This window comes from Vigna umbellata, chromosome 6 (genome assembly GCF_029865625.1).
Source record: "Vigna umbellata cultivar VRB3 chromosome 6, Vumbellata_1.0, whole genome shotgun sequence".
Lineage (NCBI taxonomy): Eukaryota > Viridiplantae > Streptophyta > Magnoliopsida > Fabales > Fabaceae > Vigna > Vigna umbellata.
The window spans coordinates 34,638,452-34,710,540 of NC_142170.1; the positions used below are offsets into that span (position 1 = coordinate 34,638,452).

Here is a 72,089-nt window from a genome sequence, read left to right on the forward strand (position 1 = left end):
AAACCATGTTGAATATAATAGAAGAAATATGGGCTAAGTTCAGAATATAAATAAAGTATAATAACAAAGTAACTAAAGATAAAAGATAAACATAAGATATTTATCTAAAATATAATATATCTAACAGCTTTGATCTTATCCATTTCATCATAAATGTCAATGCCTACAATAATAGTAGTGGTAGAAGTTGTCTTTTCAAAATGTATGGGTTTGTTTGAGTATACTAGTTGATGTTTAGGATCTTTGTATGTATTTATGGTTTGATGTATTGGTCTTCAATGAACGTCTATCTATTTGGAGAAGCATCACTGAGCAACCAAGCTTTTAATTCTTTTTAACCAAAGTTTGTTCATTGTAGAATAAATGGAAGGATTCTACAATTGGAGACAGTTACTCAGTCTGAGGCCATGAGGAGGCGATATCGATTCCTAAGTCATTTTCCGTTAACCACAACATTTCAGGTACCTATTCAAAGAGTTATATAGTTCCAAGATAATTTCTTGATGATTTATAATAGGTGTTTACTAATTTTACAGCTTTGTGAAGTTGATTTGAGTGAGTTGTTACCTCCTGAAGCACTGGCTCCATTTATGGATGAAATAAAGAAACGTGCAAATCAGAGAAAACAACTTGCAAAAAAGGTATCAATGTAGCCCATCATATTTTATTTATTCCGATTTCCTGAAGTTTTAGAAGACCTCAAATAACCCGACTCACTTTAGGGTCCCTTAACATGGTAGTTATGGAAAGGAAATTCTCTCAGAAAGCTAATATTTTTTCAACCTTTTCCATTCATTATTTATTTCATTTGTAAGTCCTCTTGTCTGATGTGCAAGTAGTGGAGGTAGCGTGTTAAGCAAATCTTCTCAGGGTAGGGTGAGACTAAGCTTTACGATTGTGCAAACATATAGGTTTTTGAATCTAGATACCCTTTTTAGATTACTGTTGAATTTAGCTTCTGTAACTTTTTTTATGGACTAAAACAGTGCCACAAAGCCTTCTAGTTGCAAGTTAATGCTCCCACTGTTGGTATTTTTATTTTTTATTTTATCATCATATGCCTTTTATTCAAATTTCATGTATTTTTGTTTTTGTTTTCGAAATGTTGGAATGTGCTTTCCCATGCTATATTTTTGTTTTTAGGAACGGCAGGAAAAAATAAGGGCTGAAGCTACAGGTACTACGCTTCCCATATCATTTAGTAGTCAGCTTACATCTCATGATGATCCTCCAGCATTCTCCATGGATGACTTTGAAGGTAATCTGCATTTTGGTTGTTAGAATAAAAGTTCCGCTGCTATTGATTAACAATCCATCCATACAGTAATTTTTATTGAGGTAGTTCCATAATGGGAACGAACAATAACAGGACTTGAACGTATAAATAAAAGATAAGGAAAGAATACACCGGGGCCTTGCCCTCTTCTGTTTTTCTTTTCATTTACAGCAGTGTTCTGATATAATATATGCAATTTATGGTTTTGTGCTATGTGGTGTATGTGTATCATACTTGGACAATGTTGTGACATGGATCTATGTAATTGTATGTTTTGTTCAGCTCTAGGAAATTCAACTGTTTCCTCAAGTCCTCCCGTAGCTGGGGAGAGAAAATCGTTCTCGAATGTCACGAGACTTGGGTTTGCTGCTGCTCATGATTCTCCATCCTTGCAAATTCAAGAAACTAGTGGTCTACACAAAAATAATACGACAATTGATTCTTCTGCTCCAACAGGTATTATATGTTTATGCAATTTTATATATTCTGCATGGAAAAAAATTTCAAGTGCTATATAACCGAAGAATCAAGTAGTTGAAGTGCCCAAAAATTTGTAATTCTGTAGGTTCGAGAAACGGGGAGACACAGTCATACTCCAATGTTATATCAAGAGCAGAATCAAATATAAGCTCGAATGCACCAAAGACTAATGAGTTGGGGAAGAAAGGTAAAAAGCAAAATCGAGTTCTTCTATCAACAGCTGGAGGTAGACGTTATTGATTACTCGGTCAGATGATTCCCAACCTCCCACCTAAGCCACATACTATTTTCCAGATGATTTCATTGTAGAATTGTTAAACCTTCTGTGCATTCACTTGTACTTGAGGCTCCTCTAATTCAGCTTTTAGTTGTAGATAGGTAGACATGTGTGAAGAGAATAAATGTTTTCAACCATAAATAAGCCATGACAGTTGCAAGTTTAGTATATTGTTTCTATGGCTCTGCAAAACTGTACCGTCTTTGCAGATATGTTAATTGAATTCAGACTCTATAATGAACTACTAAAGAAAATAGCAATGTTACAAAAGCATGTATGGCTCACTATTAAAATTGGAAGATTATAATAAGAATGGATTTTATACAACTTATTTGGAACGTGCAGGAGTACACCATCTGTGGTCTCAATTGTTCTCAACCAACCATAAAAATTTTGAGAGATTGGCTGCTTCTTCCTGCATCTCTATAATTTCAACCTGTATTTCCATTAACTTTGTATTCCAGAATGTGTAATTTGGAATATAATATTTTTGTATTTAAGATTATATATTTTAAAATATAAAATAAAAAATATTTTGGATTATTTAATTTGAAATGTGATATTTGTATTTTGAATTGTATATTTCAAAATATAAAAAACTAAATTCTGAATTGTATGTTTTATAATATAAAATAAAACAAATTTTGGATGGCATAATTTATAATGTAAAATTATGGTTTAGATTGTGTAATTTAAAATTTAAAAAATTGTGGTTGTTTGTTGAGCTGCAAAAGTATAAATAATATATTTTGAATGGTATCATTTAAAATTGAAAATTTATATTTCAGATTTATATAATCTAAAACACAAATCTATGAATGCTTGTTGAGGTGCAAAAAATAAGTTGCCTAAGTTTTTGGCAATATTTTTTTGCAGTCCATCAATTTCTATTTGGATCTTGTAATTTTTTGGAAATTTATTTTTATCTGTTTTATTTGAAATTGCTTTTTTCGGGAGACACTATTGGAATTTGATGTGTTGTTGATAACACTGAGCTTAGTTAGGTTAGACTAAAGTTATAAGAGATGTCATGGACATAGTTGGAATGTTGATGGGATACGAAAATTTGGTGGGGGAAAAGAGGTAAGGTTCTTGGCCAAAGGTGATATGAAGCGGAGGGGAAAGGAGGTAAGGTTGTTGGCCAAAGATAATATAAAGTGGAAGGGAATGGTGTTTGGTAATGCTTTAGGAGATGTTAGATCAATTCTACTAGGAAGGAAGATTATTATAGGAGACTATTTGGAATGTTTTAGTCTTGGGTGATATAATATGATTAATATGATTCAAAAATAACAGTATAACATTACTTAAATTAAAAAATAATTATAAGAGTGAGAAATACCTTTATTTATAAGTTGAAAGTGTCTTTAACATGTAGAAACAAAATCTAAAATCTCAAACTTATTGGAAAACAAGGTAAAAGTACTCTTCATTAATAGGAAGTATATGGCAAAATTCTTTTCCATTAGGAGGAGGACACGTGTACTTATGGGAAATCCTTTCCAATAAGAAAGTAACATATAACCATTAACATATAGGTGGGATGCCTACCCTCCTTCTCATCAAGCTAGTTTGAAAATGTTGATCCCCTTATCAAATAAGCTTGGACGTTTACTTGGGTCAATAGGCCTTAGTCCTTTGTTGACTTAAGTGGTGAAAAACGTTAATATGCTTAGCTCAAAATACAAGGTTAAAAAATAAATGTTGCATTACTAGGCCTATTATACAAAGCTCAAAATTATTCTACTCTATTATGGCTCAAGAGAAGAAGAGTTTGATTTCACCTTTCATGTTTAACTTTTCTTGGATTTGTTTGGTCATGCTTCTTGTTATTGGACCCTTGGCTAGGGGTTTGCCATCATCCCTCCTTTTGAGAAGGATTTGACCTCAAATCTAAAGGCTCTTCATCTTCATCTTACTCAAAATCTTCTACAAAAGGGGTTAAATCACACACATTGAATGTGACACACATCATATTCACATGACAACTCTAGCCTATTTGCATTATCATTGATCCTTTGAAACACTCTAAAAGGTTCACCACTACGAGAATTGAGTTTGGACTTCCTTTGTTCTGGAATCAAATGGAGCCAAACTTAATATTCTTTTTCAAAAATCACTTTCCTTTTTCCCTTGTTATTGTGTTTAATGTATCTCTCGGTTTGATGTTGTATATGAGACTTCACTTTCTCATGCATTTTCTTCAATACTTTGGACTTAAATACCCCTTCTTTATGAATAAACGTACTAGGATTTGGGAAATGTATGAGGTCTAAAGGAGTGAGAGGATTGAAGTCATACACAACCTCAAAGGGAGACATCTTCATGATCTTGTGAGTCACCCTATTATATGCAAACTCAATATGGGGAAGGTAGTCATCCCAAGATTTGTGGTTGCCTTTAAGAATAGCTCCCAACATGGTGCTCAAGGACCTATTCAATACCTCGGTTTAACTATCCGGAGATGACTAGAGGTGGGAAATTGAAGCTTGGTTCCTAACCTTGACCAAAAAGTTTCTCAAAAATGGATAAGGTATTTAATATCTCTATTGAATACAATGGTCTTTGGCATGCCATGTAGCTTTACCACATCTCTAAAGAAGAGTTTGACTATGAAGCTTGCATTATCTACCTTGGTATGGAATCAAATGAGCCATCTTGCTCAACCTATCCACAACCACAAAGATATAATCAAATCCCCTTTGTGTTTTGGGTAGACCAAGGATAAAATTCATGCTAATGTCTTCCCACGAGGATGAAACAATAGGAAGAAAGGTGTACAAGCCACGAGGCATGGTCTTGGCCTTGGCTTGTAAGCATGCAATGCATTTATGACAATGTTTTTTAGCATCTTTTCTCATGTGTGGCCAATAAAATCTTTCTTGAAGAATGCTTAGAGTTTTTTCAACTCCAAAATGACCTGTTAGACCTTCCTTATGTGACTACTTGATAAAGAGTTTCCTATGGGAATCTTGACACACACACAAGTCACCCATTTTAAGCAAGTACCCCTTGGACACATAAAAACCCCCTTGAGCCCTCTTTTTACAACTTGAAAAGATGGAGGAGAAGAAATCATCTTATTCATACATTTCACCCATATGATCAAATCCAAGAATTTGGGATCCAAGTTTAGAGAAAATTAGGCCTCCTAGAAAGTGTGTTTAGGCACGTAGACGGTTTTGTCTTAACAACCTAGATATTCTTAACCTTTCAAAGTCAAGTTGTAAGTGTTTTGATTCTCTTTAAAATTCTAATCAAAGATTGCTTACAAGTCATTCAGACCGTAACTCTCACACAGAGGATATGTTTATAATACAATACAGTATAAACACTCGCAGATGCTTCTCTATAAAATCTTACAACAATAAGAGATTTGATGCTTAAGCTCGATAATATTTCTTTCTCTTTTCTCTTCTCTTCTCTTTTCTTCAGCTCAGATGTATTCTTTTCTTTAAGCTCTTTTCTTTTTTCTTCTCTTTAAGATGAATATGGTGTTGTAAGCTTTACGCACTTTTGCTATCCTTTTAATTTTCTTCGTGAGAGATCTTCTATTTATAGACTTTGTGAATATTTGTCTTTCTTATTTTCACAACAGTCGTTGTGTAAGTCAACTTTATCAAAATAGACATGCTTTTTCAGTCCTTTGCTTAAAGTAGGTAGTACGATCTTTTTTTACTTTGCTTCAAGAGAGGAACATTCCATGATTATCTCTTTTGTCTCTCATGTCCACATTTGATATTTGATCTGTAGCATTGTGGATGCGTGTAAAATAACTCATCTTCAAAATTAGAGTAAACTGTGTATGAAACAAATATGACTTTTCTTATCACTTTTGTTATTTTTGAACATTGGACATTTAATATCATTTAATGCTCGCTTAGAACAACAAAATGTTTTTTTATTTTCTACCGTTAAGTAGCATTTTACAATTATGCTATTTTGATTTGGAGATACCAAATGTATAGATGCTTGATCATAAGATCAACTTAACTCAAGTAAACGCTTTTCTTTGTCTCTTTGTAGACAGATAACGTTTAGCTTGCTCATGCTTTCTTATGTGTTTTAACAATTAAGACTTTTAATTGTTTTAGCCGAAAACATTATCTCAACCTGCTTCGTTTTCGAGAGAAGTAAAATATCTAATTCAGGTATTTTGAGCATTTAGCGTTTAGCTCATTTTTCTCTCAGACACTTTTAGACAAGACATCGTCTAGCCAAGCGTCTAATTGTTTTAGCCTAAATGTTTTTCTATTTTCTAGGACTAAAGTGTTTTCCTATAATTTCTATGTTTAAGGTTTAGGTTCTAGTTTTATTTGTTTGGGGTTTTCCTCTAAGTTTTTATCCTAGGTTGCTTTTTTATCTTTAATCCCATTTTAATGTTATTTGGTTAAATTTCAAAGCATGAGATCGTTTGGTCATATAGATGATTTTGTCTTTAGCATTGAGTATATGAGTAGCAAAGGATGTTGAATTATCATGTGCATCTTGTTTCGATTATCAGATAAGATGACAATGATGGTCAGTAGGTTTGGAAGAGGGCTTCATTGGTTTGGAATGTTGAAGGATTGAAGAATCAGGGAGTTGAGAGGGCATGACAGCGAGAGAGGAGTTAGGATTTTGAGAGAATGTGTTAAGAAAGTAAGAAGAGAAGCGTGTTAAATAGAGGAAAAAGTTAGTCATGGACGATTGATCAGTCTCGTCCATTTAATGTGGTTAGTATGGAAAGATTCAGAAAAGAGATTTTACATCTCTTGAATATAGAGAAGATGTTGAGAAGAGAGTGTTAGTCAGCAGCGTATGAGAGTGGGAAGAGCAGCGACGTCAAAGGTTTAAAGTTTCGAGGAACAGAGAGAGAAGATAGAGAAGATAGAAAGGGTAATGACTTGATTGATACGTAGAAGATTTTGGAAGATATGAGAGGGGGTTTGGAAGCATAACAAAATTAAACAACGAAACTTGAATAGATCTTGAATTCAAATTGCGGAATTCAAAAGAACTAACAATGATTCATGCAAGTCTAAACAAGGAACAATGAAAAATTACAAGGAAGAGAAGAAATGAAAAACCTAACACCATTGGTTAGCCACTTGAACGAAAATTCCCTGTGCAGAACCTTAGCCTAAATCTGATTTCAAAGGGTATTTAAAAGGAAAGAAAAAATGCCCTAGGACAAAAATGCCCTTCACTATGGCCAAAATTACAAATTGACCCAAATTATAATGAAATGAAATGTAAATGAAAATTACAACGAAATTCAATAGTGAAAATTACAATACAAATGATATATCTCTTTAAGTCCCAAAATGTAATTCCAAAATTGTCTTGGAAAATAATAATAGAAATAATTCAGCTCAGATAATTCAAATTAATTAAAATATGAATTATTGGTCAGATTAAGTCCAAATAACAAAATTAAGAGAATAATGGACAATTAAGCACAATTCGCTAATCAATTTCGGTATGGAAAACTAAGTGAATAATATAAAATAGCGAATCATCAAGAGGGCATTAGTGGACTTAGAAAAAAATTAAATCAATGCTTTAAACATAAACAAAATTTTCTTCCCTTTTTTTATCATTATAAAAAAAGTTGTGTAGAGAGATACTCCACCTAAAATAATATTCCCCTTAATATAAGCCTTAAACAATTAAAGTAACAACGAATTTTATTAAGAGGAAAAAGGAAGCATCATCCAAAACATATACATTTAAAATAATAAACCCAGAATGTATGATAATCAGTTATGGTTTCTCATAATAGATTATTCCAGAACCTAAAGGTACATTCTAAGGGATTGGATAATCGATTATCAACAGGGGATAATCAATTATTGCGTGAGGATTTACGAAAAACATAATTTTTAACATAAATTGAACTCTAAGAAATTTTTAATATCCTCAAATCCCTTCTAAGCTCATAAAACATATCTTTGGGCAATGCTTTAATGACAATGGCAGCTAATTGGTGCTTGGTATCCACATATTCTATCTCACAATCTTCCTTTTGAACTTGATCTCTAAGAAAATGATGCCTAATCGATGTGTGTTTGGTTCTAGAGTGCATTATATTATTCTTGGTGAGATTTATGGCACTTGTATTATCACACTTAAGTGGAATATGATCTAGATAAATATCAAAGACCTCTAATTGTTGTTTCATCCAGAAAATCTATGCACAACAATTTCCAACAACAATATACTCAACCTTAATGGTTGATATGGCTGCATATGCTTGTTTCTTAGAATGCTAGGAGACTAAGGAACTTCCTCAGAGGTGACATGTTCCACCAGTGCTCTTTCTATCTATCTTACAACCTCCATAATCAGCATTAGAAAAACCTACAAGACTAGGCTCAACTCTTGAGGGATACCACAACCCAAAAAACATTGTTCTCTTAAGATATTTCAAGATATGCTTAATTGTAGTGAGATGTGATTCTCTAGGACCAAACTGCTACCTAGCACATACGAATACACTTTGCATAATATATGGTCTACTAGCAATAAGATATAATAATGAACTTATCATGCCTTTATACAAAATTTGGTTTACGTCCTTACTTGATTCAACCTTGGCAAAATAACAAGAAGTTGACATTGGAGTGGATGTCCGCTTAGCTTTGTCCATTTCAAACTTCTTAAGGATTTCCCTACAATATTTTGTCTGAGAAATAAAGATACCTTCTTTCATTTGTTTGATTTGTAAAGCAAGGAAGAATGTCAACTCTACCATCATTAACATTTCAAATTCACGCTACATAGTCTTAGCAAAATCCTCAAAGAGATTTGGTAGTTGATCCAAATATAATATCATCAACATATACTTGAGTAAGCAAGATATGCTTCCTACTCTTTTAATAAACAAAGTGGAATCAACTTTACCTATATTAAACTTATTTTCCAAAAGAAAATTGTTAAGCCTTTCATACCAAGATCTAGGTGCTTGTTTTAATCTATAAAAGGGCTTTCTTTAATTTAAAAATGTGATAAGGAAATGTATAGTCCTTAAAAATAGGTGGTTGTTCAATATACACATCTTCTTTAAGGAAACCTTTTAGAAAAGCACTTTTAACATCCATTTGATATAATTTAAATAATAGATACATAAGCAAGAAGTAAGCGTATTGCCTCTAACCTGGCAATTGGAGCATATGTTTCATCATAATCAATACCTTCTTCTTTACTATATCCTTGTGCCAAGCGACAAGCCTAGCTTTGTTCTTGGTAATGTTTCCATCGTCATCATATTTGTTTCTGAATACCCATTTTGTTCCTATTACTTGACGAATGTCTTTTCTAGGAATCAATTCCCATACTTGATTTCTTTCAAAATGGTTTAGTTCTTCTTGTATTGCTATACATCATTAATCCTCTTGAAGAGATTCTTTTACATTATAGGTTCTAGCTGTGAGACAAAAGCCACAATCATGCAATAATTTACTATATTTTTCCTAGTACTTAACTATTTTGAGACATCTCTGATAATATTGTCTAGTGATAATCCTCGAGGTTGTTTCCAGGTTTTGGTTAAATATTCCGGTTGAGGATGTTTACTACTTTGCTCTTCATTTGTTGTCTTTTGCAAGTCTTCTCTTCACCTGCATTTGATTTATCTGACTTGAGAGGTTTTTCCTCAAGGTCCACAATTTCATCAAAGATAACATGTATAAATTCTTCTATTTCAAATGTTTTCTGATTAAAAACTCTATATGTTTTACTTGTAAGAGAATATCCTAGAAAAATAGCTTAATCGAATTGGAATCAAATTTTTCCAAATTTTGTTTTCCATTATTTAATCCAAAACAACTATATCCAAATATTTTCAAATGTGAAACAATAAGCTTTCTTCCTTTAAACAATACATAAGGAGTTTCAAAATAGGTCTAGTAAGCTTTCTATTTAAAGCACAACCAACAATATTCATAACATCAGCCCAAAAATGTTTTGGAATTTTAGATTTGTTCAACAAAGTGCTAACAAATTCTTTTAAAGATCAATTCTTTCTTTCTACGACTACATTTTGTTGAGGAGTTCTAAGTGTAGAAAAGTTATGAGAAACGTCATGTTCGTCACAAAAAAATTCAAAAGATTCATTTTGAAATTCACCTCCATGACCACTTCTAATAGCTTTTATTTTTGAATCCTTTTCATTTTGAATTTGATTTACAAACTTTTTAAATACTTTAAAATTTTCAATTTTAAGAGTACTAAAAAATGTCAATGTATATATTGAATAATCATCTACTATAACTAAAATATAATAATTTCCTCCAAAACTTTTTATTCTAGAAAGACCAAATAAATCCATATGCAAAAATTCTAAGTGTTTTAAACTTAAAACAATGTTTTTCGAATGAAAAAATAAATTTTACCTATTTTCCCTTTTGACATGCAACACATAATTTATCATATACAAATTTTAGTTTTGGTAGACCAATTACTAAATCTTTATACATAAGGTTATTCAATTGTTGCGATTGAATATGAGCAACCCTTTTATGGGCACAATCATGAATTTTCTTCTTTCATTACTAAAGATGAAATATTTTTACTAGATGCATTTTCTACATATATCATGCTTAACACCTTTCAAATCAGTTTCAGATGAATCATTTCCATGAATAGTGCAAAAATTTTGTTCAAAGGTTACCTTGAGTCCTTTGTCATAAAGTTGACTTATACTGAGTAGATTGTGCTTCAATCCTTCTACAAGCATTACGTCTTTTATCATCAAGGTATCTACACTTCCAATGTTTCCTAATCCAAGAATTTTGCCCTTATTGTTACCACCATATGTAATAAAGCATTATTCCATTTTCCAGAAGTTTGTAAATTTCTTCTTATCCCTGGTCATGTGTCTTAAACATTTGTTAAGATACCACATGGACTTCCTAGATTTTGAATGTACCTGCAAAATAAAAAGAACAAGTTATTTAGGTACCCAACAACTTTGTATGGGTCCTTTAGGTTAGACCGAAATAATTTGAATTATTTTAAAACCTAAGTAAATCTCCCATATAGGTTGATACCGATAACCAGAAATGGGTCAAACTAAACTTGACAAGTGTATTTGAAGGATATTAGGAGTGGTAAATAATACTGCGAACCAGAAGTAGGTGATACTCGATACTAGTCACAATGACGGGGATGATTAAGCTTGACTAGTGTAATCAGGAGTGGTAAAAATACTCACATGTATTTCATTGAAAATCTAGTGAAACCCTCTAAGTTACCTTAGAGAAGAACTGGACGTAGCTTAATTCCCTTAGACGAAAACAAAATCCTCACATACTCACCTATTAATAGACACCCTCTTCTCTAAAGATTCACTTCCTCCTAAATGACAGGAAGATAAGCTAAAATAAAGACCATGAACTTTTCCACCAGAACAACGTTTTTAGGGCAACGATTAAGTAGCTTATGTGGATCATTCAACCTTCAACGACTACGATCAAAACATCAACTGCGAAAAGATATATGGAAACACTATTCAACCCCCCTTATAATGTTTCTCGTCACTTTAGTGGTGGCCTATACTGCTCTACAAAAACATTGCCAATGAGTTTCACCCTACTACATACAAGGTTAGTCCGTTAACACCTTAGACCAAGATAAAGCCCTAGACTAAGACATCATGCTCCTCTCACCACATACCCCACCCTTACATCAATACACACACAACTTGAAACCATACAAGAAACTTCTCCTTGAAATTTCTTTCACAACATACTTTATATATAGAAACAGTCATAATATACTTAATGAAACATCACAAATTCACACTAAACATACCTAGCATCCATATAAACCCACTTCACATAAGTAAGGATCTTAAAATCATAGTAAAACACACTAACACTCAAATTTGGTATTCTTGACTTAATGTTTGGTCCAAAAACATGCTTTAATGTCAAAGGGAATACAACTTTACTCAATTAGCTAGTTCCTCAATTCATCAACTCAACTTCAATTTCAAGCAACACATAAATACATTTCATACCAAATTTCAACATCAATTTCACTAACTAAAACATCAATTTCATCAATAATAAACAACCAAAAACAAGAACTCATTCAACAAGCAATCACAACAAAGTTTTCCCATACTAGACTACCAATCTTAGATTAAATTCAAAAATGCATCATATACTAGAAACATATCAATAACTTTAAAATTTAGTAGTTAGCTTTCCTTACTTGATTCTTGTTCGATGATCAATCTATTTTAAGGAACCTAGAATGACTAACAACTCAAGAAACTTTATCTGCTCCTACAAGCCACAAAACAATGATTAATGTATATCGTTAGTACCACTAATCAACATAGAGTCTTATAGAAGACTCAGATGACACATACAAAGAACAACAACTCACATGCACAGGAAAACACACAAAATAAAGAAAATAGCATAACTAACTTACTCTTATACGGAAACTGATTGAACAAACTTGAAAACCTCACTTTAGTGATCACTTAGGTACTCTCTGATATTCAAACAGTTGTACTATGGTTTAAAAGACTTAAAAAGAGGGAAAAAGGCTCTTAGAGAACAATTTCTAGAAAGATGGTATTTTTCTATATAATGAAACTTGTTAGTTGAAATTCTATTTATACTTTTGAACTTTTAATATTAAAATAAACGAGTCTCGTTATTTAGAATACACTATCATATCTAATACACGATTTTCTAGATTCTTACAAATAGATAGATGATAGTTATAAGGAATTTTCTTTTTGGGGATATGTTTCTTCCGAAAATAGTGTTGTTGGAAATTCCATTTTTATGCACCATCTTATATAAAATCAATATTTTTACCCATACACAAATAAACACACACACATAAACAGACACACATATACACATACAAACACACATGCACACACGAAGGTACACATACAAACACACATGCACACACAAAGGTACAAATACACAAACACAAACACGTACACACAAACACAAACATACAAACATAGACACAAACACGAACACACATACATATAAACATACAAAAAATACAAAAATGCATTCATACATAAGCACAGACACAAACAAAAACACATATGCACACACAGACACAAACACACCTACACACATAAACATGTGTACACACACAAACACAAACATAAACACAGACACAAATACAAACACACATAAACACAAACATATATACACAAAAAAATATATACATGTGTTTTACATATATGTAAGATATTATATTAAAAATATATACAAGATATATGACTAACTTTTGATATTAAAAGGTGATACAGATAATTTAATCCTTAAAGTAATAATAAATTTGATTTAATCTATTATAAATTTTAATAAAATATTCTTAATTTAATGTCAAACTAACCTTTAAAATGATATTTTGATGATACAATATTCTTACAAAACTTCTTATAATAATAGTAATAATAATTTTACGATTTAATCTCTCACATGTAAAAAAATATTAATATTATTTAATTCCTAAATGTGATCATTTAATAGTAAATTTAATTCTTACTTAACCTTTACATTTTTCTAGTAATAAATCGTACGAAACAAATCACAAAAATAACAAAAGAAATATTGTGGGACTTTTTACCATTCCTAATGCTTACATTAAAAAATAAAGGGTTAAATATGTTTTTGATCCCTTAACTTTTAGTGAAAATTGGAATTAGTCCCTCTTCAAAACTTTGCACTAATTTAGTCCCCAAACTTTAGAAATGTGTGAATTTAGTCCTTTTAACCAAATTTTGTTAACTTTATTTGATGTTTCAAACGCATTTCTCAGTTAACATTGAAGCAAAAATATGTCAAATGGTATAAACAACTCAAATGCTATCATGAAAGGCACTTGAAACATCAAATAAACCTAACAAAATTTAGTTCAAAGGACTAAATTCACACATTTTTAAAGTTTGGGGACTAAATTAGGCCAAAGTTTTGAAGAGGGACTAATTCCAAATTTCACTAAAAGTTAAGGGATCAAAAACATATTTAACCCAAAAATAAAATGGTTTATTTGCCAATAGTATATATATTATCTGAAATATATACATGAATCAGAGTCCCTCGGTCTGATTTGGCACCATATCAAAACGCGATTCTCACCTCAGAACGCGAATCCAAACGCGCTTCCATTTGCGTTTCCAATTCCATTCATGAAGCGAAGAAAGTCGGTGACGTTCGCCAGAGCCTAAAACGTCTTCGTTTTTCGGACAGCGGAAGGTGTTTCTTCTCTGCCACATTTTCGTTCCATTGTATGTGACATTGTTCTGTCTCTTTCTCTCTGAGAGTAACTCAAACACCAATGAGGCAGTACAAGCAGGTTTCAGCCCTTAACCGGCGACCCACCGTCCTTTATCTGGTGTGCGCGGTTGCATTGTTCTCCCTCCTCCTCTTCTACATCCAATCCTCTCTCTTCGCAGGTATTATCACCGTAACCACACCACACTTGGAATATCAATCATTCTAATTCTGTTTTCTTAATTTCCGTTTAAATCCGCATGTTCAGGGTCCCTTTCTTCGGCTCGCAAATCCGAAATTATCCGCGTCTTGTCTAACTTTCAGTCCAGTGTTCAGCAATGTGTGGTAACTGTTCGATCTGAAACATTTCTATTTGATGAATAATACTGATGTGGTTATTTATTCATCGTATCATTTCTTAATATTATTGATGTGTAACTCTGGATACACTCACTTCCAATTCTGATAGAACAATCACATAAAAAACATATAAGCATCTGAATCCAAGTCTTGTGCTTTTATTTTTTTAAAAGGATAGAATATAGTTGTGTTAAGATATGTGCTGACGTTGGAAATTGAAACAGGATAAGAGGGGGCTAGGACTCACTGCTCATATAATTGACCATTGTAATTTGATCCTGAAATACCCTGAAGATACCAACAGCTCTTGGGTATGTCTTTCTGTCTTCTCAATTCTGAGTTCTGAGAACTCTTATTTTTTTAATGTTTCGTTAATGGTTAAACTGTTGAGTTTCTTTTTTTTTTCAATGTTTAAATTATTGTAGTACAACGCACAGTTTAAGCACTTTGAGCCGTTGGAGTACAAATATGATGTGTGTGAGGCAATCCTGTTGTGGGAACAGGTGCATTGTAATGACACTCCTTTTGTTCCTGTTTCATTTGAAGTTTCAGAATGAGTATTTACTTGGGCGGATGTGTTGAGATGTTGCAGTATCGGAACATAACAACTGTGTTGACCAGAGAGTATCTTGATTCTCGACCTGGTGGTTGGATGGATTACGCTCCACAAAGGATAGCACAGTTGTATGGATCTTGAAACTTGATTTCAATTTTGTTTATTGGGTTGCATGTGTTATCAGTTAGTGTATGTGTGCTAATGCCTTTTCTTCTTGTAGGGGGACAAAGAAATGCAGCAACAAGACTCTTTGTGAAGAGAACCTCAATGTGTTATTACCTGCAAAGCCCCCATTTCACCCACGACAGTTCCGAACTTGTGCTGTTGTTGGGAATTCTGGGGACCTTCTGAAGACTACATTCGGGAAAGAAATTGATAGCCATGATGCTGTTATTCGGGAGAATGAGGCCCCTGTTAATGAGGTAAACATGTCAACCCATCATAATGGGGTTTAACAATTTCTTCTTTCATTTCTGTTTTCTTGAAATCCTGTTAGTTTATCCAAAGCATAGATGAAACGACCACTTGCTTCTGCAATATCCAACCATTATATTATTACTACTGAACAAGATCCCAAAAAGTGATATAGTATTAGAGTTTGTAGTGCATTTATCTGATATGCTATTAAAAGAGTCGCGGATACTTATTTTGTCCCTTTATGGATTGTGTAGGAATATGCCAAATATGTTGGTCTTAAGAGGGATTTCCGTCTAGTTGTCAGAGGTGCTGCGCGTAACATGGTCCCTATTCTAAACGGATCTGGTAAGTTATTATTTTTTAAATATTTAAACAGAGATGCAAAACTTCTGTTGAAATTTTGGGACATGTTAATCTATCCAGTGTGAAATATAGCTTTAATTTTCTATTAAAGATTTGGCATGCAAAACATCACTATAGAACAAAGACATCCTTGTCAATTGAATCTCCATATATTTGTAATGTGTCAAAAAGTATATAAAACTAGAAAAATAAAAATTACCAACAAAAACATGAAGGGGCTAGGTCAAACCTCAAAATAACATAATCAAAAAAATCTAAACGCAAGTAACCCGTACTTGTTCCTAGGAAACTTTCCCTAATAAATTATGGCATAATATCAAACAAATAAAACTCAATTTTTTTGTTCAAAACCATAGTTGGCAAGTTTATCAAGACTATATTACCCTCTATAAGTATGATATAGAAAAAAAAATGCATAGAAGAACAAAGTTGAAGACATCTTATGATGTAGAAAAAAAATGCATACAAGAACAAAGTTGAAGACATCTTATCTATCTCCCTTGGATTTGCCATGGTACAGGATGAACATCCTTTGGAGCTTCAATCACAAGATTTGAATCTCATTCCTACCAAATTTGCTTCATTTCCTTCAATATGCTTGTTTGATAGGCTATGATAGCAGCCATGATCTCCTCTCAGAATGTAACAATTAGGCCTACTTATGCCACAAATCCTCCCATAAAAAACACCTCTAGTGCCTTAAGAAAATACATGCATTGGTAGCATGTCCAAAACTCCCATGTGCTACTCGAATTGTATTGCTCTTAACACTTCAGATATTGAGAAGAAAACTCACACTTTTTGCATTCAATTTTATATATATATATATATATATATATATATATATATATATATATATGAGCAATGAGTACACTAGCATAAAAGAAAGCATTGGAGATTGTGCCTATAGATGGCAACAGGCTTCAGAATTGGGGAGGAGATAACAAGTATTTACAATTACAAGGACATATATTTTCTGAAGTTTAAATCTAAGGATACTAGGAGGCTACCAATTGACTTGAACAATATTTGCTTCTGCTTGAGCAGGAGAGGGAAATACTCAATAGACTATCATAATGCGATTTTGACTACTATGGTGTCGGGAGCTACAATCCTACAATTATAACAATATTGTCTGTTGAGCATTTCTCTACCAAAGAATTACCATGCAACCATTCTAGACGTAGTTATCAAATTAAAAAAGTTTATGCTAACCCTTGATTAGGATGGTCGGTAGCACATTACAAGTGATCTTATTATCAATCTAAAACCCAAGACAGTAGCCCAGTACAAGATGCTCCTACCTAATGGAGTCTTGAGGAGGTGGACGTGCACAGCATAGTGGCCCTTATCCCAACAAACAGAGAGGTTATCTCCTAGGTTTGAACTACTTTAGTGCCTATAGTCGCTCTCGTTTACAGAAAAATTACTAAAGTTTAATTCTAACCAATAAATCAATGTAGCTGGAAACAATTAGTTCCCTCTACTTAAATTCATATTTTAGAATTTATATTTTCAGACATTTATATTATTTCTTGCTCTTGATGATTGTCTTAACAGATATAAAATTTTAAAATTAATTTATTAAGTAAAAAGTACATATTAGCAAATAAAATAATTTTAAAGAAGACTTAAATATGTTACTTGAGATTAAAAACTGATAAAAATATATTCTTGAGGGCTTCACAGATCCCTCTCATTATCTTCTATATATATTGAAAAAGCAAGAGTACATGGAACACCAAAAGTCTGCACTAGACCTCTAGGTACAGAACTAGGTACTACTCATTACTGTCTAGCAGACTAGCCTTAATGATGATATGTAACAGTAATTATTCTAACACTCTCCCTCAAGTTGGAGCATACAGATTGTATGTACCAAGCTTGGAACAAATAAACTCAATCCGAGGTCCCCTTAATGACTTGGTCAACACATCTGCAAGTTGGTCATTTGATCCAACAAACTCGGTACATATTTCTTTTGACAATAACTTTTCCCGAACAAAATGACAATTAATTTCTATATGTTTAGTTCTCTCGTGAAACACTGGATTTGATGCAATGTGAAGAGCAGCTTGGTTATCACAATACATCTTCATACTCTGGATGTCACAGAAGCTAAGCTCTTGAAGGAACTGCTTCACCCATATAAGTTCACATGTTAGTGACGCCATTGCCCTATATTCAACTTCAGCTGTTGATCGAGCCACTACATTTTGCTTCTTACTTTTCCATGAGATAATGTTTCCTCCAAGGAAAACACAATATCCAGTAGTAGATCGTCTATCAATAGGAGAACCTGCCCAATCGGCATCACAATATCCTGATACCTGAAGGCTTCCTTTTTCTTCATATAACAGCCTTTGCCAGGGAGCCTTTTTCACATACCTTAGAATGCGAATGATAGCATTCCAATGGCCAACACATGGAGCTTGCATGAACTGACTAACCAGTTCAACTGCAAAAGATAGATCCGGCCTTGTAATAGTGAGATAGATTAGTTTTCCAACTAGCCTCCTATATCTCTCCGGGTCGGAAAATAACTCACCTTCTTCTGCTGTTAATTTTTTATTTGGGTCCATAGAACTGTCAACCGGTCTACAATCAGTCATGCTTGTTTCTTGCAAAATATCCAGAGCATACTTCCTTTCGGAGATTACAACTCCATCTTTTGACTGAGCTACTTCAATGCCTAAGAAGTATTTGAGGCTTCCAAGATCCTCGGTTCAGAAATGTCTACACAAGTACTTCTTCAATTGAGATATTCCAGCAGTATCATTTCCTGTAATGACTATATCATCAACATATACTATTAAATAAACACATTTCCTGAGAGATGAATGATAATAAAAGCCTGCATTTCTGCAATCATGATGAAGCACGTGACACAAGCTCCCAAGTATTACTGTGGTGAAGAGCCTGCATTTCTGCAATCATGGCTTGTCGCCATCTAGGATGATCACGTGCTTCTTTCACATTTTTGGGTATAACCACAGAAGACACTGAGGATAAAAGGGAATAAAAGGAGGACGACAGTCTGTGATAGCTAAGAAAATTATAAATGGGATGAGGGTTTCGAGTAGAACGAGTACCTTTTTTGAAAGCAATGGGCCAACCAGAATCATTTTCACCAGGAGACATGGCAGGAGGCGGTGAGGGAGAAGAATCTGAAGGAGGAGATCCACCATTTTCTGGAAGAGGACTACCCATCGGGGTATTGTGGCGGAAGATATCAATATGTGGAGAGGAAGGTTCTGGAGGACCTTGAGCATGACTTGGATTGACTGAGACATTGGAGATATTGGACTCAACCACTGGAAGAGGAAGGACCTGTTGGAGGATATGAACATCTTGAATAGATGGAGAGAAGAAAGGTGTTTGTTCAAAAAATGTAACATCGGCAGACATGTAGTACTTCTTGGTTTTAGGGGAGTAACACCGGTACCCTTTTTGAAGCCGAGAATAGCCTAAAAAGACATATTTGATTGCACGAGTGGAGAGCTTGTCTAGCCCCAGAGACATGTCGTGAACAAAACAGACACAACCAAAAACTCAAGGAGAGGTGTGAAAGAGATGATCATTGGGAAAGAGAATGGAGAAAGGGACTTTATTATTGAGAGAGGAGGAGGGCACCCTATTAATAAGAAAACATGCAGTTAAGATGGCATCCCCGAGTGATGAACATGAATATGGGCACCAAGCAAAAGGGTACGAGTAGTTTCAACCAAGTGTCTATTTTTTCTTTCAGCTATACCATTTTGCTGGGGTGTATGAGGACAAGTGGACTGATGCAAAATACCATGGGAGCTAAGGATTGCAGAAAAAGTGGAGGAGAAATACTCTTTAGCATTATCACTTCTTAAGATTTTAATTACTTGACCAAATTGGTTCTTGATTTCATTTAAAAAGGATGTGAAGATGGGTAACAATTCAGAGCGATCTTTCATTAGATAAACCCAAGTACATCTAGAATACTCATCAATAAATGTAACAAAATACCTAAAACCAAAAGAAGAGATGCGACTAGGTCCCCAGACATCAGAATGAATAATAGAAAAACTAGAATTACACATTGATTGAGACCTTTTAGGAAAGATAGATCTACCATGTTTTCCTAGTTGACAAGACTCACATTCTAAAGTCTGAAGACCACTAAGTTCAGGACACATCTTTTTTAACTTTGACAAGTGAGGATGGCCAAATCGGTCATGTAACACTTTAGGGGGAAGAGCTGCAACACAGGATACACGTGGACGAGATCCAAAATGGTATAAACCTCCAGCTTCATATCCTTCTCCAATCTGTCTCCCCGAGCCACGCTCCTGTATAACAAAAGATTTTGAATCAAAAGTTATTGAACAATGTAACATTTTGGTTAACTGACTTAAGGAAAGTAAATTGAATGGACAGTTAGGGACAAAAAGAACAGATTTCAGAGTGAGAGAGGGAGACAGGGAGACTTGACCGACTCCCTTTGAACAAGTTTTAGAGCCATTTGCAAGGGTAATGAAATGGGGTTTTTCTTGGAGGGAAAGGGTTGAGAACAATGAGGTATTACCAGAGATATGATCAGAAGCACCCGAGTCAATTACCCATGAATTTTGACCTTCCATGGATTGAGAAATGCAAGCTGTGGATGTACTTGGGGATTGAGATGATTGGGCCAAGCTGTTAGACTTTAATCGCAGATATTCTTGATACTCTTCCTCAGTGAACTTGGAGTCGGAAATTGGAGTTTCAGCCTTAGAGATATTGACGGTTTTTGAAGGAAAACCATGCAAGGAGTAGCAATTTTCTTGAGTGTGACCCACCCTCTTACCGTAAGTGCACTGTGGACGTCCTCGACCTCCACCTCCTCCTCCTCTAGTGCACATCCTCCTATTCCTCGCGTGGCAACCATGACAGATGGTTCCATTGTTTCATGAGCTTCCTGAGATTGAGGCACTGGAACACAAAGAAGACGTGTGGTCAAGGCTTCCAAGGAAGGGACTTCATGACCTTTCAGAAGTTGATCTCTGATATGATTCAAATCTGGATGTAAAGCTTGGAGGATCATCACCATATAATACTTGTCAAGCTTCTTCTTGATGTCTTCCGAAGATTCCACTTCCAAGAACATTCTCAACTCTTCCACAGCAGCTTGGGCTTCAGTCATGAAGGAGACCATATCATGGTCTGTCATTTTGAGACATGCAAGTTTGTTTGTTGGATCATAAAGACGTTGAATATCATTAGTATAAATGCTTTGAGCTTTCTTCCAAAAAGAGTGACATGTTTTGAAGGCTCTAAGAGATATCAAAAGTCGGGGTTCCACAGATTGCCACAATAGGGCACACAATTGGAAATCTGCTTGTTTCCATTGTTCAGCCTTTTCAGAAGGTACTTGGCTTCCATCCTGCTCAAGGTGGTCATAATGTCCTTGACCGAGGAACCACATTTCCACGGCAGCAGACCAAGACAAATAATTCTTTTTGTTTAGCTTTTCGAAAGTAATGGAGGGACTTCCAGAGAAAGAAAGAACACTTCCAGACGCCATTGTTGATAAAAATAGGAGAAAGAAAAACGCGGCAGTGAGGAACCAAAAAACCGAGAGGGTTTCTTAGGGTTTTCTTCAAGGGAAGCTTCTGAACATAACTGAAGTAGGGTTTTGAGGGTGTGAACAGAGAGAGGAGGCTTAGGCGACAGCTATGGAGGTGTCGCGGTGACCTTTCGACGGGCAGAGGGCGGCGCGTGAACAGTACGCGCCTGTTCGCAGCGCACAAAGAAGCGGCGCGTGACGGAGCGTGGAGGAGAATCGGACTCCGGCACTGGTGGGGTTGGTCGTCATGTGAAGAGACGAACCAGATCCAGTGGTCGTCGGACGAAACAGTGACGGCGGATGGTGGCAGACGGCGGCGGACAGATGTGAGATGGCAGAGAACCAAGTTGAAGAGCTTTAAACTGCAGTTGACAGCTGCAGGTAGTGACAAGACAACCGCGGACAACAACAAAGGACACCGGACAGATGCGAACGACAATGACAATGCTGGTAGACAACCCAGGACAGAAACCAGAGCAGGTTCATCTACAAAAACCAACTTGAGATTACAAACTGATAAAAATATATTCTTGAGGGCTTCCCTGATCTCTCTCATTATCTTCTATATATATTGAAAAAGCAAGAGTATATGGAACACCAAGAGTCTGCACTAGACTTCTAGGTACAGAACTAGGTACTACTCATTACTGGTCTAGCATATTAGCCTTAATGATAATATGTAATAGTAATTATTCTAACAATGTTTTTAGTCTGATAGATCTGATAGTTGTCTTTTTAGTCCTTACAAATTTGCAGAAATTAGTCGTTAAAGACAAAATTGTTTTTTAGTCCTTTTTAGAAAATAATCTACAAAAGTTAGTCCTAAAAAAGTAGTTTTAGTCATTTTTTGTCCACTTTGTTAGTATTGTTGCTTACATGACAAACAGAGGACATGTCACCAACTGTCATTTGTAACTAATGAATTCACTCTAAAAATAAGACATGTATCATTATTAGACATGCCAGTTTATTCTTTTTTGATTTTTTATAAATTTTTATTAAAAGGGGCTACAAGTTAGTTCCTTTAAGTGATGAAATTAGTTGGGTGAGTGATGGAATATGGAAATCATGTTTTCCATTGGCTAGATTGTGTTCGTTCAAGGGCCATGGGTTTCATTTCCTCTAAAATATGTTTTTAATTATTTACTGCCGATGTTTTGGGGAACTAATTTCTGCAGATATTTTCTTTAACGACTTGGAAAAACAATTGTATTATAAATTGAAAGACTAAAACCATATTTAAGCCTTTTAAAAAAGTTGCTATTTTGATAAACATGTAATAAAATGTTAGATTCCTGTAACTATGTGTAGACAAATATATTAATATATCTCGACATCTGGTGTCTAAAGCTCAAATTTACCGGGATCAATTGGTTGGTTCCTGCACAAGTTGTGGGAAGTAGAAATCTAGAAGTTTACTACATATTATGAGATTTTAATCCTAATTTTTTCCTTGTTTTCGTTTGTATGTTAGTTCATGGTATCTATATAATGAAAGGATTAAAACTTGTTCTTTTGCAGACACTGAGGTTCTCATAATCAAAAGTCTGACACACAGAGAAATCAATGCAGTTATAAAGGTGAGAATCTGTTCTTTATAACCGTTTTATTGAATGCTTTTAGGTATATATCAGTACGGATGGGAGCAACTGGATACCTAGCTACTTACTAGAATAGTTTTATCTACATTTTTTCAAACTACTTTTTATGGCAGACCATACCCAATCCAGTCTATCTCTTCCAAGGAATTGTACTACGTCGAGGTGCCAAAGGAACTGGAATGAAATCTATTGAGTTAGCGCTCTCCATGTGTGATATCATTGATATATATGGATTCACTGTTGATCCAGGATACACTGAATGGTTAGTTTCTCTATTTTGATATTGATTATTTCTCAAATTCTTGGTGTTTCCTCCATCGATACACAAAATCTTAATTTTTAAATTATTTGTTTATTTATTTTTGTAAATGTTAGGTTGTGATACTAAAAGACTTTCGAACATTTCATGTTGAAATTTGAGATAATATCTTTAGAATCTTCCTAATTAGAGGAAATAGATATATAATCTTTTATTTTATTTTTAGTTTCCCTATTTTCCTTTTTAAAAGAATTAGATTATTACAAACAGAGGGTATCATAATGTATTTTTTATGATTGAGAATAATAAATCAGTCTTATTTTTTAACTTGGTATCAGAGCCTACCTGATCCGCTTCCGCGGTCTTTGTTGTCTACCGGCGGCCCCCTAAAAGTCTTTTCTTTAACATGTGTTTTTATTGAGCTCCAATTGCCCTAGTCAAGTTCTGCCTTAGAATTCTGGCCTTTTATCCATTATTACCAAATACAAAGCTTGTTTGAGTATGATCACAATGGGATTCAAACCCATTCCCTTTCGGACCAATAGCTGAAATTGGCACTTTAGATCTGTTGATGCCCAATCAATTTTGGCTCCTTTTGGGATTCTTATTGACTGCTAGTTGAATCAAAGAGACCGAAAGTCTCTTCGAAGAACCCAAGAAAGGCCACTGCCTTTGCTGCTTACTCCGCTGTGCAATGCCTCTCTCCACCGCTAGTCATCGTCCGCCGCCAGCCTCCATACGTTGCCAGCTACTGTCCGTCGTTGGTCACCGTCGTAGTTCTGACCGATGACTAGCGGATCTGGATCGTCTCTTTGTGTGCGACCTAACCCTGGTGGTCAACACCTTAGACTCCTCCGCACGTGTCGTCACGCACCTCTTTCTCGTCTCAGGTTTTTCACTCTGTTGGAACCCAGAGAAAAATCTCTCTCTGTCTCTCCCCATCTTGTGGAGTTGTTCAATTTGGGAACATGTCCCAGGAATCTCAGCGCGCCTCCTCTCTCCGTCAGATCTCGTGTATATGTTTGTCACGCGCCGCTGTCCCGGTGTCGGAATCACACCGCGCCGCTTCCGGTTGACTCGCCGGACCTCCTCCTCTCTGTTATGACCTTCCATAGCAAGATCTGCGTCTTCTTTGCTTCTCACTATTCGTCGCAAGCTTCATTCTTTTTTTGTTTCTCGAGCAACAGTGCTTCGTCTCCGCTACTGATGCCGCTGATGCGCCAGCTCCTAGTACTACTTCTCCTGCTTCCGTCATCTTCTCCATTGAGAAGGGTTCTCTGCCTTCACGGGCTTTCTGCCACCACCAATGGGTTTCTTCTTCCTCTTTCTTGTGCGGCATTGATTGGTGCTTCTTGCCGACGTCTCTGCCGCTTATGCTGCCGAATGCACCGACATCTATGGCCAAGCTGTCTCCACTATCTGGTTACAATTCCGTGATTCTCTCTTGCAAGTGTGATGTCCCCGTTGGCCTGTGGCATGAAGGGGAGTCTGTTTATGTTCCAGTCAACAATTCATTAGCCTTGTTGGCGGGTGCTTTAATGTCGCTGGTGCTGCAGTCAGTTGTATGTTGCTGCCTCAAGTTTGTCGATGTTGCCTCAATAAGCTACCACATTTTCTTTAGTCAAGATTAAGAGTGTCTCGTGAAGTGCATTAGCCGTCGTTTTCGCTGTTTGTCGTGAGGGAAAATATTTTTCAGCCCTTGGAGAGAACTTTCTTCTTGGGCTAGAGTTTAGCCCGTACTTTTGTGATACAGTGTAAGTATCACCATTTGGGAGTAGTCCAGTAGAGAACTTAGGACCTCCAAAGTGTCTTCGATATTTGGTGTTTTTTGGTTTCTACCATCACTAATGTGAAAGGCTCTCTTCACCTTCAATGCTTTGTTATAATAGCTCACTGAGAGTTGTTCTTTGAGACCGCCCGCTGAATTGACTCTTTCGAAGTTATGGGATTTAGATTTGTCCCTCGTACGGATCAGTTCTCACCAGTTCTTCCACCTACACGTTCTGTTGTTCAGTCGTGAGGAGGAGAAAGTTCCAGCCGCTGCAGGGTAGTGTAGTGCCTGCAGGTTTGTTGCTGTTAGCCTCTGCAGGACAGATGTTGCCTGAAGGCTTGTTGTTGTTTAGGGCAGTTAAGTCCCTGAAGGTTTGTTGTTGTTTAGGGTAGTTAAGTCCCTACAGGTTTGTGGGTTAGCCTTTTAGTTCCAGCCACTGCAGGGTAGTGTAGTCCCTGGAAGTCTGTTGTTGTTAGCCTCTGCAGGACAGTTGTTTCCTGAAGGCTTGTTGTTGTTCAGGGCAGTTAAATCCCTGAAGGTTTGTTGTTGTTTAGGGTAGTTAAATCCCTACAGGTTTGTGGCTGTTAGCCTTTGAAGGCCTCCCATATGTTACTAATAGAAATCATGTTCTTAAAGTTTTGTTATTGTTCGCCACTATTGATAGTAATCCAGTCCCCGCAGTTTGTTGTTGTTCGCCACTGGAGGCCCTTCATCTGTTATTGTAGTTTGTTAATGTTTGCTGCTGCAAGTCATCATCCATTTTTAATGGAAATCTCTCTCGTCCATTGTTTTCCAAGTTGAAGTTTCATGGTGCTCGTTCGCCCTCGTCCATTGTTGTCCAAGTTGAAGTTTCATGGTGCTAGTTCGCCTTCGTCCATTGTTGTCCAAGTTGAAGTTTCATTGTGCTAGTTCGCTTTTGTCCATTGCTGTCCAATTTGGTTTATTGATGTTCTCTACAATTGAGTTTGACTACTATTCCAAGCTTGGTTCATACAATCTTGTATGATCCAGCTTGAGGGAGAGTGCTGTAATTTGAGATAATATCTTTAGAATCTTCTTAATTAGAGGAAATAGATATATAATCTTTTATTTTATTTTATTTTCCTAGTTTTCCTATTTTCCTTTTTAGGAGAATTAAATTATTACAAATAGAGGGTATCAGAATGTATTTTTTATGATTGAGAATAATAAATCAGTCTTATTTTTTAACTTTTCATCTTCCCTTTTTATCTTTTTTTTTTCTTATAGGACAAGATACTTCTCTAAGCCTAGGAAGGGACACAATCCACTTCAAGGAAGAGCGTATTACCAACTTCTAGAATGTCTTGGGGTATACCTTAATTATAAATTTCTATACACAATATATTTAGTGTGTATATTTTATAATAATTTCGAGTTGTTTTATTGTCAGGTAATCAGGATTCACTCGCCCATGAGATCTAAGAGGAGGGAAGACTGGTCAGATATACCTGGTAGAGAAATGATAAGGCAAGCACATGCAGCAGCTTTGCGTTTGAAAAGGAATGAAGACGATCATGGAGGTGATTTAGGGCAGTTTGGCAATTGTAAGGTGTGGGGCAATGTGGATCCAGAGAACAGTGGACCTGTTTCAGGATCACCAGACATGAGTGATGTCAGGAAATATTCAAATTATAGTAAATGGGAAGTGATACCTTTTGAGAGTTTGAGGAGGGAAGCACAGGATCATTATAACCAGATGCAAGGGGTCTCTCTATATAAAATGGACGGCAATAGGTTGGATGATCTAGTTTGTGTGAGACATTCCTCAAAATCTGATGCGTAAGTGGTGCCTTTGCTTTCTATTGTTATTATTTGATCGTGCCCAACCTTCTATAGAATCTTGGATGAAGTTACTTTCTCTGAGGGCTGCTGACATTACTTCCCAACAGCGTTCTGTTTCTTCACTTATTGCAGCCAGAGCGTAGCACCAATCTCAACTCCAAGTGAAAAAATGGAGTGAATATGCATAATTCCACCAATCCTGGTGATTCATGTTAGAAATCACACTACAGGAATTCTGACCCCAGAAGTTTGTTGTACCATTTTTTTTTTCAGTTCTGGAATGGACAGTCCTTAGTCCGTGGCATGATAGGTATCTAACTTCTATAATGTACTAATTGTCTAAAGAAGTATCTGCAAAAAAAGAAACATTTTTTTTATGATGATGGATAAAGAAAATGATAGTGAGCTGTTTTGTTTTACGAGATTTTCAATGTATTTATTTTGTTGCTAATTTTGTTTCCCCTTTATTCATGTCTTTTCTCTTTTCTCCTCTTGTCACTACTTATCTTGAGTTTGTTACCACAAATTGTTGCGTGACTTATTTTGCTGAATTTACCTTTTCATTTTGTTTACTAATTGGTCAGCCTCAAGATCAATAGCTCTTCAAATATGTGACTCATGCAACATGTTATCTATTGTTGGATGGGTAACTCAAAGTTGATCCTATTCCTCTAACATTTAACTACTTCTATTAGGCAATTCTCAATTATAAAGTTATGCAAATAAAAAGTTTTGCCTTGTCAAGTTATCCATCAACAAACTCATTTTTTTACATTTTATTTCGTTTTCTTCTCCCTTATCAGCTTGTCAATTTTACTGTAAAGTTGATAACAATTTAAAACTTAAATTACTTTGTTTACTTAAAAAAACTTAAATTAACAATTAAGTTACATTTTACGGATAGAGCTTCTCTAACAATTACTTTATTTATTTACAAAACTTAAATTTAAAACCTTAGGTGAAGAAGAAAAATCAGGGTGGTTCTTACTATTACAATGATCAAAAAATTCCAAGAGCTTCATAATAAATATCTTGAGTTGATGGAACCCGCTATAGCAGGATGATTCCCAACACAAAAAGACAACCTTATCCCACACCTTAAATATCTCACTTCATTACACTCTTGCACTGTCATATCCTAAACCTTATCTCACTCCATTTTCTTGTATAAATAGGAACCACTGCTCCTCATAATCTTAATCCAAGCTCAAAGTTCAGGAAACCAACACCTTCAAGATGCAAACAGCTTTAACCTTTGCTGTCCCCAACGTTGTGCCTTTGGCACCCACAAAGACTGTCACCCATCTCACCAACTTCCCTACCAAATTGAAAACCCCACGCCCCTCCCCTCGTTACTCTCCAATAAGGGTTGCAACTGTGGATCCCGACACTTCAACAGTGGACTACAACTCGGCCTTCTCGTAAGCCATTCCTTCTATCTTCCTTGCATGAACATGTCTGTTTGTGTTTTTTGATGGCTGCTCTGTTTTCAGAGTGTTTCCAGCAGAAGCATGCGAAACTGTAGGAGGGGAAGCCTGCATGGCAGAGATGTACCCTGAAGCCAAGCTGCAGCCACAAGCTAAGAACGACACACCACGAACAGCTACAGAGAACGTTGAGAGAGAGTATCTTGAATACAATGATCCTCAAACGTAAGATCTCTCATCAACCAAAAAGACACCCTTTTACAAATACCAAATCAATTGAGATCAATTTTCACACACTTTTGTTATAAAGATTTATACACGCAGGATGATGGATCTATGCAATTCAGAATATACTCATTTTATGGACTTCATTGATTTGAATTCAGAACAGTGGAAAAGCATTATGATTTTGTGGATGTGTTTTGCAGGGTATTTCGGGGAGAGGCTTGTGATGATCTTGGAGGAACTTTCTGTGAGCCCGAGTTTCAGAAGAATGTGTATTAGACCAAACACAAAATCTTAATGTTTTCATGTCTACTTAACTTTTCATATCAACTTATGTGTTTAGTTGTACATAGTTATAGACTCTTTTGACTTTCGTATAAATTTTACAATAATTATACACTAAATTTGATAGCTTTGACTCTCCTTTTTCGTTGGTTTAAAATTAAATTAAATAAAATGAGTTTTCTATTTACTGGGCATTCTTTTAGTTCTTCACATAATTTGTTAACATTTCTTTAATATTAATTTGATTTTCTAAAAGCAAACATCAACTTTTTCTGATGCGATCTGATAAATCTTTAGATTTTGTAAAATTAAACAATTTTAATGGAAGGTTAATTTTTCATTTAGTTGATTGTATAAAAATATTATATATATCTAAGATATTTATTATAATTAGTTTTACAATATGTTAATCAGAGTAATATATATATATATATATATATATATATATATATATATATATATATATATATATTAACAATTAAATTATTGGCTAATTAAAATCACATAACTTTAAAAGATTAAATTTTTTAAATTTGTAATTAAAATTTGAGGGAAACAAAATTGTTCATCCATTAACTTATATACATTAGGCTTATTATCTATTATTTTATTAGTTAATTTTATTCAAAATAATCGCATCTCAGCCAATATTAAATGATTGTCATATAATTATAAATTACCATAAGTTTATTTATTTATTAAAAGCCACAATTAAAAGATACGCAACAGAAACTAAAATATGTGCAGAGACAATAAAAGTGTAGTTGGAAATATCTAGCATGGTGGATAGGCATAGCACTTTCACAGAAGCTAAGGCAATCCAACTTTCTAATGCTTATCCCATTCACAGTAACATGAATGGCAACCACAAATTTCAGATATTCCATTGTGACACATGTACAAGGATTTATTAGATAACAAGTATTTTTTTCTTAAATAAATTAAATAGTTTTTTCTTTAAGCTAAAAATAACTACAGAAGATAAATAAAAATTTTAAAATAGTTACATAAGAGTGTTTTATCAATTTCTTTTTAGTTTAAAGAGAAATTTTCTTTTTATAATTTTAGATTTGTATATTTTAAATAAAATATTTTGAACTTTATTATGTATGTTTCAGCAAAGAAGTAGACTTGAAAAGCGTGAGAAATGATGGAAAAAAAAGTGAAAATACTTCGTTTGGATAAAGAAAAATAAATTGAAAAGTGAAATGGTATAAAAACATATTAAATACATTTTTTATCATCTAAATAATATAAAAAATTGTGTTCACTTTCTAAACTATATTATAAAATATTTATATTTTACTTTTAAAAATAATGCAGGAAATTATATTATAATTTGATGTAAAACTCTGCATGTTATATGAGTAATCCTTCACGTCTTATTTATTGAGAAAGCTTATTTATATAACTTTCATATTATACACTAATTAAATATTTTTATAATATAATTTAAGAACAAAATATAATTTTTTATAATAAATTGAAAATGGAAAAACATATTTAACAAAAAAATATTGTGAACGATTGATTGATATAATAAATTAAATTTTTTTATTTATAAAATGATAAAATTATTCACATTATTACAAATTAATTTTAGTCAAATATTAAATTAAAATATTCATTTTAATTTTATTAATATTATCACTTTGTAATTTTATTTTTGTAACGTCCCATTTTTTTCTTGTTTTCTATATCACGAGTAATTATAACCATTAACATTATTACTAAAATGATAATAAAAGAAAAGTTATTCTAATTTTTATAACTTTCAAATAAAATTCTAAAATTAACTACTACAGATAAAACGGAAATGTTTAAAAGTAACACTAATAACTTTCAAACTCTCCTAGCACCTCATTGCTTTATTATCTGACTGGAGCATTTGTAATAGCATTTGTTTCTCTATAACAACATGAGTTATATGATTATTGCAAAACATAACAAAAAGTAAGGGTGAGCCACCAAATAAAAACATTCATGTAGAGAGTATAACAATATTCAGTATACATCAAATCAATATAATCAACAGATCACAACAACCCAATTACCTCAACCACATGTCACGCCAAAAAAGTATCAATACTAACTAGTTACAGCCCATGTGTCATCTTACCGTACCTTACCATACAAAACATGTTCACATAAACAGGAAGGTTCTTTCGAGTCATCCTCCACCGCAGCTTCAGACCTATCTTCTCTGCTCCTCCAAGACTTATGAGTAAAAATGATGGCATACCCTCTAGTCATGGTTAAACACTTTCAAGAAGAGTTGAAGTCATATTGAAAGATGGGTCTAGACTCAATCTCTTGGACCATCTTGGGCTATCATACAGCTTTTGGAGTAAGAATAATTTTGGGCCAAATGATATAGGATTTATTTGGGCTTTGTGTAATGGGCCTAGTAGTATAAGATATAATTTGGGCCTTGTATTTTGGACCAAGTAGAATAGAATTTTGACTACCCAAGTCAACAAAGGGCTAAGGTCCAATTTTGACCAAGGTGGACTTCGACGCCATGATTTGACCAAGAGGTCAACATTTTTAGCTAGCTTGGTGGACAAGAGAGAGTGGATGGCCTTGACAATTGTCACCCTCATATTGGAGAGTTTTTCTTCCTAATTAATGGCTACATGTCACTCTAGGAATGAAGAGTATTTTTCATAGGTAGTGGTCACATGTCATCCTCTCATTTGAGAGGATTTTCACCACTTGTCTTCTTCCGAGGATTTCTCCTTGCTCTCCAAGCTAGCCAAGGTCGCTCTTTTTAGGTTAAAGTTTCTGCACATTTTGAGACACCTCAACCTATAAATAAAGGTGTATCTCCTTCATGTAACTACCTTTGAAATAGAGTAAAGTTATGCTACCATTTTTGTGCCATAATACTCTTGTAAGGTCACCCTAGACTAGAGCAACCAAAGTGGCATCCTCTAGCCACCTTCCTCTAAGAGTTGGCCCAACCTCTCTTAGATAATCATCAAACATCACCTCCATCACCATAAAACATCACAAAATCGTGAGCTTAGCTCTCATTTCTACCAACTTCCGCAAACACTCATTATTCACCCACCTTCACAACTTTTCTTCTAGCTTTAACCCAACTTAGCTAGGAGATTGCCATAAAAAAAACTTCACTACTTTCATAACGGGCACTATACTCAACTCGATTGGAAACTTGGGTGAGACATCATTCCATTTCTACTCCCTCGAAAGATGAAAGGGACAATACTCGAACATTGGTCCCTTCCACTGTCCTTTATAGATGAAGAGACTTATCTCTTCTACTGCCTCTCAAAGGCGAAGAGATACCACTGATGAATCATTATTTTGTACTATTCACTTAGTTTTGCGCACCGAATTGTATTAGTGAGTTATGTTTAATTCTCCATTATAGTCTCATTTTCACTATTTGGGCTTGAAGATTAATTCTTATTTGAATTATTTGGGACTAATTATTCCAATAATTATATGTAGGACAATTTTGAAATCATATTTAGGGACAAAAAAAAGTGTGTCCACATCATTTTCCATTATTGAAATCAACATTATATTTGAATTTCGTTTTTAATGGCTTTGGGCCAATTTTTGGGCAAATTTTGTAATTTGGGGTTTACAAACCCCAAAATCAGATTTCACTTCTATTCTCTTCTCCACCTTTCGTTTTTTTTAGGTTTTCTAGCATTGGACGTTTTTTAGCTTCCCCTTTGGGGCTTAGGTTTGACTTTTATTTCTTCTTCTCCATTGTGTATTGAATCTCGTTTTTAATTGCAATTTCAATTTCGTTTACTATTCTTCTTTTGAATTTACGTTTTCTGTTTTTCAATTTTCGTTTCTGCACCTACACTTTCATTCTCGTTTTCCCATCTCGTTTTCTTATTTGAATGGTGTTTTTATTTCTGTTTTGATTCCATAATTGTGTTTTGTATGTTGCTGTTAATTTACAGAATGAATTCATCTTCGTTTTGCCTATTTTGATTTTGCTTTAATGTTAGCTTAAGTATGCTTGGTTGGTCATTAGTGAAATTGCATCGTTTCTATAAGATTTCTGGACTGTGAATTGTCATTCTGCTACTCTGACTTGGCATAATATTGAATCTGTTTTGCGCTTGCGATTGGGTACACTTAGTTGCCTAATTGGTGTTTAATCTTCGCTTAGTCGATTGGACTGTATGGTGCAGAATTGATTGAATGTGTGCATCGCGTTTGCTAAATTCGCTTTTATGAAAACATGGTTAGTCTTCACTTAGTTGGTTAACTTGTGTTAGATTAGGTGTTAGAGGAGTGGGTATTTGTTGCTAATCCGTGATTGGAACAATTCAATTGAGCTAGTGGCCAATCCTTCCCAATTAGTGTTTGATTTCGTGTTTTAGTTGTTTGATTTCACTATACAAAACTGTCCAAAAACCACCTCCCACCACATGTTCGACCTATTGTTTGAACCAAAGTTTGGTCCTTTTCAGAAACGACCTATCAATCACTTCCTAGTTATACTACATTTCTAATCGTTTATTAATTTAATTCGGATATTACCTCGATCATCACCTTTAGTTTTAAAAAGTATACAAGAAGACACAATATACACGTTATCACAAACATAAAAAAAAAATAACTACACTAAACTACAATAATAATTAGCCTTCCTAGACACACTAAACTACACTAAAAGGTTAATTACTAATACATGGAATATCCTAAAATGTTAGCTAATATTTACCATCCCAAAGATACACTACATTAATACAATTTTAGGCAAAAGGTGCAGTCATTCAATCAATCAAAAGTTCTTGCTTTTAGGAATAACCAACCAGCAGAATACCCTCTCCTGTATGGCAAATGCAGCAACCTAAACCTGCACTACAAAGATTAAAAACACTCCCAAACCTTGAAGTAAATATAATGTGCCAACAACTGCTGTTAAAATATCTGACTACACACTTATTAAAAGCTTGAACACATACAATTTCACAATATAATGTCACCACAAGACTGGCCAAAACAGCATGAAGGAAAATGGATAATTTATACGGAGTTATTTTCTAAATATTTATAAAATCTCATTATTTTTATAATAAAATAAAATTATCTTTAACTTAATTAATTTTGATAAGTTTCTAAATAATATACTCTATCTTAATATTTTTATTTTAATTTTTATTTTAATTGATTATGATAAAAATCTTTAAATAATAAAATCTATTTTAATAATAAAAGAAATAAACATATATTATATACCAACAAAAATTAAATATATAAACATCAATCTATAATAAATCTATAATAATGAGAAGTGTTTATAAAATTCTATTTATATTATAAGATTATTTTAAAGTAAAATAATTTGTTTCATTATTTTAATACATCTATATGCTCTACAATACTCTATTTTATAAACTCATAAACTTTTTATAAACATCAATCTATAATAAATCTATAATAAACCTATTTTAATAACACTTTATAATAATCTATTTTATAAGAACACTTCATCTCTCTAGAACTATATTCCCCAGAGTTCTCTGACTTCTTTCTACAATATCTCACTGTTGAGTTATTTGTTCGACGATCAGGAGGTGCCTAGATGATCCTGGCGTTGAAGGCTTCGTTTTGGACCGATCAATATCTTGTTCTTTAGCTGGTAAGTTGTTTCCATTGTTATCCATACCTTTTTGGACTGAGAACATGCATCATTAAAGCTTTGCATGTGGTTAGCAGTTTTCTCCTTCATTTTCTAGTTAAATTCAAGCTCTAAGAGCTGTTTTCTATCACCAATTGGTGAATTATAGGTTTCTGTTGAGTTTCCTTGCATTGTAAGGCATTGTCAGAGTATCTCTGTGAGTTGGGTTGTTAATCTCTGAGGTAAGGGGAGCTAGAAACTTTATCTCAATTGGTTGTATGATATGTATGTATGATAAATTATGAATTAGTATGTTGTTTTGGGACACTGTTTGTATGCTAAGTAGATTGAATAGTATGTACTGGAATGTTTAATGTATGAAACTGTATTGTGATGTTTATGAATTGAGATGGATGAATTTATCAGTGGTGATTTAACTGGTTGGAGGTATTTTATGTGAGAAACCTGTTATGGTAGGGTTTAGATAAAAAGTGAAGTGAATTGAGCTTGTTTAGTGTAATTTAGAGGAAGTGAGGTAGTGAATTTGAGCATTAGAGGTCAAGTGATGTTATGGCTTGTTGGGGCAGTTTAGATAAGTCATATGTGACTTGTTTGAGTCATCAAATTGGTCAAAATCAGGTTCAAAGTGGTAAATTGGAATTTGGATCTCTAAGTTGAGGAAATTGAGGTTTTAGAGTAGGATTTGATGCATAAACACTTTAGATTGATGTTAGGAAGGTTTAGAATCACTTAGTCAAGTTTAATTAAGTTTGTACAACAATCTATGAGTGTTAGAAGTTGAGAAAATTGAGTAGAATTGGTAAGTTGTGGTTGAGTTGCATAATTCTGCAGAATTTCGTTCTGCAAATTATGCAGACTTGCTGTGTGAATGGATTCGCATAGCGAGTCACCTTGGCAAGGTGCTCTCTGCCAAGGCATTCGCACAGTGAATGGGTGCGCTGTGCGAATGAATTGAGAGGGTTGCTCTCTGTTTGTTGATCCGCATAGCGAATCAAGTCGCTATGCTACTGGTTGGGGTCTCGAACTATTATTCTTTTTATTCGAACAACGAATGAGTTTCGCTCTACGAGTGCTTAAGGAGCATGAGCCACTATCTGAGGTTTTTGCATAGCGAGCTGGGACGTTATGCGAGGGGTCTGGGGTCTGATTCAAGTCAGGGTTTATTCGCATAGTGAATATAACCGCTATGCGAATGGTTTAGAGGGTGTGGTCTCTGTTTGAGGATTCGCACAACGAGCTAGGTCGTTGTGCGAGACGCCTCTAGTTTCGCTATGCGAATATGTGCGTTGTGCGAGGGTTTCAGTTCTAGTTCACTCTTCTTTTGATCTTAGATTGTTTTAAATGAAACATTGAGTGTTGTATGAAGAAAGTTGAAGTTGTATCATGTAATATCATTGGTTATTGATGTATGTTGTATTTCAAAGTGTAAGTTGGTGGTTTCAAAGTGTAAAGTTCAAAGTATGGTTAATGGACGTAATTACATGATCCTCAAGGAGAGGAAACATGGTGGTGCCCTATGTTGTGATTCAAAGTGAAATCTCTAGTTGAGATTCAAGTAAGTTTAGAATGAATGCAGGAGCTTAGTCTTGGGGGTTATCCTGAAACTCCAATGCTCTTTCATTCTCAAGTAGAGAGGATTGATCCATGTCGTGAGAAGTAGTAGGAGGTCCTAGTCTTGGGTGCTTCCAGTATGGCCCAAGGTGAGTGATAACGGAGTGTGGTAGGGTGAAACCCATTGGCAATGGTTTTGCAAAGCAGTAGAAGCCACCACGAGTGCACGACCCGCCATAGCTCGACAATCATTCTAAGTCCAGACAGTCAAAGTCAATGTGGTGTTATGTGTGAAGAGTTTATGTGATGTGAACGAATAATATGATTGTATGAAGTTAAATAAATTGATGTATGATTAATCTTTGTTTAAACTAGTTTACCCTGTTGTGTGCTTGTATTTTGTATGTTCTGATGTTCTTCTTCTGCAATGATCATCCTTTGGATGTGAGCAGCGGAAGAAGAGGTTTTTCTGGAGCAAGCTTTGGATGAGGTGATGATGCTGAGTAGATGGCTTAGTTTAGTAGACGTTTGTGTATACTTTTGAAGTATCCTTTAGTATGTATATATAAAGTTTAAAATTTATAGTTGTTTTTTGATGACTGTAAAGGTAACCCTTTATATCTTAGATGGATAACTGTATACTTTATCATGCTTGTAACTTCTCTTTAATATAGTTTATAGTATATATTTTGGGATGTTACATTTATAACTTATTCCTTCGTCTCCCAAGACAATTATTATTATTATTATTATTATTATTATTATTGTTATTATATATATATATATATATATATATATATATATATATATATATATATATATATATATATATTGTATCTTTAGGTTTGTTTGTATAACCTTAAAATAAATGTTTTTTAAATTAACAGTCTTTTAAAAATTACTTATTTAATAAACTTATAATTTTTCTTATTTTTAAATAAGTAAATTAAACAAACATAAAAAAGTATCTGCTTATTTTATTAAATAATTTAGGGTTAAATATGTTTTTAGTCTCTAAACTATTGGCCGTTTCTGGTTTTCGTCCCTCTTCCAAAGTAAGGTACAATTTGGTCCTCATTCTTTAGAAAAACGTTCGTTTTAGTCCTCAAAATTTTGTTTTTAGTCCTCGTTTTAGTCCTCAAAACGTTCGTTTTTTCGACTAAAACGAACGTTTTTTAAAGATTGAGGACTAAATTGTACCTTACTTTGGAAGAGGGACGAAAACCAGAAACGGTCAATAGTTTAGGGACTAAAAACATATTTAACCCAATAATTTAAAATAAGTTCTAACAAGCCATTTTGTTAGACCAGGTTCAAGCTATTTAATTATGAAAATTTCTTTTGAAAATCCTTTTGAATGATTCATATGGAAATCTTATTTTATATCGCCAAAAACAGAATATTGTAAATTCAAAGCAAACAAGTTTTTCGAGAGAATTGATTTAAATCTTTAGAATTTTTCTATTCATAAATTTTTTGATATGATAGTCTTTATTTTATTTTATTTTTTCAGTGAATGGATATCAACATCTTGAAAGATAAAAAGTCCATTCCCTTTGGAGTTTAGTAAATTTAATTTGAAACAGTTGATGCAATTAATACATTTGAGTTTGAAAGATGTTCTTTGATTAATATAATATTTTATTTTTTAAAATTTAAAGTTTAGACAGTCAATTGATTTTTCACCGGAAAGTTCATTACACATCTTTACAAACTGTGCTGAATTTGGCGCAAAGAACGAGCTTTCAATTTTCCGTTTTTCTTCCATGAATTACATCAAAGCATGTTCGAGGAAAAACGGAATTTTGACATTTCAAAAACGACACTTTCAGGTCGATGCTTCCATCATCAAGACAGGCTTCGATCCCAACACGTATCGTTTTAACTTTCAAGTTAAGAATCATCTCCTACATGGGGATTTGGATGCAGCACGCAAACTCTTCGACGAAATGCCTCAAAAGAACATCATCTCCACCAACACTATGATCACGGGTTACTTAAACTCTGGCAATCTTTCCACTGCTAGGAGCTTGTTTGATGGCATGGTTGAACGCTCGGTTGTTACCTGGACAATGCTCATTGGTGGCTACGCTCAGAACAATAAGTTCCGCGACGCTTTCAGTCTCTTCGCTGATATGTGTAGGCACGGCTTGGTTCCGGATCATGTCACCTTGACGACTCTCTTATCTGGGTTCACTGAGTTTGACAGTGTCAATGAAGTCGCACAACTGCATGCCCATGTTGTCAAATTGGGGTATGATTCCACCCTGACGGTTTGCAACTCGTTGCTTGATTCTTACTGTAAGACGCTTAGCCTTGGTTTGGCTTGTCACCTCTTCAAGCATATGCCGGAGCGAGATAATGTAACTTTCAATGTGTTGTTGACGGGGTACTCCAAAGAGGGCTTCAATCATGATGCTATCAACCTGTTTTTCAAGATGCAGAATTTGGGGTTCAAGCCCACTGACTTTACTTTTGCTGCGGTTTTAACTGCAGCCATACAGTTGGATGATATAGAATTTGGGCAACAAGTTCACAGTTTTATGGTGAAGTGTAATTTTGTGTGGAATGTGTTTGTGGCTAATGCTTTGCTTGATTTCTACTCCAAGCATGATCGTGTTGCTGAAGTGAGGAAGCTTTTTTATGAAATGCCAGAGGTGGATGGTATCTCTTACAATGTGGTCATCACTTGTTGTGCATGGAATGAAAGAGTGGAGGAATCGCTTGAACTTTTCAGGGAATTACAGTTTACAAGATTTAACCGGCGACAATTCCCATTTGCAACCTTTTTGAGCATTGCCGCAAATGCTTTGAACCTGGAAATGGGTAGGCAAATTCATTCCCAGACTATTGTAACAGATGCCATTTCAGAAATTCTGGTTGGGAATTCTTTGGTTGACATGTATGCTAAATGTGACAAATTTGGGCAAGCAAATAGGATTTTTGTTGATCTGGCTCATCAAAGTTCAGTTCCATGGACAGCCCTGATCTCAGGTTATGTTCAGAAGGGGCTTCATGAAGACGGCCTAAAGCTATTTGTTGAGATGCAAAGAGCCAAAATACGTGCTGACTCAGCCACTTACGCCAGTATCTTAAGAGCTTGCGCAAATCTAGCTTCACTAACACTGGGAAAACAGTTACACTCACATATAATCAGGTCTGGATGCATTTCAAATGTATTTTCTGGGAGTGCACTGGTGGACATGTATGCAAAATGTGGATCCATAAAAGAAGCACTTCATATGTTTCAAGAAATGCCTACGAGGAACTGTGTTTCCTGGAATGCACTGATTTCAGCTTATGCACAAAACGGAGCCGGTGGCCATGCTATCAGATCATTTGAACAAATGGTTCATTCAGGTCTGCAACCAAATTCTGTCAGCTTCCTTAGCATTTTGTGTGCCTGCAGCCACTGTGGTCTAGTTGAAGAAGGATTACAATACTTCAACTCCATGACTCAAGTGTATAAATTTGTACCCAAAAAAGAGCATTACGCATCAATGGTTGATATGTTATGTCGTAGTGGGCGATTTGATGAGGCTGAGATATTGATGGCTCGGATGCCGTTTGAACCAGATGAGGTAATGTGGACATCGATTCTCAACTCATGCAGGATCCATAAGAATCAAGAGATGGCAAAGAGAGCAGCAGATCAACTATTCAATATGAAGATCCTTAGAGATGCTGCTCCATATGTTAGCCTTTCCAATATTTATGCAGCAGCTGGTGAATGGGAGAATGTGGGAAAGGTGAAGAAGGCCATGAGAGAGCGAGGGATCAGAAAGGTCCCAGCATACAGTTGGGTTGAAATCAAACAGAAGACTCATGTTTTCTCAGCCAATGACATGTCTCACCCACAGATGAAAGAGATAACAAGGATGCTTGATGAGTTGGAAGAGCAAATGGAGAAACAAGGGTATAAACCTGACTCAAGTTGTGCCCTGCACAATGTGGATGAGGAAATCAAGGTAGAATCCCTAAAGTATCACAGTGAACGCATTGCCATTGCGTTTGCACTTATTAGCACCCCAAAAGGGTCACCCATATTGGTGATGAAGAACCTACGAGCTTGTAACGATTGTCACGCTGCCATCAAGGTAATCTCCAAGATTGTAAACCGGGAAATCACAGTCAGGGATTCAAGTAGATTCCATCATTTCAGAGATGGATCTTGCTCCTGTAAGGACTACTGGTAATTTGCCTTTGTTTCATCAATTTTACTAACAAAGAAAAGGCGTTAACCCTGACAAAGAATTCGTCTCTATTAACAACTGTACCCTTGTTTATTAATACCAGTTTTCTACACTACTGGTCAGGAGAAAACATACTATTCCTTCCTAGCAGGAAAAAGAAATCCTTGATAGAGTTTGCTTCCACTGTCATATCACACATTTTTTCTATTTTTATTTATATAGAGGCTACAATATCAATGCCCATGGTCATATAAACTATTTTCTTCATTTAATCACATCAACTCTTTCCATCACAATTTCCCCAACATCAACGTAATTTTAAACCTTTGTTTCCCTTTATCGATTTCATTCATAAAAGGATGAGTCATATAGATGATGACTGAATTTTGGGATTCCAATAAAATAAAAACAAAAACTTTGAATTCATAATTAATCACTCAATTCATCACACCTCAATTTTTGTGAGCTTCTTGGACCATTCCGAATGAACCTTAAGAGCATAAAAACAGATAAATGAAAATACTATAATACTTCAGACTACGCATTAATTCTAATTTTAATACTAACTATTTTCCACAAAAAAGCAATATATTAAAACTGAGTTGAAAACCAAAAAAACAAATACAGATATTTATTTTTTGAACAATTCATCAGGAACAACTCTAAGCTGCTTCCGGTTTTTCGATTTGGCAATCTTCTTCAAGGTGTTAGGGTTGGTAATCTTCTGGAACTTGGTTCCAGATTTGAGAATATTCTCCTGCTTCTTCTTCTCCCTTTCCTCTCTCTTCTTCCGCTTCTCCACCTTGTTCAACCGAATCTCCTCCTTCAGCTCCATCATCCTCTCTTTGTACGCCTTCTTAATCATCTTCTCTCTTTCTCTCTGCTCGAAAGTAGTCCCTTTCCGGCTCACCTGCGTCGCCGAAGCCCTCTTCTGCCGCACCTGTTTCCACTTCCGACCGGATACCTTCCCGGCAATCACGCCGTCGTAGCTCGGCTGACCATATACAGGCTTGTCCGGATTCTCCGACGACGTTAGGGCTGATCGCTTCGCCGGAGGCGGGACGGCCTCGTCTGTGTCCATGAGAGAAACGCCATATTTGCCGGTGATGACGTCGTCCGTTTGTGTTTGGGACTGCTGCTCCCTCTTGCGCTTGTAGGTTTTGCCGCCGAAACCCTCATCAAGGCAGCGAAAATCGATTGTGCACGCCATGAGCGAGGTTTACAAAACCCTGGATTTTAGGGTTTATTTTGTACTTGGCTTTCTCCTCACTATTTATACTATAATTCACTGTAGTTAAAAGGTTAAGATGAAGTTAAAAAAAAAAAAGTTAATTCAAATAATAAATGAAACAATTTGATGGAGATGTAAATTAACTGATACTGCTTAATTTATCTTTTAATATAAATTATCTGTGACTATTAATAAAAAAAATATTTTGATAACTACTGTTTTATGTTAACTTTACTTTCATTAGTGTAAATTATGCTAACAATTATTTAATTATTTTGATTTTGTAATTATTACTTTTTAATTGATTAGTTATTCTTAACTACAAATTTTAAGTATGATAACATTGTCAAAAAAAAAATATTCTACAATTACTTTTTGTGAACATATATTTTAAAAATTTAATAACGTTTTTATTTTATTAATTATTTAAAAAATATTTTTTATTCTCTTATTATCATAAACTAAAGATAGGCACACAGAAATATATTTCACTAGTTATTATCATAAAATAAAGATAGACACACATAAATATATTCCACTAGTTATTATTAATGAAAATTGATGGAAAAGCTTAAATAAAATAGTCTTAAAAAGAGAAAAAAAATTATTTTACCTTCTCAAAATAAAAATCTAAAACAAATATGTACAATATTTAAAAATTACGTGTTTTTTCCGTTTATAATAGTGATTCCAAACGTTATTAACTAGAGCTTAATTATTTGTTAAATTACTATTATTATTATTATTATTATTATATAAGTAAAATAAAAAATGTATTTAGAAAATTTTTTATAAGTATGAAAAATGATACTTTAAAAAAGAAACTAGAAGAAAAATTAGTTACAACATTACTTGATAAATCATTAAGTGTTTCATGGCCTCCAATACGTTAATCTGCATCTTTTCATTTAGGGTTGGACAAACTGAATTGCACTGAATTATATTGATGAAAATTGTACTAAACTACAAACTATTTCTTTTGAACTGAACTAAACTTAAAAGTAGTTCAGATAAACTGAACTGAACTTCTTAAACTATAGTAAAAACTAAACTGTACTGCTAAGTACACAAAATTTAACTGATAAGGTTTAAGTTTTCCTACATTTCTTACTTTGGATTCTCATTCAAAGCCCTTTGTCGTTGCTTGTCAATTGAACTCAAATAGAGATAACTCTGAAGAAAGAAGAAAGAGTGTTGGTTGTAGTACAATGGCTACCAAAGCAGAATTCAGGAAATGAGAGAAATTGGCTTCGGCCCCGTTGGCAGGCGTCGTTATTGCCTTCAACTCTGACACACCTACCCTTGCTGATCTCAACAAATTTGAGGCTGAAATGAGGAGTGAATTTTGGATAGGATCGGCTGCACAATCTGGTTCTGTAGATCTCAGGTTGGTTTATTTCATTCCATTTTATCTTTGTGGATTCATAAATAACACTTTCGAACTAAGTTTTAGGCAAAAACGAAACTGAATTATCTTCGCTAATTGTTTTGCAGGAAAGCCGTGCATGTGAATGAAAATTTCAGAGGTAATTTTTTATTGCAATTGGCCATGCATTATAAAGAAATTAGAAATGAACATGATGCAATTTCGCGGTTGCAGATGATACAATGGACAAAATCAGTGTTAATAAGACAAGCAGTTCATACAATTAACTATACTAAACTGATATAAAGTTCAGTTTTTCTAACTGAACTAAAAAGTAATTTAATTAGTTTTTAGTATACATCAGTTTAGTTTTTTTTAAGTATATTATAGTATAGATAACCGTAGTTTAGTACAGTTTATTAAACTATGCCCAGCCCTATTTTCATCACCTATCTCCATAATCAATGATCTTGCATGCACATCTATCTCGATTTATATTGTCGTCATGAAAGGTCTTCTCAAGATAATGGTTGTTGAATTAATTCATTCACCATCCTTCATATCCAAAGATGTAGAAATATATAGAAAAAATAACTTGTTTACAAGGACAAGCACCGTCTAACACACTTATAACGATTAACTAGTTAAATGATCACACTTATAAGAGATCCCAGAGATAAAGAAGTAAACATTTATAAAGACATTACATTTATAGAAGCCCCTAAATCTAGCATGGCATTATTAAACTTTGAACTTCTAATAACACAAAGAACAAAAAAAATATCCGAATCCTTGCATTTTTTGGGTATTTTAATATGCTTCTTAATCAAGCTTGCACGTTTCTTCCCAAGTTTACAACCTCATTATCCCTAATACGTCTTTTATTTGTGCAAAGTTCTTTAAAAAAACTTAAATGTATTTTGAGATTTGTTTTACATTATCTAATAAAGAGATGTTGATCTCCACCTTTTTTTAAATATTCAAGATTTTTTTCTAGCTCCTCCATTTTCTTGTTTTTTAGTTTCAACCAATTTGAATATAAAGGAGGAAGAGAATAAGATGAAGAAGAATTTTTAGAAGAAGATTTAGAGGATACTAACCTGGAGTCATGGGTGTAACTTGTGATGATTCACTTGATCCTCTATTTTTAGACGCATCTTCATTCTCATTATCTTCATCCTCTTGGGTTCTTCAGGGCCTTGTTCTTGCCTACTATCCTTAAACTAATAACACTTACATTTTGTGAGTTGATCACAATTTGTGTAGGCAGTTGATTTTATTCTTTAGCAAAATTAGCTTCCATTGTGTACATCATTTGAGTCAATTCTTCAATCGCTTTCTTCATTTTCGTATTTTGCTCAACCATTATCTTCATGAAATCTTGTAACATCATATGTTGAGATTATTGCCTTACTTGAGGTGGAAATAAGGTTGTTTGTGTTGTTGATTTTACTGTTGTGATTCTTGATTTGCCGATTTTAGATTTGGATGATTCCTTAACTTGGATCATATTTATTTAAGGATAAATCATAATTATTCTGCGATGATCTATTATCTCTAAACATGTTTGCAATAAAAGCTTTAGATGTTTCCTCCACAGTAGTTTTTATTAAGCTAGATTGAATTGGTGTAATGGTTGGTTGAAGTACAAATTCTACATACTCTAGCACCTTGCATAGTTGAAGTTTTAAACAAACTCGTCGAGCTTTTTCTCTATCTCATTTATTCTTTTATCTATCTTCTTTCCATTTGTTTCACAAGTTTCCCTCTTGTGAAGTCCTTTTAATAAGGTCGTCGAATTTGCTCTTGTTTCAAACTATTGACTGTCTAATGCCTTTCATTCTCTCAACTTTCTAACATCTTCTAGTAATTTGTCTAGGAAAGATCTTTCGCTTACAACATCTACCCACGCCTTGTCTAACGAATTCAAGCCTTAATAAAAGTGTTGAATAATGGATTATTCCTCTATTTGATGTCGAGGACAGGAAACATAAAGTTTGTTGAATCTCTCCAATACTCATTAAGAGTTTCTTTATCTTTATGTTTAATTTCAAAAAACTCTTTATGAAAGGAAAACACTCATAACGTCAATAAATATTTTTTAAGAAAAAATCTTTCCTTAATTTTCATTGGTAATCTAATTGCTTATAAAATTTTAGTCTTATTCTATTAAATTTTCAAAGTATTCATTCTATTAATATAAATAACTATATTCAATTAAATTAACTAAAATCTTTACATTAATAATTACAATATTATATTATATAATAATAAAGTATTTATTCTAGTTTTATTCTATTAAATTTTCTTATCAAACACCTTAACATTGAATTCATTATACCAAACACAACTTGTACATGAATATAAAAGAAATAACTGAATACATCTTACTAAACACTAAAAGAAAAATACATCATATTAAACACTAAAAGAAAAATAAATCATACTAAACACTAAAAGAAAAATAAATTAAAGTTGTACTACCTCCTACAATTTCAATTTCAAATAAGAGAAATTTGACTTATCAAATGTAAAGTCAAGTCGTATTAGAAGTATTGACTTCACAAATACAAAATTATATTGTCTTAGCATGACTTCACTCAATCTCGTAATATTTAAAAAACAGCTTTATTACGAAAATACCATTTAAAATGGATGCCCTCTGTAAATAAACCTAGAAATAGAATTAAAAGTATATGGGGTGCAGGAAGAAATTAATGGGGTGCACTAAGAAATTGCCTTGTACAAAGGCCTGGTTTAGTTTTGCCCATACTTTTGTTGTTTTTCTTTTCTCGTTATTTTTTAATAATATTTGGAAATACTGCAACTAATTGTTACTAGCTAGTGTACCAACTTAATTGAAATTGTAGCAGAATAAAGTATCAATTACAACTTATGTGTAATTTCCTCTAATATCCAGGATCAATAACAGTATCTTCATAAAAAAGTGTAGAGCGTTGTTTAAGCTGTTCATAAATAACAAGATAATCTCAATCACGTAACTGAAGCCCAGTTATGACCTAAACAAAGGAAAAAGGCATATTGCTCTAAAATAAAATAAAGCATCTCAAAAATTGCTCTTTTCTTTTTCTACCATAAAAGTCTAATCATTATCTTCTTATATTTAACAATCTCAAAACGTGAACTATATGAACATATATGAAATCGAGTTACTTTCCTAACATACCATTAAAATATGCAGAAGTTATATATAAAGCTGTTAACTAATTTGATCTAAAATTGGGTAATGTGAAATTTGTCCAAGCATGAATTTGTAGCCAAAATAACTGATTTGGTTTAATTCTAGAGTGTAAACTGAAATATTTGAAGAAAGTGAAAATGATTTTCATCGCTATTCTCTTGAAAAATAACAACTTTGAAGACTCATTGAGTTGCATCAAATTCAAGATAAAAAGACGAAAATCAAAGACTGGGAAAAATAGAAAAGAAATAAAACGATTTATTACATCAGTTGAAAATTAAGTAAACAACAGAAGTTGGCTTTTGTCAAAAGAACGATTAAGAAAAAAATACCAAAGATAACTCAACCTACAGATTCAACTAACCTATTTGATCATGGCCAAAACAGTAAGGCCTCTACAGAGGAGAATAAGAAGAAGAAGCACTGCATTTACAAACTGCAAGCCACAGCAACTATGGTTGGTTGCTCTACAAGGGAAACTCATCAAGCATTTTCATCACATCATACCATGAAACCCTGCTGAATCCAAGAGCACTGCTTTGATTTGCTCAGGTAGCACATCCTGCCCTTCTCTGCATTGCTGCTAACAAACAACAAACACTACATCAAACCTAAAAACTTCAGATTCATATACTCAATACCAAATGCAACTCACAAACTCAAACATAAATTTTTAATGATTTTAGTGCTGCAAGATTCTGAGCATAACTAATCAAATTTATCCAACAGAACAGATGTAGGCACCAGAAATCAATACTGAACATGCAATGTGTGGCATCACTGAGCCTTAAGAGCAATGACAAGCATCACAATGCAAAAGTAAGTTAAATAATAGTTACTGGAAAAGGAGAGAAAATTATACCTCAGCTTTAAACACATCTAAAGCAAAGCCGTTGAAACAGCTTATTACAGCCTGCTGTACATCCAATCCGAGGTTGTCCAAAGCCCTCATGGTAGACAGCAAAAGGCCTGGTCGGCGGGTGCAAAACATGTGAATGTTCACAGCTCTCCCTTCTCTTGCTCTAACTTCAACCTATATATAATATCAGAAGTACCAAAGTCACTTTAAAACAATTTCTCAATCACCATGCAATTAAGTTCTGTCAGAATAAAAATGTATATCAATCTAGTTGGCCATCACTGGTTTCTTCTTAGACTCTGAATGGTATACAACTGCAATGGAAGACACAGGAGTAGTAGGAGTAAATTTTTCTCTGCTTTCACAACTCAAATTGGAGCATTCTCACCCACACTTTTTCTTAGTTCCTAGTATACCAATTTTTATACCAGGATCTTTCGCTACACCTTAGCGTCTCCTAGTTTCAAATTTGAGTTCACTCTTGCTGTTTGAAGCATATAAATGTGTTTCAAAGTCCAGAGAAACTTCTGTTTGAAGCATACAAATATGTGACTAAGAAACTTCTGTGCATCACTCAGTTTCAAAATTTTTGAAAATTTTCAGAAGTTATCTTTCTAAAAGTTTCAATTGCAGCATAGTTCACATGGTCTACGTACAACAAGCTGCATTTTCAACCTTGTACAATCACCATTCTGCAATTAAATCAACAAAAAAAAATTACCTTTGCAGGTTGATTTTTAGGGCTTGGCAAGGTGCCAGGATACAGTTCCTCCTTGACCCTGCAGGGAAGAGTTGGCAGGGTGGGTGTTAGAGGCTGAAAGCTTGTAGAAGCAGACGGCAGCAGTGACGAGCCCGCCGAAGTTGTCTCCAGCTCGTTATGGAGATCATTGATCCGCTGCAGCAACTCCTTCAGGTAGTCAATTGCATCCCCAAGTATTGAAGCCCTATCCATCTGCAAACAAATACAAGAACATCAGCATGCACCCTTCCTAAGCTCCTAACACGAATGAACTACAAATTCTTCAAAACTGTCATCAATATGCACAACCACACACCAGATTCTCCACCAAACATAAGTCACAAAATGACATTTATCAGCATAGGAGACAACAACCGGAAATAGAGAACCTCAGAATAATATCATGTTTAGAAAATTTTCTCCAGAAACAATTCTTTCATAAACAACTTTTATATTTCTCCTCAAGCACAACCCCAAAATTAGATTCTTTTGGTAGAATTCTTCTACCAAAATCAAAACTCCACCTCAATAATGTACATTAACATCTAATATAAACTTTAATTACTCGGATTAACAAAATATAACACCAAAAATACTTAAAAATTACATATAAGTTTTGTTCCATTTCTACTTTTGTAAGATAAAACCAGTCACCCCCAAAACAAAACAAAACACAATGAACATTGAAACAAACCAATAATCAAGAACAATGAAGAACAATTTATGAAAAATTTAGTTCTTTTTTGTTTTGGTTTTTCATACCTTGCTAATCTTGGGCACAACAGACCTGAGCATGTACAACCGATCATTGAGCTTCTTCCGGCGGCGCCTCTCCGCCATGAGATTTTTGGCAGGCAACCCCTTTCTCTTCCCCTTGTGATCTTCACCATTCTCACTTCTCTTCAAACCATTATTTCCATTATCATTCTCATCAGACTCATAATTCAGCCCAGAACCATCCACGTCAGCACTGCTCCCTTCCTCAGCCTCCCCCTCCTCCCACTTCCTCCCCTTCCTCCTCACCGTCTCCAGCCCCGGAATCTCCGCCGTTCCCCTCCTCTTCCTGTAAAGGGTCGGCTGCACCCTCTCAAGAGGATTCTCCCCCTTCGGTCCCTCCATAAAGGGCACATGCCCAGGTGCAGCAGTAAGAGCTTCCAGTTCTCCAAACTCGAAGCCCGGCTGAACCTGGGAGAAAAGAGGGGGGCACGAAGAGTGAAGCCCGTTGTCGAGGCCCAAGTCAAAGCCCGGGTCAAAGGGCATGCTGGTGTTGTTGCTGTTGTTGAAAAAAGGAGACGATGAAAGTGAAGGTGAGAAGGGGTCCAGAGGGGGAAAAGATTCCATAGTAGGAACAAAGGGAATGGGAATAGCAGAGTTGATGTTGAAGTTGAAGTAAGAGTCAAGTTGTGGTGGCTGTGGTTGTGGTTGTTGAGGCTGTTGTTGAAGCATGGATTTAAAGGAAAGAGGGGCACCCAAGGCAATGGCAATGTCCTCTTCCTGTGAATTGGGCCTACCCCATGACGGTGGTGGCGCGTCCTCTTCACCGGGCGGTGGTGGAAGAGAATAGCCCTCCATCATGATGATGATGATGATGATGAGAGAACGGAGAAGAAGGTGGGAAAGTGAGTGAGAATGGTTATGTTGTGTGTGAGTGTGTGTGAGCGAATGAAATTTATATTTGTCTGTTGTGGTGAGAAAATGAATGGAGTGGGAAACGGTTGAAAGGGTGTGGTTTATCCATGTGTGTGAGAGTGTGTGTCGTGATTTTTTTATTTGGACAAAACTTAAACTCTCTGCTTTAACTCTTGTTATCGCATCAGAGTGTGATGTGTGCCTTCTGTTATGGTAAAGTTCCTAAGGAAGGAAGTGGTAACTGTGTTCTGTTAAAGTTTCATGATTATTGCTACACCAAACAATCTTCTTTCCTGTAACAACATTTGCAGCTAAAACCTTTGATTCTGTCCTTTTCTATACTCTCTTAACTTTTAATTTCGTTTATCACTACTTTACAAAATCTCATTTCTTTCAACTTTTTATAATAATATTTATATTTAAAGTAGAAAATTATAATATCAAAATCTACATATATATTGCCATTTGTATATTACAAATAAAAACAAAAGGCCTACGTTTTCTAGAAGTTACCCTTCTCAATGTACTACTACCGTTATTCACTTTTGTTGTTTTCTCACTATTTTTGTATTCATCTAATATGGTTAAAGCATTTCTCTTTGAAATAAACTTTCATATACATTAAATTTATTATAATCTGTAATAAATACTTATAATGTCCAATCACTGTGTACTTCCTTCTTCCTCAATTCTAAATTTGATATTTTAACTTTACAGAAAAATTTATGGTTGTATGTATTTTTCATATATTAATTATTTCGAGTTTTACAAGGTATTTGGATTGCAACTAAATGTTATTTTTTTTAGTAAAAACTAGTATAAAAAATGTTTATATGAATATAAATAAATTAGTTGGAATGCATAGAAAAATATAAACGACAAGAGTGGATAATTTATACAAGTTAAATATTTCTTAATTTGTATAAAAAAAAATCCTAAAATCGTATCATTGGTTTAAAATGGACAGAGTATTTATTATACATATAAAAAAGAAGGATCGTTGCCTAAAATTATATTTAAATTAATTAATTAACGGTCTTGAATTTAATTAATTTTTCTATCTAACCCGATTTAAATACCAGTGGAGTTTTGAATTTGATCTATTAAAGTTTAATCAAATAAACTAAATCAATAATGAGTTAGTTTTGATCAAGCTAATAAAGTTTAGAAAAAAATTGTTTTGAACATGTACTTTGGGAATTCAAAATCAAAAACTCATTACTCTAGTTAAACATCTTTAATATAAGCAGCCAGTCAGGTCGAATTCAGATCCACAATATCTTAAATCTAAATCAATATTTTTCTGGTAAAATTAAATATGGTCAAATTTGTAGGTTAGCTGAATACTTAAACAATCTATAATTAATCGTTAAATTTTTTGTTATCTTAATTTTAATCAATAACTTTTAATACCTATGTAAGTTTTTCTTTAAACACTTGCATTGCTTTTAAATTTTCAATAATTCTAAATAAACAGTCCAATCAATTAATTAAATATTATGTTAGTTAAATATTATGAAAAATTATGTATTAAGTTAATCATCCTTTATACTGAATATATATTATGAAAAATTATATATGAAGTTAATCATCTTTTATACTAAATATATATTATGAGAAATTATATATGAAGTTAAATACTTAGTTTTTTTATTTATAATTGAAAAAATATAAATTAAACCTAAAATATAAATAAAAAATAATAATAAATTAACTAAAAATAATATATTTAACAATATTTATCAGTCAATTAAATATTTATATATTAAGAAAATTAGTAAAAGAGGTAAATCCCACAATTAGAAATAAGAATGGGTTAAACAATTGAAATTTAGAGAAAAATAATATGTGATGAATAGAAATTTTTAATTAAAAACACCTGTTTAATTTTTTTCTAGTCAAAAGTTTATAAAGTAACTCTCATTAATTAAATTGTCATTAATGTTTAGGCATGTTCTTTACTCATATTTCAGTTACAACTTATCCTTATTCCTACTTTTTGAGAAATTAATTCGGTATGTATACATCTTAACTATTAAATAGAAACATAAAAGTTTGTTTCTCTATAATTATTATACTAAAACTCGTATTTAGATGTTACTTTATAATCATTACCATTGTTGTATTGTATTTATAATTTAGAAAAGTGATACGTTAACACAAATTTTTAATAATATTTTGATATAACATATGATTTTATTTTATTAAGTTTAAAGTATATTAGTATAATAATAAATAAATAATGAACTACTAAGAAAATAATATTATATCAAAATATTAAAAAGAATCTGTGTTCAAATATATTTTACTTATAATTTAAAGAATTACTACACACATAATAAATATAAGAAGAGTTTGTTTATTCCTAATCATTACACTATAATTCATGGTGAGTCATATCTTTTGCTAATATTTACAACATTTATATTTCTGATTTAAAGAATTATTACACAAGTATAATAAATATAATAAAAATTATATCTGGTCATAATAAAAAAGTATCTGTTTAATTTTTAACATAAATAAAACATAGTGAGGAAAAATGTGACAGATCTTGATGGTAAAAATTTAGTGATGGCTAAATTTACGTAGTATATGGTTACAGGGTTGTGGTTAGCCTAGACAAACCCACATGTCGCAACTTAGGTTGAAACGTGATTCAACATGTGCAATAGAGGGTGCTAGCTGTTAGGGTTTACTCTCATTTCACTAGTTACATTTCATGTTATTAATCACCAATTATCATCATCATGTATGAAAGACATGTAAATGTTTGAATTAGACTTTAATATATATATATATATATATATATATATATATATATATATATATATATATATATATATATATATATACATATATATAATAAGAAAACTATACAGTAAAAACAGATTTATTCATATGACAAGATGAATTTATATGATTTACAAGACACACAATAAACTAGGTCATAAGAATCTCATTTAATTCTGACTACTTGATACTGTTTTCTTGTAAAATAAAATTTAAATAATTAATGTTTTATTTATAAGCTTGATAACTAAATAATAAAATATTTATATTTTATCTTGTTTAAATCACTTTTATTTTAAACCAATTAACTACATAGTAATAATAATTTTCTAACATTCAAATATAAAAAAATTAATACAAATTTTGTATTCATCTTCATCGATTTGTATAAAATCTTCGAGATATTTGAAATCTCTCATGAATGTTTCAATCTTTTTTTAACTATTTCTCAACTATTCTTAATAACAAATAAAATTCAGATTTATGAGTTCTGTATTAGCCAGTATTCTCATGATTATTTTGAATGATGAAAGAGCAAGCATTACTCATAAACTATAGTGTTGTTATGTTGAAGAAGTGTATTTTCCATAAGGTAACGTAAGAAACATTTGAAAGTTAAGAAGTGAAACCAGCAGCCAGAATTTAATGAAATCACAAGGTTGTTACATGTCTATCTAGTTTTCTTTTGATTAGTTTGCATTTTGAATGATATCTGACATACATGCACATATTCAATTATTAATTCATCCAAGAAGCTGTGTAAGATATAAACAAGATTTACTCACTGGGACCAGAAAGCGAAACATCCTATTTTCAACACACCAAGTGGATTTTCTTTCCCACTCCCTCCCTCCATTTTTTTTTATAATTATTATTAGTTTCAAAATATATTATCAACTTTCCACCATGCAGGCGCCAAAACCATAAATTTCTTATTCTCTTCTTTACATTTTTTTACAAAACTTTGGGAATGTAAGTGTAGCTTTTAAGACTTCTTAATTTGCACCTTTTCTGTATTAATTAATTCTCTGACGAGTTCAAGACAAGTTATTTGTTTTAATATTAAGATTAAGAGAATCCGTTTTACAACTTATAACATTGTTGGATTAAAGAGATATTCTGAAATTTAAGTTTCTTTATGACTTTGTTCATACAAAAATGTGTTTGAGGATTTCAGTAGAACAAAGTCTTAGATAAACAATATTAGATGACTATATATTGAACATACTAGAATAATTCTTTTAGGTTGTGACACTTCTCTTTTATATCTCTTACCCATTTGAGTAACTCATATATTATCACTATTTCTTGTGATCATATCATATATTTATAAGTTTTAAGATCATGATAAAAATTTAATGACTAAAAGATATACTTAATTATATGAATCAAACACCTTCAAAATAGAAAAACTAAGTAATGTAACTAAAAGCCCTCTATGGTGGGTTGAATAAGAAAGTGAACCCCAACTTGCCATTTGAATGAAGCAATATTCAAAGCCAAGTCTTTGGAATAAAATTTTCAAAAGAAAGCCAAGCTTCTCGTGATCCCTTTTACCCCTGTTTTAATCACACTGCGTACTCTTCAATCTAACTTCAAACTTTCATCCTAACTTTTCAATTTCCTATTCTTACACACTTATTATATCTCCCTCCCACTTGTCACTCTCTCCTTGCATACCAAACTAACAGTTTTCTCATCAAATTTTCAGGAAAAAAAGTATTTCATTTAATTTCTACAATTATACAAACTTAATCTATAATAATTCCTTTTTTTTAAAGTGTATATAGTTTTTAAGAAGAAAACTATTTTATCTTTATTGTTAACTTGTTAACCCCCTTGATGAGTATTGGTACATGACACTTATGTAAGTTATTATGTAAGTTATTATGTAAGTTATTGTATATTAAAATGATTGGTTAACTAAAAACATAGTATTTATGACTAAGACATAAACATGCAAATAATATGAGTATTTGAATTAAAAGGTAAGCTCAACATATGTGAAGGTCATATTTTAAGTGTAAAAAGTCAAAGAATTAAATATTTTACAATTACATGAATCAAGTAATTTTTTCTATAAAAAATATACAAGAGTGTGTTTGAAACCACCAGCACACCCTAAGTATCATTTTCTATCATCAAGACAAGATTTTCTATATTTTAAAAACTTTTTAAATTGTATCAATATAGGTTAAAATAACTCTGAAAATTGTTAAATAGAGAAGATATTACTCTTTATCTTAACATTTGTATATTTTCAATATTTCTTATAAAATATTTATAGCTTGTCATATATTTGTCATATATATGACATTAATATTACCGTGACTGTTTCAAATGAAATTCATTTGTAAATATCACTGTTTTGTAAAAAAGAAAACTTTGTTCTTCTTAGTTAATGAATTTATTTTATTACTGAGATTAAAGCAAGGTAGATTTGGTGAATATTTCACCTCGTAAATGAATTCAAAAGAAAAGTTCAATTCACTTTCAAATTCACCAGACTGAGACAGTATTATTCATCAACTCTATCGCAATGGCAGAGAAAAGAACAAAACATCATTGGTTGCGTATACAGCGTAGTCTTATTTGTTTTGCATCTTTCGATAATTCATACTGCTAAGAATCATTCTAAACCTAATTACTCTTGCACGTGATACCATTATCACTGTCTTAGCAATACACGTGGCTAACATGCAATCATGGTTGGCAGCGAAAGTGAGTGAATAACATGCAAGAAAGACAATGGCTTCTGTCTTCCTTCTCTTGCTTCAATGCAAGCATAATAATGTCTATTATCTGAATGGTTAATCATCGGTATAAAAACCATTGTTTAAGTAACAAAAGTAAGAAAAAAAAAAGCAAAGAAAACATTTATTATACTAAAGCATAAAAAAGTTATATACCAATTTTTCAAATAATTGTAAAAGTTGTTTATCAAGGGAATAAAAAAAACATAAAAATGTTGCTCAAAATTTTAAAATACTAGATTGAAGTTATATACTAGAATAGTTTATAAATCTAAGACATATAATTTATATAAGTAAATAATTACTGATGAGCATCTTTAGAAGAAGAAAGGGTTTTTGGAGGCTTTTGAAATTAGAAGAAGATGAGAAGAGGCAGATTACAGAAGTCAGAAGGACATGCAGGGTTAAAACCAAAGTGCAGACAAGAAAGTGGGACCATACATAGTAATTGAATGGCAAAAAAGAATGTATAAAAGTCATTGTCTTCACAGCTCACTGGCTTCATTTCTATCATCTTTTTTTAGGTTTTGCAATTAAAAGAATAATTTATTTGTTTGATGAATTTGAAATCTTTTATGCTGCTGTTGTGTTTTGTTCTTGTTACTTACTGATTTAAAGGATTGTATAAATGGCGAGAACAGTAAAAAAACTATTGTTTATAGGGATTTATGTTTATCTGCGCCTATGGATTTAAGAGAATGAAATATTCTCATTTTTCCACATGAATGAAAAAAAACAAGGGAGGAGAAACACTTCAGCACTTACACTTTTAAGTAACCTTCATAACCGTTTTTAAATTTAACTAGTAACAATAATTGTGAAATTAAAACTATTAAACAAAAATTAATAATGATGATAAAAAGTATTCTTAAACCTTTTGGATAATTAATAATAATTATTATATTAATAATAATAATAACATTGATAATAATAATTATTATCATTATTGATATTAATACTAATTATTATTATAACAAAAATAATCATAATTACAATCCATTTTATATTAATTTTAACCATAAAAGTAAAATTGTAATATAATAATTTTATTATTCAATAAAATTGATCTATTACATTCATCATATTTTCTACAAATTTCACCCTTTAAATCCTTTCATTTTTACTCTTCATCTTTTAAAACAAACAATCTCACTTTTCATCTTTATCTCGTATAAAATTCAAATATAGTATAAAATATTATAAAATAGTCATCACAGTTTCAATGTCTTAGATCAGTCAATAAACTGAAATGTAAAGTTATTACTGTTAAAATAGAATGACTTAGTTTCTCACACCAAGAGGAAGGGAGATGAATTGGTAAAGTGTAAAAATATAAACTTTCAAAATCTATTTCACAAAATAAGATGTTTTTACACTTTTCTCGAATTGCAAGTTAAAAGATATGCAATGCAGCAGTAAACTTAATTGAATATACTGACAGCTTAATCGACTTAATAAAAGAGTGTAGGGATCAGAGAATTCAAACACTAATTTTTATACTGGTTCGGTCAACCGGCCTACATCCAGTGTCCTTCCAACCACGGGAAGCAAATGCACTATAAAGATCAAGGTTTTTACAACAAGATTTTTACAGAGACCTCACGTCAAAAGTGTAAAACACCTCTTTAACCCTCTAATCTAAATATAGGCAACAAACAAACAAGACCAACAGCAAGAACACCATCTTCTGCTATCTATCCCTTTGAGGCACCCTCAAAGTCAAGAACAATATTCTTCTTCCTGCAAACACCGTAGGGTATTCAAGCCAATCTTCAAAGATTGCAAATCCTGATCGCGCAGAATACACCCAATTGTGCAAATTGATCAGACGTTCAAATCAGCAAGCCTTGTTTCTCAAGAAACCTCAAGTGTTTGATCACCACGGTGAATCTTGGTTCTTGGAGCGTTTTCCTTTCTCTGTAAGATCACACAACTTTCTATAAGAGATATGAAAGTGTCAAATGCACAAAAGTTCTTACAGAATTCAAATCAGTGTCAATTTATAGTAATACACACATCAGACGCACTTTAATCGATTTTGCTACTAATGTAGTCGAATACATCTTGCATTTATAACAGACTAACATCGGTTAAGCTCATTAATTGAATGCACATTTAATACAGTCAACTCACAATAAATGCTTGGTCAATATATTTAAAAATATGACCGTTAAAGCAGTTATCTCAAACATTCAACCAGTTTTCAAAATTACAACCAACTTAGTCGAATACAAATTGCCTGCAGTCAATTAAGAAAAATCACTTAGCACAGTTTTTAAAACTTTTCTCTTCAAAATAACTTACAACACACTTGATAAAAGTTTGTGCAAACACACGAGTTTTAATCGATTCATCCCTTAATGTAATTGACTTAAAACTATTGTTTTGCTACACATTAAAGTTCAACCAACGTGCTATGAACACAGTGATATGCAATGAACAACACAATCATGTTCACAAATATGCTTATACAGAGTTATCATAGTAAGCAAAAGCATATAACATGTAAGCACATAACATTTGATAAATTTCTTACCAACACTATTATCATGTACTTTTTATCCTTAAAGGTCATAGAAATTAAGAGAGAGTGTGATCAAATCATGTGCATAGGGGATATTATGGCTCAACCTAAAAAGCCTTGGAGGTTACCATGTTTGATTCCTTTCTAGTACATTATATTTTGTGTACTTTGCCTCATAAATATGCTCCTTTTAAAATTTCTTATAACACTCATAACGATAAGTGGTCTATTAATGCATTGTTGACCTTGTGTGTTCAATAAGAAGAAAGATTAATAATGGAGGAACACGAAATGGTGAACTTGATTACTTCTCTTAAGAATAATAAGAATTAGGTTAATCAGAATGGAAAGATGTATGCTAAGTCAGTTATAAAGAAGGAGTCCAAGTGATAACAATGTCCTTGGCTAGGTTGGGCCAAAACTAAAAGGATGCATGAAGATGGTCCCTAGGAGTGTAATGGTGAAAAATATGTAATGCTGGTAAACAAGAAGGAAGGCTCAGAGTCTTAGGTGAAAGTTTGGTGGTGGTGTGATGTTTGGTGGCTTATAGAGAAGTTAGGTCAACTCAATGAGAAAGGTGTCAGAGTGGCTACAGCAGAATGGTTAGCATGGGATAACAAACCAAGAGGATTTTTAATACGAACGTGTGCCTTTTAATTTCTACTCAATTAAACTTATCAAGCAAATAATAAAGACAAATAAAGAGAGTAAAGTTGAGAGAAATTTGCATAGATGGTTTTATCCTGGTTCGGATCTTACCAATCTTACGTCGAGTCGCTTATTTCAAAACAAGATAAACAGTTTACTACTCACAAAATAATTAAAAATTACAATCACAAAGAAAAAATTTGTAAAAGTTTAGAAACCACCTCTCTTGATACCACAAGAGATGAACCTGCACCTCCTTTGAGTCTTCACAAAGGATGAACACCTCCTCCGAATACTTCACGAATGATGAACTTCCTCTTCCGAACACCTCCTCAGACACACCAAGGATGAATCAACTATTTCCTTTGTCACCGTAGCAACACTTCACCAGCTCCACAGACACGAGTTTCACAAGCCGAACAAGAACACACAAGTCTCAATGATTTATGAGTACTAGAGTACAAGAGAAGAGTTATTTGTTGAAGGAAAATGAGAGCCTATTTATAGACTCACACAAATACTCTTTCGTTCTTCATTTCCAGCCATTTAACACTTTTAATCGATTAATACAAGTGTTAATCGATTAAAATGAGTACAAGGGCTAGTTTTCAAAAGTCAGAAAACTCCAACGATCACCTTTAATCGATCATTTTAAGGATTAATTGATTAACTAATCGATTAAAATAGGTATTAATCGAGTATTTCCGTGTCAGTTGAGTTTTTAGCACCTGTAACGTTTTAATCGATTAATACTTGATTTAATCGATTAAAACCGTGTGCTTTTTTATTCTGAACAACAAATACAAAGTATGAAAGTACAAGAATCAAAACCTACTACAAATCTAAGTCCTAAACATTAAACTACAATTATTACAAAAGCTTTTAATAGCGAAACAAGTCTTCAAAGGATCTTCTTGAATCTCGATATATCTTGACTTGATTTGGACATCATCAAAACTGTCTTCATCATTTTGCTAACAAAAGGTAACTAGAGAGGTCTCTAGGGTTGCTTTAATCTTGATCAAGGAGAAATATTATGGCCAAATTTGGACAACATAACATTACATAACATGCAAGATGATTACAAGGGTGGAGACACCTATTTATATAGGCAAAGGTGTCTCCTAAAACCCTAAAACCAAAACTAACCCTAAAGAACAATGCTTGGCCGAGAATTTGAAAGCTCTCTTGGGTGGAGACAAGTGTCTAAATCCTCTCTAATGATGAAAAAAGATGTGACCACTCATAAAGCAAAACTTCTTCGATCTTAGAGTGTCATGTGACCACTACAAAAAGACAAATCCTCTCAATGAATAATTACCCATAATTTATACCAATCCCATATTTTTTATAATCACCCATAATTTATTTTAACTTAATTTTTACCAATTCCATTTTATTTAAAGTAATCATCCACTCACATCTCATTTAAACATAATTTATACCATTTATATTTTATTTTAAATTACTTTTATAATAAAAAGTAAAATAGTAATAATGATTAAAGCACTTTTTAATCAATTAAATCCATCACATTACTAATTAACTCCAAAATATCATTCTTTCTCATCATATTTTCTTTTAATCCAAACAACTTCCACTTCTACCTTTTTTTTTTGTTTTTACCTACCAATCCATTCTCCCAAATCCATCTAAAAAAACAATTTACTATAAATATTTATAATAAAATAATACTTTTAAATATGTTAATTATATTTTATAATTATGTTGCGGTACAATTATTTTTAATAGTTGATAATTCTTTTTGAAAATTTAATTTAGAAAATAAAGAAAAAGTCAATTTTGAGTTTGAATCACTAAGAACTCAACTCCGGATTAAACTCGTGGTGGAGCAGGTTGACTCACCAATACAACCAACTTTTTTAACTTATATTATTATATTATAAAATTTGTTATTTTTTTGGATTACAAACCCAAGTCGGGTTAATGTAAACCATCCAATTTGTTATTTTTAAGTTGTATTATTAACATCATTTTGGATTAAATTTTATTTAGATTTCAATTAAAAAAATTGTTATTTTGTTGGAATTGAAGAAAAAAAAACTTGTGATTACGTAAGTTAGTGACATTTAATCCAAAAATATCTAGTGGTCAGATTCACATTTTGTAGATTCATTAATAAATAAGTCGAATTGAGTTTATTCATTAAGTAATCATAGACCAGACCAAATAACTCATTCTTTAAAAAAAAAGAAAAAGTTTCTCTTCCAAAATCATCTCATAATATTTTCTTATTATTTTAATTTTATATTAAGATTATTTAGTTCAGTTAATTTTATTTTATTTATATTTAGAAATTCAATTTAATGTTTTTCTTAAAAGAGATTATTGAAAAAAACTAAATTATTTATTATAAATTTAATATATATATATATATATATATGTATATATATTTATAATTACGTTTTTCGATAAATAAATAATTAAAATAAACATATTACAATAATAAAATATTTAATAAAATAAAATTAATTAATTTAAATTTTAATAATTTTGAAGTAAGGTATTTTAATATATTATTATCGTTTTAAAAATACTTTTTTTATCATTAAATTTTACAATAACTTTTATCTCAACTAAAATTTATTCTAACTTTAACTTACATTTTCGAGATTGATTTTTTATATTAAGTTATTTAATTTTTTTTTCATAATTATTTTCAAATGTATTAATACGGTTTACATTGAATGTGGATCCGAGGCGCTCCAAGCGTTTCCTCTCTACCAAAGTGCGTAACTAATGGCTCAACTCTCCTTCTCCGATCGGCTCGGCAAGGGGTGACTTGTAAGAAAACACTCCGACGCTCAAGTCAGTGAGATGTCTTCCAAGGTCTTAATGTATTTCACAAAATCAGACTTTATCGGGTCATTAGTTCTGTATTTATAGGCTCTGTAATTGTCCAACCCATTAAATGTCATTGAATGTCATTTAATGTAATATATTTTGTGCCTCATCATTTGTTAATTTCCTTATATCCAGCATAATTTGCCTAATATCACTTGTTGATTATATCACTTGTTGATTAATCAGTAATAATTACTCACCTTTATTACTCATTATAATTTCACTAAATGTCTACCAATTGATTCCTTCCTATTGAACGAGCTGACTACTTTCGGTGTCTACACCATGTAACCATACAGTACAAATACATAATTAATTTTACTACAGTAACTAAACTAATTATTGTTAATAAATACATTTAGTGTATTTCCCTACCTCTCGTTTTATGTTCCGTCCAAAATCGAAACGAAAACATACGCACGTACGAATTTTCGTGACAAAATATAAAAAGCAAAAAAAGTTACCCTTATCTTCACATATTTACATTTGAAATAGCGATTTTTGAACACTGTGTACTGTCTGGTTACTGTCCTTCTGTTTTGTCTTTCGAAAACTTCCTTTTTGTCTTTATTAATACAATAAATGAACTTTTTATAACTTAAGACAAATCTCATTAGATACTTATATTTCCTTCAAAAATTATAATGAACTAAAAATATAAAAACATGGCACATGATTCTGTATCAGGTTCAATAATTTGTAATTAACTGTCATAAAACTTCATTATCTCAACATTTTACCTTGAGGTATTAGGTTTGTAATACCAAATTAATTAACATGTTTTACACTATATGGTGGTTGGGTAAGTTTATTAATATTTTGAATTGTGAGGCTGGTGATATGAATAAAATTTGAAAATTAATGTTTTATATGCAGAAAAATGGAGTGTGTTGTACCTTCAATCACATATGTCCCATCACAATAAATGTAAAGAATTATCAAATATAGGCCACAGCTTGCTCATGTCAACCATCTCTTGGGTCAGGCCAGATATGTGTAGGACTCTTATCCCTATCTCTATGCCTTAAACAACTACCACACAAAAGTTTCATCCCATCTCATCACCCTTTTGCTGTCCTTCCTAAGGACTTTAGTGACTCTCAAAATAGGTGCATTGGATCAAAACATGTATACACGAAATGCTCCAACATATTCTTAACCCAGTCATGCCATAAAACATTACACAAATTGACAAGAGAAAAGAGAAATTTTACACTCTTACAATCATAAATTAATAGTTAACATGATTTTGGATGATTGGTTGATTTACACTGAGAGTGCATAAAAACTAAAGTCAATGATGAAGATTTTGTTTGTTAAGGTTAGTTATGGAGAAGGGAATGTGAAAGTTTTAAAGCTGGTGAAGCCCCCGTCAACTATGAGATTGTGACCTGAGATAAACTTTGCTTCATCTGATGCCAAATACAATGCAGCCTTTGCCACATCAATGTCCTCACACTTAGCACCTTTTAACCCAACAAAACCATTCACAATACCCTCTATCTGTTCTTGGGGTAAACCAGGATAAAACTTTTGTATTTGAGCCAAAACCATAGGTGTAGGAATTGGAGCTGGTGATATGCAATTGATCCTCACCCCAACTTTGCATAACTCACTGGCTACAGATTTCACTACCCCAGGTATTGTAAACTTTGATATGGTATAAGGATGAGGCCCAAGCCCACCCATTACCCCACTTATGCTTGATGTGCATAGAATGGAGCCTGAGCCCATGGGTACCATCACCCGGGCTGCATGCTTTATACCAGCAAGCATTCCCCTTATGTTGATTCTCATGACTTTGTCAAACTCATCAAGGTCTAGATCTGCTATGCTTGGGGGAACCGATGGGCCTGGGATGCCAGCATTGTTGTACATGATGTCCAGCTTGCCATAGTGGGCCATGGCAACATTCACAGCTTCTTCAACTTGGGCCTCCACAGCAATATCACATTCCACATAACGGGCTGATGGGCCCAGGTCCTGTGCAACTTGTGGGCCAAGGATGGTGTCATTGTCAGCAATGATGACTTGGGCCCCATGGTGGACAAAGTGATGGGCCGTGGCCTTGCCAAGTCCACTTGCTGAGCCTGTTATGATTGCCACTTTTCCCTCTAGCCTGCTTTTGGAAGCGAGATGGGTGAATATGAATGATGATTGTGAATGATGATGGGAAAGAAAAGAAGTAGATATTGTGCAGATGATGGGAATAATGGAATAGTCATAAATGGTGATGGCCTCTATCTAAATAATGCTGTCACCTTTATCTTCATGTCTAAATCAGAAAGCATAATTTCTTTTTCGCAAAGTTGGAGGATGATGTCTTGGACCAAACCAAATCCTCTTCCCACAAGATTGATTTAGATTGCATGTTCCTTAACCCCTTCAAAAAGTAACACCAAACAAGGAAAGCAAGTACCCTTGGTAATGGGATTTGCTTTCACATATTTAGAACAACAAAGTTGACAGACCTTTTCTTTCTTTCTTTCTATCTATATACAAACTTCACTAAATCTTTTCTATGAACATTTATATAAATTCAAATAAACTTTTAAAGAAGACAGACATACACAGGAAGAAAATAATAATGATCTGAGCTAGGACATTATTATTACAGTGCCACTAACTTACAAATTCTGGTTCAGAATGTGGTGACCAAGAAGAAAATGGCTTGGTTGTGGTAAAGGGGACTGAGATTGGTTTCAAATTTGTGTGCTGGATGGATCCATTATTAGTTGGGAAATGTAAAAGAATAGCTTAATTAGAAGCTGACACGTTTAAAAATAAAATTGGGCCATGAAATCGCGTTAGCTGTTTGTGTTTGGTAGATCTACAGCATGAGAACATGCAAATTGGAGGCAGCTAGCACCATTTCTTCCATGTGCTTCACTTGTTTAAATTTATTTCCATTTTTCTGATAACTTCAAGGCTATGTACTTAACTATATATATATATATATATATATATATATATATATATATATATATATATATTCTACAGTGTGTTGTTTTTTCTTTGTCAACGCCACTGACTCAAATTCAATTAACTATTGCTCTTAGATTTTGGCAGTAACCCTTTTTCTTTCACTTTTTCTTTCACTTTTTCTTTCTTATCTGATATACATTGAATTAACCGTTCACATCTGGTGATGACACAGAAAGAGAGAAAGAGTTATAGGACAGATTTCATCTGATATTAAGAACAGGATATACATAGTTCTTATGTTTTTACTTCCTATGTGTTGGAATATGTATAAACTCAAATCTGAAACAAGTTAGTTCCGAGCAACAGCATTACCATTCCACTATCCATTTCTAGAAAGAAAATGGAAAACTTAAAGAGAATAACTTTTTCCTCCAATATATAAATAAAAGCTTGCTCCAGAATAACGCAGTGGAGATTTTGAAAGGGTCTCGGATCCCAGAAGAAAAAAAACAAAACTGATGTAGTTCATAACAATGCTACTTTTGTGATATTTATTAGTTCACAAGAAGGTGGGGTGAAACTGTTAACAAGTTCACATTTTCAAGACCAATTTGTCTAAACACAAACTTTGAACAAAAGTTTCTGCTATGAAGGATCAAATTTGTTTTTCATTTCCTTACAAAGAAAGAATTTAGATAAATAATAGCATTCATTAAATGAAGAAGGACTTAAAAGTCTAGCAATGGTAGTAAAGAGCTTTAAAGAGACTCACCTTCTTTCACCAACCATAGTTGCATAGAATCTGGTGCGTTTTTGAAGCAAATTGGCTAGGGTGGTGTGCTTGAACACCCTGCAAAAAGATTAATTAGTTAACATAATCAGAAGAAAAAGTTTACACTAAAACAAAGAATAGTTGAAACCTGGAAGTGATGATTAATTAAGAAGAGAGAAGACATGAAGCAAAATAATTAATGAAGTGATTAAGGTTTGATGTGAGTGAGTGGGAATGAAGGGATTGATGTTGAAGATGAGGAACCTGGTTAGTGTTGTGAGCATGGCTACTACTGGTGTGAAGATCTGAAGAAAAGAAGAAGAGGTGTGGAGTGTGTACTTTTATGGATCTCAGGTTAAACTCAAAGCACAGAAAGAAATGAAGGTTGATGACAGTATTTATGGAAGGAGAAGGCAACATTTTTGTCTCGGTGTTGTGTTGTGTCTATACTATTATTATATTAAGACCACATTTCCTAAAATACTTTTCTAATAATCAAATTTATAAATCAACAAAAAGAATTATTGAGTTAAAACTGATATTATATTTAGTTTTTATCATAATTAATAAATTTGAATTAGTTAAAACAAATTATAAGTTTTTTCTTACTACTAAATTCTTGAAGTATGGTGATTATTGCTGCTTTAAGAGTTTTGACATTGTCCAATACGAATATTTTCTGTTATCGATAAAAATTTATTAAAAAAATAAGATCATGAGTAAATTTCACGAAATGCATGTCTTTTAAGTCAAAGATAATTACAAGTTGCATGCTTCAATGGGATGCAAATAAGAGAGACAGTTTAGGAATGAAACCAAACGCAAAGTAAATATAACAATTTAAATTAATAAAAATATTTTTAAACACGTAGCTTGACGCAATGTATAAGATCACAATTAAGATGCATCTGTTTTTTTTAATAATAAAATCCAAATTATGAAAAGTGTTTGCATCAAAACAATTAATCTCATGAAGTTAAAAAAATAGAAAACATATTTATTCAAATATTTATTCTTTGGTTTTAAAGAAGATTTTGAAAAAAAAAACAATATTTGAAGTAAAGCAACAAATTCAAGATGTATTGACTTTTTTTTTTTCAAACATATATATATATATATATATATATATATATATATATATATATTACAATTAAGTATTAAATGTCTTAATAAAAAGTTAATACATCTTGAATTTGTCTAATAAAAATAAAGTAGTGGTAAATGTTTGGTCTATAAAAAAAACAGAATTATACTAATTTTCTTAAATAATATTAGATTATTTTATTATTAAAAAAGTTTAAATATAAATAAAAAATTAATTAGCTGAATTTTATTCTATAAAAGCTTTTATTTAAAAAAAAATTATTTCCTACTTCTTTATTTATATATATATATATATATATATATATATTGTCTAGAATTTTTACTCCATTTTTTTTTCTTTTAAAATCATATGTTATCACATGATTATGGACTTAGAGCACAACACATCTATCTGATTATCTTTGTGATCAATCATCTTGAACACTTTCATCATTTCCATCTTAAATTTATCAATTATGATTGAATGCACTAGTGCAACGAAGGGCTATTGCTTCGATTGTTTTGGGTTTATGACCGTGGTTCCTGAACCGAGGTATATACAGGCGAGGCAAAAAGGAAAACCTTTTTGCCTCGGTTCTGAACCGAGGCAGTATTTGTGAGTTTTTCACCTCGGTTGGTTTCGAACCGAGGCGCTAGATGCCTTCTTTTTATTTATTTTTTTTTTCAGAAAATGGGGACTTTTGCTTTTCAAAATATTTTCTTTTTCTTTTTTATTTGGGACAACGGAGGCGATGACGAAACAGCTAAAGGCGACAACGAACGACTGAAGGCGACGATGAACGACTGAAGGCGATGATGAACGACCGAAGACGGTGACGAACAGCCGGTGCCGACGACATACAACCAAAGGCGACAATGAACAACGTAGTTTGCGTGAGAGAAGTAGAGACAGTGGCGACGACTGGTGGTGGAGGCAGTGGCAACGACCAATGGTGGAGGCAGCGACAAGGACCAACGGTAGAGGCAACGACGACGACCGATGGTGGAGGCAGCGGCGGCGGAGCAAGTTGAGGATGGTGAGTCTGAGGTTAGGTTTGTTTGGTGGGATTGAGGATCGTGGTGGTGGAAGGGGAAAATGAAAAGAGAGAATGAAAAGTTTGAAATTTAAAAATCGAAGAAGTTATTACCTCGGTTAAGTAGACAACCGAGGTAATAAGACTCTACTGCCTTGGTTCTAAAGACAACCGATGCCTAAACCTATCATAAAAAATTCAAAAAAAATTATAAATGGCAAAAAAAAACTATAGGCATCGGTTTGCGGTTAAACCGAGGCATAAAGGCCTTATGACATCGGTTCAAATGGAACCGAGGCAGTAAAGGTTAACAAAACTGATTTGAAACGTTCAGATACAGAGGTTGTCAGCTTTTGGCAGGACATACTGCCTCGGTTCTGCACAGAACCGAGGCAGTAAGCCTATTTTGAAAAAGCTGGCAAGTGAAAAAGCTAATTTGCAGAAGGAAAGCAGAGTTTTTTGCCTCGGTTGGTCAGAGAACCGAGACAGTATACCCTTTAAGCATCAATTCTAATTGAACCGAGGCATATAGTTTCGAAAAAATTACGAAATTGCCACTGTATTTTGATATGCTTCAGTTTTTTTGAAACCGAAGCGTAATGTACGAGTTAAAAACCTCTTCTTTTACTAGTGATGATTTTCAATCACTTAAAAATCATCAATATAAAAAGGAATAATGATAGTGTCAACCTTATAGTGTTTAATGTAAATAATGGACTTAGAAAAGTTGTTTACAAAGCCTATATTTAATAGATGATTGTCTATTATATTGTACCAAGTTCTTGAAAATTGCTTCAATACATAAAGTGTCTTCTTTAAAAGATAGGCCTTTGTGTCCTTCTCCTTTTTTTTCTCAAATCCTTCAGATTGCTCAACACAAATTTCTTTCTACAAGAAATCATTCAAAAATTTTAATTGAACATCCAATTGGTACATCTTCCAGTCCATTTGAGCTCAACAACTAGGAGCAACCCAATGGTAGCAAGCCTAGCAACTAGTGCAAATGTTTGAGTAGTCCACTTCAAAAAGTTGAGCATCAACTTTAACTACAAACATTGCTTTATGCTTATTAATCAATCCATCTTCATTTATCTTGGTTTGGAACAATCTTTTAACCTCAATGACTTTTCTATCTTGAGGTTTGTCTACAAGCTACCATGTATTATATTTTATGATCATGTGAAGCTCCTCCTCCATTGCAGCCTTCTAGTTTTGATTATTCTTTGCTTATTCAAAACTCGCAAGATCAAAAAGTGCAATGCAGCAAGATCGATAAATATCATAAAGCAATCTAGTGTCTTTGACTAAAGTGGCATCCACCATCTCATTTTGCCAATCTTCTTCTCTTTGTTCTTCAAACTTGTGATAGTAGGAAATATGGTTGTTTTACGAATTGATCTCTCTGCTCTCAGTTCCATTCTTCATTCTCCACAAAGTGTACAACCCTACTTATGCCAATATTTCTTATTTATGGCTAAAAGACTTTGTAAGCCTTAAACATTGTGCTATAGCCTACGAAAATTCTTTGTATTGCCTTCTTGTCTAGTTTATCCTGCTTAACCTGTGGAATATAGGTGAAGCAAAAACAACTAAACAATTTTAAAAAGTTTAAAGATGGTTTATTTCCATACCAAGCTTCAAACGGTGTAGGATTCTTTAGTGCCTTTATAGGAAGTCTATCATGAAGAAAGATTGTAGTATTTGTTGCATCAACCCAAAATTGTTTCGATATATTTTTCTCATGTTTCATCTTGCTGTTTCCATAATGTATATGTTTCTTCTCCTACTTTATTAGGAGAGTGTAAGGAGTAGTGAATTGGTGTTCTATGCTAGTGTAAGATCCTTGAAAATATTTGTAAGTTAAAATGTACGATCCATGAAAAAAAAAAATATTTATAATAGTAAATTTTAACATTTTATTAGTAATAATAATTTTAATGGATAGAAAAATGTAAATTTTTGGATATAAAGTTATAGTAATTTTAGAGGGAGAGCTTCAAATTTTTGATAACTTATTTAGGATTTTTTTTTAGAAATGTGAATAGTAAATAGTAAATAGTAAATAGTGAATAGTGAATAGCGAATAGTGAATAGTTAAAAAAAAATATTAAAATAAATTATGGAAGAGAACACTCCACGTAGAATTAATCATTCAGAGATAAGAATGGTGAATAAAAAATAATTTTTGAATAGTAAAAATGAATAGTAAAAGTGAATAGTAAAAATGAATAGTAAAAATGAATAGTAAAATTTTTGGCTATAAATAGCCAAGGGGGGGAGGCTGAAGATTTACACCAAAATTCTAGAGAAATTGTGAGAGAAGAGAGTTAGAGGAAATTCTAGTTAAAGAGAGGAAATTCTGGAAGTTTCCGGAGAACGGTTTGAGAAGAGGAAACTAAGTCTGGAATAGAGGTAAGGGAAGCTAACTTTGAGTATTTCTTTTTGTATTATCTTGAGTCTTGAATATGCTATATTTTTCTTTTGTCTGATTTTAAATCTTAAATATGGAGTATTTTGTTTCTGTATGATTTTGAATTTTAAATGAGAATATGTTTTTTTTTTTGTGTGTTAATATCCAAGTGTGATAGTTGTAAAATGTGATATTGATTATGTTATGTCAATTGTATGTTATTAGTGGTTTATTTTTGTATTTTGGAAGGATTAGAAATTGTCTAACCGGCTCTGCTAGATTCAATTTCTTGTTTCCCCAAACATTTTATTGTTTTCCTTATTTTTTTATTGTATTTTGGAAGGATTAGAAATTGTCTAACCGGCTCTGCCAGATTCAATTTCTTGTTTCCCCAAACATTTTATTGTTTTCCTTATGTTTTTTTATTGTATTTTGGAAGGATTAGAAATTGTCTAACCGGCTCTGCCAGATTCAATTTCTTGATTCCCCAAACTTTTTATTTCCTTCCGTATTTATTTTATTACATTTTTGGAAGGATTAGAAGTTGTCTAACCGGCTCTGCCAGATTCAACTTCTTGTTTCCCCAAACTATTTATTTCTTTACTTATTTATTTTATTGCATTTTTGGAAGGATTAGAAGTTGTCTAACCGGCTTTGCCAGATTCAACTTCTTATTTCCCCAGACATGTATTGTTCTTGTTATTTAATTATAATGTATTGATGGATGGATTAGAAGTTGTCTAACCGGCTCTGCCAGATTCAACTTCTTGTTTCCCCATGAATTTTTATATTAAGATTATTTTTATGATTGTCAAATATTGTATTCTTCTATGACCATTTATAGTAATGTTTTATTATTGTTAATTGTTTATAATTATCTTGTATGAATTCTATTGTGATGATTTTATTGAATGAGTTTGTTGGCTGAAATTAATCTTGTTGGAAGGTTTGGAATAAGGGTTCTGTAATAGCTTGTATATGGGTATTAAATATATATACAGTGTTTGAGGTTGTTGTGAGAGGAAGTAAAATTAGGCATTTTAAGATTTAGAGCATAAGAAAACAAGGTAGATAAATTAAATAAACAAATTGTTAATTATTGAAGGCCTCCCTTTGTTGGTAGGATAGAGGAACCTTAAAAACCTGAGTTGGCACATCCCTGATCATAGAGCAGCCCTGGTCTGGTCCAGTCAGTTGTGACTAGTCATATGTGCTGGCGTCGAAGGTGAGTTTGATGCGTTCAGACATCTGGGTCCTCTCCGGTGACCAATTGGGGTAAAGAAAAATCTCTACTAGGATAAAAATAAAATAAAACAAGTTGATTGTAGATGCATAATATTATCATGGTAAAAATTTCATATATATTTTAATTATCATTACATTGAGCCCAGACTTTAATATGTAGTTCCTACGATATGTTGATATATTTTGGTTGATCCATGATCTTTGTTTGGTGAAAATATGTTGAGTTATACTCGTTATGGGCAAAATGAGTTTATAATATGAAGCATGATATATGGCAATATGTTTAATTTATTGATACCAAAACGGGTTATTATGAATTCATGATTAAAGAATGAACATGATTGAGTTAGGTGGATAAGAGGGTATGAATTGTTGGTTTTATGAAATGTTGGAGTGGATATGAGAAATCATTACTTATGAAATGATGTTTACTACCGGGAGTAGTATGTTCGAGTTATACCATGAGAGTTTGGTATGAGCAATGTAACACCTGAGGTTTATGAAAGCAGGCAGAAAGTGGTCTGACCATAAGGCTTTGACATAAACATATGATTCGTAAGTTATATAGAAGCAGGCAGAGAGGGGTCTGACCATAAGGCTTCAGAAAGTAAGACATAGTATATAAGTGAGGCTTAAGGAAGCAGGCAGAGAGCGGTCTGACCATAAGGCTTCATGAGTAAGCATGGTACACTTGTAAGATTTATGGAAATGGAAAAGATGATTTTGATAATGATGAATTAATGACATCGGAATAATGATATTTTATCAATTGCAGAAATACATGATTATAATATTTTTATTACAAGTTTAATGATTTTATGATATGGTTGGCTTACCCTTATTTGTTTGTACTATGATCATATAACTCATGTTATATGTGATTAGATAATGTTGCAGATGCGGTTGAAAGAGCTTAGAGATGAGAGAGATGCGGGGAAAAACTTTCAGGGATTTTTGTAAAAAGAATAAATTTGTATTGGGAAGATTATGTTGTGTAAAATTTATAAGTTGAAATTTCAATGGTGAAGACTATATTGTTTAAAGTTTGTAAGTTTGGTATTGTACTTTGGAGTAATTGAAATAAAGTTTGATTGTTTATATGAGATATCAAATTAATTTAGTCTCTACTATCAGTAATACCCTTTAAAATATTCGGGTGTTACATTATGGTATCAGAGCAATGGTTTTCGAAAGTATTTTGGGACTATGGGGAGTGAAATTATTATTCTTAGTAAAACTATTAATGGTTATGATGAAAATGACTATTTGGAGGAAATTGATATCATATGCTAAATTGTATTGTTATCTTTTTGAAGAAATCATTTAAACTCGACAAAGATGCAGCAACAACAAGTTGATCAAGTACCTCAAAATCATTCTAGCTTGAATGACTTCTTAAGGCATGATCCAACTAAATTTAATGGGGAGGCTACTCCTGATTAGGCTGACTCTTGGCTAAGGCAGAACGAGAAGATTTTTCGGGTAATAACTTGCTCAGAAGAACAAAAATTAACTTATGCATCATTTCTTTTGGTGGGTGAGGCTGAATATTGGTGGGAAAGTATGCAACAGTTGATGACGGTTCGTGGTGAGACTGTGAATTGGGAGAACTTTAAGATAAGGTTCTTGGAAAAATATTTTCCAAACAGTGCAAAATTTGCAAGGGAGGCAGAGTTTCTGACCTTACAACAAAGAAGGTTATCAGTACA

General features: G+C 33.1%; 6 protein-coding genes and 1 pseudogene across 9 annotated transcripts in view; 4 read left to right on the forward strand and 3 right to left on the reverse strand.

The window, feature by feature from the left end:
• Positions 1–2,201, forward strand: part of LOC124842944 (uncharacterized) — an 8,924-nt gene extending 6,723 nt beyond the window's left edge. For both annotated transcript variants that reach the window (XM_088092746.1, XM_047319562.2), the window contains exons 5-9: positions 359–461; positions 537–641; positions 1,144–1,258; positions 1,559–1,732; positions 1,842–2,201. In XM_088092746.1, the coding sequence (XP_087948872.1) occupies positions 359–461; positions 537–641; positions 1,144–1,258; positions 1,559–1,732; positions 1,842–1,996 (652 nt within the window). In that variant the 3' untranslated portion in view covers positions 1,997–2,201. The remainder of the gene's footprint in view (positions 1–358; positions 462–536; positions 642–1,143; positions 1,259–1,558; positions 1,733–1,841) is intronic.
• Positions 2,202–14,099: 11,898 nt separating this feature from the next.
• LOC124842945 (sialyltransferase-like protein 1) lies at positions 14,100–27,402 on the forward strand. Its single transcript, XM_088092380.1, has 11 exons — positions 14,100–14,457; positions 14,544–14,620; positions 14,860–14,946; positions 15,061–15,138; positions 15,228–15,319; positions 15,412–15,613; positions 15,863–15,953; positions 23,071–23,129; positions 23,264–23,412; positions 26,429–26,510; positions 26,592–27,402. Exons 1-11 carry the CDS (start codon positions 14,340–14,342, stop codon positions 26,982–26,984), a joined length of 1,428 nt encoding a protein of 475 aa, XP_087948506.1. The 5' UTR covers positions 14,100–14,339; the 3' UTR covers positions 26,985–27,402.
• Positions 27,403–28,165: 763 nt separating this feature from the next.
• Positions 28,166–29,046, forward strand: LOC124846050 (light-regulated protein, chloroplastic-like). The gene is made up of 3 exons (XM_047323261.2): positions 28,166–28,404; positions 28,477–28,635; positions 28,839–29,046. Exons 1-3 carry the CDS (start codon positions 28,220–28,222, stop codon positions 28,912–28,914), a joined length of 420 nt encoding a protein of 139 aa, XP_047179217.1. The 5' UTR covers positions 28,166–28,219; the 3' UTR covers positions 28,915–29,046.
• Positions 29,047–37,857: 8,811 nt separating this feature from the next.
• Positions 37,858–40,486, forward strand: LOC148197319 (putative pentatricopeptide repeat-containing protein At2g01510 pseudogene; annotated as a pseudogene).
• A 385-nt stretch (positions 40,487–40,871) lies between these two features.
• On the reverse strand, positions 40,872–41,559 carry LOC124827573 (uncharacterized). The gene has a single exon (XM_047300658.2). It carries the CDS (start codon positions 41,510–41,512, stop codon positions 40,934–40,936), a length of 579 nt encoding a protein of 192 aa, XP_047156614.1. The 5' UTR covers positions 41,513–41,559; the 3' UTR covers positions 40,872–40,933.
• Positions 41,560–46,339: 4,780 nt separating this feature from the next.
• LOC124827560 (transcription factor ICE1-like) lies at positions 46,340–49,372 on the reverse strand. Of its 2 annotated transcripts, none has more exons than XM_047300639.2 (4): positions 48,462–49,372; positions 47,682–47,912; positions 46,964–47,134; positions 46,340–46,684 (listed from the first exon to the last, which is right to left on the reverse strand). In XM_047300639.2, the coding sequence occupies exons 1-4, from the start codon at positions 49,272–49,274 to the stop codon at positions 46,598–46,600; spliced, it is 1,302 nt and encodes a 433-aa protein (XP_047156595.2). In that variant the 5' UTR covers positions 49,275–49,372; the 3' UTR covers positions 46,340–46,597. The 2 variants fall into 2 exon arrangements, with proteins under 2 accessions (XP_047156595.2, XP_047156601.2); XM_047300645.2 differs by having other exon boundaries at positions 46,340–46,681; positions 48,462–49,361.
• Positions 49,373–62,040: 12,668 nt separating this feature from the next.
• Positions 62,041–65,025, reverse strand: LOC124827535 (short-chain dehydrogenase reductase 2a-like). 2 transcript variants are annotated; one of them, XM_088092527.1, is made up of 3 exons: positions 64,873–65,025; positions 64,609–64,686; positions 62,041–63,030 (listed from the first exon to the last, which is right to left on the reverse strand). In XM_088092527.1, the coding sequence occupies exons 1-3, from the start codon at positions 64,890–64,892 to the stop codon at positions 62,238–62,240; spliced, it is 891 nt and encodes a 296-aa protein (XP_087948653.1). In that variant the 5' UTR covers positions 64,893–65,025; the 3' UTR covers positions 62,041–62,237. The 2 variants fall into 2 exon arrangements, with proteins under 2 accessions (XP_087948653.1, XP_087948652.1); XM_088092526.1 differs by having other exon boundaries at positions 62,041–63,033.
• Positions 65,026–72,089: the final 7,064 nt, after the last annotated feature.

What these genes read in the sequence shown, in the direction of transcription:
- LOC124842945 (XM_088092380.1), top strand. Translation starts at nt 14,340, where the DNA reads ATGAGGCAGTACAAGCAGGTTTCAGCCCTTAACCGGCGACCCACCGTC. An exon ending in CCAATCCTCTCTCTTCGCAG is followed by an intron (nt 14,458 to 14,543) that starts GTATTATCACCG and finishes CCGCATGTTCAG; the next exon opens with GGTCCCTTTCTTCGGCTCGC. An exon ending in AACTTCTAGAATGTCTTGGG is followed by an intron (nt 26,511 to 26,591) that starts GTATACCTTAAT and finishes TTTTATTGTCAG; the next exon opens with GTAATCAGGATTCACTCGCC.
- LOC124846050 (XM_047323261.2), top strand. Translation starts at nt 28,220, where the DNA reads ATGCAAACAGCTTTAACCTTTGCTGTCCCCAACGTTGTGCCTTTGGCA. An exon ending in GACTACAACTCGGCCTTCTC is followed by an intron (nt 28,405 to 28,476) that starts GTAAGCCATTCC and finishes CTCTGTTTTCAG; the next exon opens with AGTGTTTCCAGCAGAAGCAT. An exon ending in GAATACAATGATCCTCAAAC is followed by an intron (nt 28,636 to 28,838) that starts GTAAGATCTCTC and finishes TGTGTTTTGCAG; the next exon opens with GGTATTTCGGGGAGAGGCTT.
- LOC124827573 (XM_047300658.2), bottom strand. Translation starts at nt 41,512, where the DNA reads ATGGCGTGCACAATCGATTTTCGCTGCCTTGATGAGGGTTTCGGCGGC.
- LOC124827560 (XM_047300639.2), bottom strand. Translation starts at nt 49,274, where the DNA reads ATGATGGAGGGCTATTCTCTTCCACCACCGCCCGGTGAAGAGGACGCG. An exon ending in TTGTGCCCAAGATTAGCAAG is followed by an intron (nt 47,913 to 48,461) that starts GTATGAAAAACC and finishes ATTTGTTTGCAG; the next exon opens with ATGGATAGGGCTTCAATACT. An exon ending in CTAAAAATCAACCTGCAAAG is followed by an intron (nt 47,135 to 47,681) that starts GTAATTTTTTTT and finishes TATTATATATAG; the next exon opens with GTTGAAGTTAGAGCAAGAGA.
- LOC124827535 (XM_088092526.1), bottom strand. Translation starts at nt 64,892, where the DNA reads ATGCTCACAACACTAACCAG. An exon ending in ATGCTCACAACACTAACCAG is followed by an intron (nt 64,687 to 64,872) that starts GTTCCTCATCTT and finishes ATCTTTTTGCAG; the next exon opens with GGTGTTCAAGCACACCACCC. An exon ending in ACTATGGTTGGTGAAAGAAG is followed by an intron (nt 63,034 to 64,608) that starts GTGAGTCTCTTT and finishes CGCTTCCAAAAG; the next exon opens with CAGGCTAGAGGGAAAAGTGG.